General features: G+C 31.6%; 4 protein-coding genes and 1 long non-coding RNA gene across 10 annotated transcripts; 2 read left to right on the top strand and 3 right to left on the bottom strand.

Annotated features, from left to right (window-relative positions):
• The first annotated feature begins 449 nt into the window (after positions 1-449).
• LOC143916092 (putative oxidoreductase YjmC) lies at positions 450-19581 on the top strand. Of its 6 annotated transcripts, XM_077436994.1 has the most exons (11): positions 7746-7847; positions 13659-13751; positions 13911-14258; positions 17201-17353; positions 17521-17709; positions 17789-17904; positions 18337-18435; positions 18514-18564; positions 18637-18781; positions 18860-19020; positions 19101-19581. In XM_077436994.1, the coding sequence occupies exons 3-11, from the start codon at positions 14039-14041 to the stop codon at positions 19263-19265; spliced, it is 1299 nt and encodes a 432-aa protein (XP_077293120.1). In that variant the 5' UTR covers positions 7746-7847; positions 13659-13751; positions 13911-14038; the 3' UTR covers positions 19266-19581. The 6 variants fall into 6 exon arrangements, with proteins under 6 accessions (XP_077293121.1, XP_077293122.1, XP_077293118.1 ...); XM_077436995.1 differs by lacking the exons at positions 7746-7847; positions 13659-13751 and adding an exon at positions 450-974; XM_077436996.1 differs by lacking the exons at positions 7746-7847; positions 13659-13751 and adding an exon at positions 550-945.
• Positions 19582-42153: 22572 nt separating this feature from the next.
• Positions 42154-45207, top strand: LOC143915737 (uncharacterized). Its single transcript, XM_077436500.1, has 3 exons — positions 42154-42265; positions 44667-44863; positions 44945-45207. Exons 2-3 carry the CDS (start codon positions 44667-44669, stop codon positions 45060-45062), a joined length of 315 nt encoding a protein of 104 aa, XP_077292626.1. The 5' UTR covers positions 42154-42265; the 3' UTR covers positions 45063-45207.
• Positions 45208-47513: 2306 nt separating this feature from the next.
• On the bottom strand, positions 47514-49596 carry LOC143916030 (uncharacterized). The gene is made up of 3 exons (XR_013260939.1): positions 49524-49596; positions 47804-48000; positions 47514-47722 (listed from the first exon to the last, which is right to left on the bottom strand). It is a non-coding gene; the product is annotated as an uncharacterized LOC143916030 (long non-coding RNA).
• An 8170-nt stretch (positions 49597-57766) lies between these two features.
• LOC143915753 (uncharacterized) lies at positions 57767-58902 on the bottom strand. The gene is made up of 2 exons (XM_077436551.1): positions 58525-58902; positions 57767-58430 (listed from the first exon to the last, which is right to left on the bottom strand). The coding sequence occupies exon 2, from the start codon at positions 58428-58430 to the stop codon at positions 57993-57995; it is 438 nt and encodes a 145-aa protein (XP_077292677.1). The 5' UTR covers positions 58525-58902; the 3' UTR covers positions 57767-57992.
• A 4773-nt stretch (positions 58903-63675) lies between these two features.
• On the bottom strand, positions 63676-70320 carry LOC143916103 (uncharacterized). Its single transcript, XM_077437016.1, has 2 exons — positions 69646-70320; positions 63676-65221 (listed from the first exon to the last, which is right to left on the bottom strand). The coding sequence occupies exons 1-2, from the start codon at positions 69670-69672 to the stop codon at positions 64661-64663; spliced, it is 588 nt and encodes a 195-aa protein (XP_077293142.1). The 5' UTR covers positions 69673-70320; the 3' UTR covers positions 63676-64660.
• Between the last annotated feature and the right edge of the window lie 1769 nt (positions 70321-72089).

The following is a 72089-nucleotide window of genomic DNA, read 5'->3' as shown; positions in this document are numbered from 1 at the left end:
TTGTGATTTCGTCGAATCATATGAAGTGTATATTGAAACAATATTCTTTTGTTTCTTTTTACATTACAGTTTATATTTGAAAAAAAACTTTTCATTTGTTTTGTTTTTTAGTCTAAACATAATGCATAGATCGAAGCAGGATTATGCTATATACACGTCACATACACATTTGTAACAATATTTTTACGAGATGAAAAGTTTCGAAAACAAACTTTTAACTTCAGACTACTAAAACTATGCTACAAAAACAATACAGTATAAATATTTACCAAAAACAAATAAAAAACAATACAGCACAGCGTCGTCCAAATGTCTCGCCAGGAAGCCAAAAGAAGAACTAGAAGTCTATTTTTAATCCCACAACCACACACCGGTTTGAAAAGCACCGCACAGGTAGAGAATAGAGCAGAATCCACTCACAACAAAGCACACCTCGTCCTTCGACAATTAATACACGACAGGATTTTGACACGAGAAGTGCGTGGGTGGTGCAATGTGTGTCGCGGACAACAATGTACTCTCGCACACCTCGGAAACCAATAAGCAAACGAGTGAGGAGTGAGGAGTGCGGAGAGCGGTCAGTGGTCAGTGGTCAGTGGTCAGCGGTCAGTACGGAGAGGCGCTGCGCCCCACGATCGGCCCCCGAGAGCGCCCCACACCACTCGAACCGACCTCCGTGGAAACCGAGCCCGTTTTTATTGAAGTATCGCGGCGCAAAGGGCGCAAGCGTTTTGAGGTTATGTGCGACGAGATTGCGCACAACCACCACCCGCCGCGGCAAACGTCAAACTGAGGAGGAGCGGCTGATCGCAAGATTGCCGCACTCGTCTCGGCCAGGGGCGCCTAATCGGTGGGGCGAGAGCTGTCGCCTCGTTTTGCGCGGTCGAAACGCATTTTGCACGGTCTTCACATATACATATCATATATTCGCCGGGTGACAGACGGGTGAGTTTGAATGCGACGGGAAACATCTTGTAAGTGTTACCAACATAAACGCTCTCGAACCTAGTCTGGATGCTAAAATAAACAACGCAAAATACAGCCATTTAATCGAATATTTTTTATATCTCTTATTGGATTATTAGTCCCATTGCGATCGCCCAAAATACAATTTTTGCAATGAACATCGCGAATACGGAATACTTGGCACTCGAGTTCTCGTAAGTATGATCGTTGTCGTTAGTATGATGGACTTTTCAGCTGCCAGATGTTCCGTTATATATGTAGGTAGAAATTTTAGTGACTTGGGCAAGCGCTTTGTGACCAATAATCACCGAATCATTGTTTACTACTAGTGTTGTGCCCCATGAAATATCATCGCATGGCTATTCATTAAAAAAACGTAGATAAAGTAAAAATTTAAATAAATGTGTTCCATCCGCACGCGGTCGTATTTTTTTCAAATACCATTTAAATAGCCAGCAGCATGGCTCGGACGTTAAGCTTCTGCTTACCGTCAAGAAGGTGCCGGGTTCAATCCCTGAATGAAAATGAATTTTTCAGAGTATGCTGTTGGTCAGACCTGGATTTGTGACTCCAGGTTGATCGTTTCCTATCAGAGTTTGCCAATTTTCTCTGATTTCATTGTTGAAACGGTTCCCGGAAAAAAAAAATTGGCTAAAAATCCTTCCTACCTACTATGTCACCACTATTTGAAATTTGATTGATGTACAATAAAAATTTATGTACAATTCATAGATGTCTCGTTAATTTGCGAGTTTTTTCAGTGTCTCGCAAGTCAACGACTTATAATAAAAATGCTGCATTTTTATTTGTAATTGGCCAGGAAGGCGCATTGGGATTTACCTGTAAGGCCTTCCTGGTATATACGTAAAATAAAATAAATAATAATAAAAAATAAATAAATTTAATTTAATATTTATATTTAATTGTTTAATACGAAAAAAATGGTAAAAACTACTACATACAAACAGTAAAAAAACACCAATAGAAAAATTAATTAATTAATTAAATGAATTTTCAATAGATGGTGCTAAATACTCAGGGACTTATTTCCCTAGAGGAAACATTGGTAGCAAACAGTATATATCGAAGTTTTTTGTTGATCTGTTATGTTCATATTATATTCGTATGTTTTGTTGGCAGTGTTGTAAACATTTGGACGGTATTATTTTTAAGAAATAAATTCCCAAATTGTGTACTTTAATAATTAATAAACATTTTTTCGATACACGGCTTACTTTTTTTTTAATCGATCCACTAAATATAAATCTACTTCACCCACGTATTTCGTTTCCTGTGTTTTCTCGTTATGCCAAGCATACAACGTTCGATACTTTATTGAGTTTATTAGACTTTGTGTAGTAGCTTGGCGTTCAATGTCCAAGTTTTCCATCCATATGTCATCAGTCATCACTAGAGGTAGGATAGTCACAGTGCTATCCACTGTTCGGCAAACCTTTAACAATGCATTTACAACCTTTGAACAATACACGGCCCCCTCAGGCTCCGGTGACTAGTCATCACTAGTCACCGGAGCCTGAGGGGGTCGTGTATTGTTCAAAGGTTGTAAATGCATTGTTAAAGGTTTGCCGAACAATGGATAGCACTGTGACTATCCTACCTCTAGTCATCACTGATAAAACACATTGATCGAAGACCTTTTTCTTCAGGCAAAGTGACATTTTTAATTTCAAAACCGCAATCAAAATCTAAGATTATCACAATGTTATTTTGGGACCGTAGTCTTTTCAGATTATATACTATTATAATGGGCGTGTTATGAAAGATTCTTAGTGATTTATTTGAGATTATTTGGAGCTTTCGATATTTTCTCAATTATTTTTTTTATAATAGAAATCAATTAGTTTAAAGAAATACTTCCAATACCTGCTACTGCATAACTAATGCGCACTTGGATTTTAGAAGTTAAAAAATAATAATGCTTACTTATAAATAATTCTTACATATTAATACTTAACTAATATAGCATACATACATATAGCTTTCGATCAATGAGCCCTTTAAGTTCATGCGTCATCCATAAATATTATTTTATTCACATGTCGTAAATAATATAAAGAGGAAACGATTAACTGAGCTATCGTTCAATGGTTATATATGTATGTACTTCATTTATATAAGTGAAATACGAACATTTCATCTATATATAAGTATAAAATGGAATGTCTGTTTGTCTATCTGTCTCGTATAAGCTCCTAAGCCACTCAACCGATTACGATGAAACTTTCAGGATTTGTTGTATGCATGTCCGGAAAGTTTACTGTGAAAAAAAAACGGGAAAAAACCTCTTAATAATAATAATATTCGTAATTATTCGTAATTTTATGGACGCGAAAGTTTGAAGCGCCATTGTGTAGTTCAGGAAATGTGTTCGTTGGTAACCACGTTTCCAGTTTGTTTATTGGTGCGTACGCACCAAGCCAACGAACGGCCCACAGGCCAACTTTTAAAACCAGTAGCGTACAAAATATCGAAATAAAAATTAAATTTAAAAATTGAAATTAAAAATCAAAATTAAAACTATTATTATTATATTAAAATTAAATTCAAGTATCAAAATAAAATTAAAATCATTATATTAAAATTAAAATTAAATATTGAAAGTTAAAACAGAACATGCACAATTTAAATAAATTTTCGAGATTGACCTAAAGTTAGATCATCAACAATCACATACAGGTAATCCTCGACTTAAGATGTTTTGACTTACGAAGATACGCACTAAGATCGAAAAAAAATCAAAGAATTATTATTTTTACTTCCCCGTAATGCGCAGTTACTGAGAATATATCATGTATTAGTATGGGTGATCCAACGATTTTTGCTAACCCGGAGTGTTGTCGGTCACATCAAACGGATTTTTTTATTCTTCAATTGTTTCTCTCGTCGAAATAAATCAAGTAATTAAATCATTTCAGAGGTAAAATTTATCGGATAATGTGTGATTATTAATTTTATTTCGACGAAAGAAAAAAAACCCTTTGACAAATCACCGACATCCGACACCGCGTTTTTTATTAATTGTTTTTTTTTTATCGATCATCCACGTGGAAATACAGTAACATCTCGTGACGACTTTAACAATATTTTTTTTAGCTCGTAAGCAGAGAAATTATAATATTTCTCTGGTTTTAAATGCGTATCGTCGTAATTCAAAACATTGTTTTAATTCAAAACATCAACTATGATCTAATTTTAGCTCAATCTCGCTCTTTAGCTTGATTTTGATATTTAATTTCAATTTTAAAATTTAATTTTTATTTCGATATTTTGTACGCTACTGCTCGGCACGGCGTTGAAGAGACGTTATTAGAGCTCCAACCATCACTTAAAACGGGAACGGGAAACGCATGCCTTATTCTGGCATTGCAACGCATGCCGGGTTCAGCTAATACATGTATAATATATGAATACCTGAAAAATAAACGTAGTTTTACTGAATAGACTTAACCCTATTTGTTTTTAAAATTGTTATCTTAAATATTTTTTGCGCATCTTTAAAGTGGTTCGTAAAGGGAACGTCAATAAAATACTCGTGATGTCTAAGTCCATTAGGCATAAATACGTTCACATTTGTTTACTGATAATTACTGATTTTGACACATAAGGATAAGAAATATTATTTACTCGGTAGATTATGAACGATGCTTATCACAATCTATAGAAATAAATCCCGACACAAACATGTAATTGCTAGCATCCGCCCTTTAGCTAATTCAATTGCGAACATTTTAAAGTGTGAATAACATACTCTCCTTTTGATTCGATTCAAATCTGGCTTATCTATCTTTTAGAATATATCTTCTGCGGTATCGTCGACCCCTCTCGTTCGAATCCGACCGTGGATAAAGTGCCTACCCAACACACCCCAAATTTCGATCGGTGCGTTCACCCCAATTCGCACCCCTAAAACGAATTATTCACATGCTCGTAGTTTGGTGCGTTCGCCTTTTTGTTTGCGATTTTGATTATGATTTTAAATTGGGCATACGCTTCTTATGCATATCGAATGAGCTATACATACACATTTATAAGTGTGCGTTTACTTTTGAGATGTAAATTGGGCTTGCCGAGCGCTAAAGGTGTTATAAGACAATTTTCTCGCAGCTAAAACTTAGTGTATCTCTTAAGTAGGGTTCGCTTAGGGGAGTGACAGGTTGCTTCCCGAGATACTCTAAAAGCCTTTAATAATTAATATATTCGCTTATGTCGCCTTGGAATTTATTTTATGAAATGTTTTTTGCTGAAAGTGTATCACATATCTATGTACTTTTTATTTGGATTTCCAAAAACTAAAAAATTCTGAAAAATCATCACCTCCTTTCCATGGCATATTTAACTCGACTACTGGATGTTTTAAAGGGTTAGAATTTTTTTTTTCAAAAAAATTTACAATTATTCATATGTTTCTGTACTTGCATGCGATTTTCCATCAATTTTTCTCTTACGAATACGTCTATCGATGCTGGCAAAACCTGTATGGTTATTAAAACCAAATCGAATCCAGGTATTCTCCTGTTAGAATGTGCCAATTTATGTAACTTAATTATTGTGGTAACTCTAATAAAATTGGCATCCCCTGCCTCATTAACAAATGCGGCTAGTCCGAATTTGATGATTGTTGCAAGCCTACATATGCTTGCGGTTTGTTATATATATATTTTTTAATCGAACATGTACAGTCGCCTTTAAAGACGTACTAATACATATGCAATACAATAAATTCAAGCATTTTTATAAAATTGCGAATTCATACAACAACCATCCACAGTGACATCTATGGAGGAATTTTGCAGCATTTTATTATAGCAATTGATAAACCTCAAGAGGCTGAATAACTTGAGATTTGCGAGAGAGATTGGAAAGGAGATGACAAATTACAGGAACCATTTCAATGAAAATCAGAAAAATTGGCAAACAGCTAGTAGTGGGAGTCGAACCGTGACCACTCTGGTCGAAAGTATAACATGCTAACTACTAGTCTACGCTGCTGGTTATATATTGTTGCGTAGGGGTGGGTGGAGGATCCAAGTAAAAGGCCGAAGTCGTTTCACAGCGTTTATTGATGATTAAGGAGATACACGCACTGGCAGTGCTCAGTCCAGAATGACATGATATCTCCTACGTACCACCTTATAAAGGGTAGATCTCTCAGGATGCCTAATCTGTTTACCTGTTGTATAGTCACGTATTCGGATATGTATTTCCACGACATTGGGTCTCCCCGTACTGATTCTGAGAAAAGCTTAATAACGGTCATTGTTTAGCCTTAATGCACTTAGGGTCCAGATATAATCCTTGGAAGTAAGTGCATGCACTTAGTTAACCCGATAACAGATATCCGTTGGTCTAAGTGCAATTCGCTCAATCCGCGGCGTACGTAACAATATTATATATCTACATTGTATAATGTGTTCAGATATGTACATATATACACAATTAGAAATAATATCGATTTAGAGTACCTGTTATGTCGCTGGCATACATATGTATGTATATGAAAAAAAATATATATTTGTATACACATAAAAAAATGATAATGTAATAAAATATTTTCTCGCATTTCTTTCTGAATTGATCTGTCACGCTATAGGAGGGGAGGGGGGGGGATAACTAACGCTCAATTCGCTCCATGTAATTTATGTAAAAATACTCACATAGGTCTAAAAAAGTACGCATGGACACATTAATATGTACTTGGCGTAGACGTTACAGCAGCAACAGACACTTTCTATTCATATTATACAGCAGTACATGTCACCGTAACGTCTCAAGCAAAACCGGTTTTCTGTGGCATGCGTACTAACGAATATTTTCAGAAACGTCATATTGAGACAATATTGATCGACGCAAGCAATATTGCACCATATCGTCGCGCTATGTAATGTATATGTAAGCCGATTTTGCCTTGAAACAAGTCTGAACGTGCCGAAACGTGCGCTACTATATAGTACGAATATAATTTATATTTTCCGTGCACTGCTGTGCCGGGCTAGAGTGCTAGATAGTATGAATAGACCTTCGTACGTGCAATGTACATACACACGTACACGGTCTCCGTGACGAGCCGGAATGTTAAATTACAGAAAACGCAAATATCGGAAGGCAAAGATCGAAAATCGAAAGTTCTCTAGTCGAAAGATCAAAAGAAAGGGTGCATGGTAAACGATACATACTCACGTACATACTCACTTAATTTGCGCGAGCAGGATACAACAGGAACAAGAGGAACAGGCTTTTCCTCCCGTATTAATGTGCGCGCGCAGAATACGGGAGGAAAAGCCTGTTCCTCTTATTCCTGTTGTACCCTGCTCGCGCAAATTAAGTGAGTATGTACCGTTTATCATGCACCCTTTTTTTTTGATCTTTCGACTTAAGATCTTTCGATTTTCGATCTTTGCCTTGCGATATTTGTGTTTTCTGTAATTTAAAATTCTGGCTCGTCACGTAGACCCACACGTACGATAATATACAGATTTGCATAAGTTAGGATCGTATTAAAAAAATTAAATTTTCATACAGTCAAATCTACACAAAGGATAAAATGTTTGAACATCAACATCGTTGTATTATATGACGGGCTGAGCATTTATGTACATTAATAACGTCTTACTTAGTAAGGTTTTTTGCTTAAACAAATAAAATGAATTTGATGTGTCGTATAAATAATTTTGTTTTTGACAGGTAAATGTTTGTTCTGAAGGAAAAAAATGTTTGCGATGCGTGTTCGCAAGTCTGGCACAGAAACGGCGATCAAGTATGTAGTGTAGATTTGCCGCTCGATGTTTATACAACATAAACGCGTTTCAATGACAAAATCGAACATACATAATATTTGTTTTATCAAATGAAGTGCTCTATTGGTAATTGAAAATATCAGTCTCGCGTTTAACGTACGGTAAAGTCGCGTTGACACCGAACCGTTCTTTTCGTCGATTTGTTTTGGCTACCTATCTGAAGCAAAATAGGACAGCTTGATAAGAAAAATCTAGTCGTGACATCGCGAGTGTCATTGTGACGTAACGGTGCATTCAGACACAGTCTCATGCGGTGAAAATTAAATAAGATAAATAAAACATAATCGTGTTCTGACTATCAACGAGGTGTTTTAACTGTGGTATGGTACATTTTTTTAGTAATATGTAGAGTTGTCAGATTTCATGCAAGTCAAACCGGGACACCCCCCCCCCCTCCCCCCCCCAAAAAAAATCAGATCTTTGACTTTTATATAGATATATTTTCAATCGAATGATAATACAGTACACTCTCGATTATCTGGGCTAATGTTGGGGAGGAAGGGCACGGATAATCCGAATCATCAAATTTTGACTTGGTTTCAAATATAATATCATATTTACAACACAAATTTTTTATTCATAATTTTAATACTCATTATTTATTAAGAAAAACTCATAGTTAAGCAGATAAGTGACCTTTAGTAGTTAGTACTCGTTTTTTATCTGGTATCTTCTTCATTTTTAGTGTCTTTCTCATTTTCTTCCACTTGAGAATCAAAATAAACGAAATCTGCATCATCCATGCATCACTTAAATCATGATTGAGCCACTTCTTGATGTTTTCCTTATCCACGTTTTCAAAACGTTTTAAATTTTTCAATAATCCAAATATTTCAGATATATCATTTGCTTCAATCTCTTCAGAATCCACTAAATCTGTTTCTATGGGAGGAAGAATCTTTCTTCTTGATCGTACAAGTTTTTCTGGCTTTATTTTTGACCAATATTGTGCTATTCCGTGTATAGCATCCAATATCGTCATTTTTAAAATAATTAAACATTCGTATGTTGCGAAAAAATCTGTTCGCAATACATGCACTTGTTACTTCTTCGCTGATCAGAAGCGACTGAAAGAATTAACATAATAGTAAAAGACATTTAAAAAGGGAGCGAAAAACATTTCTGTTTGATATCATTTGTTTCAAATAACACGCCTGTTTACTTTTAAAAAAATTATTATTATTTTTCAAGCACGGATAATCCGCAAACCGGATAATCCAAACCCGGATAATCGAGAGTATACTGTATTTAGAATATCTGTAATAATTTTTTCCCTTCTATTTGTAATATAAGTAAATGAAAAGCTCTACAATTACAATGAAGAAACAAAAGATAGACTTCACTGAGAGGATTGGTGAAAATACCTAATAAGGTTTTTGATACTTTTTCTTCAGCTAAAAAAAGCTTTTAAAGCTTCAAAATGGTGCGTTCTATTGCAGGTAATAGTGATAACTACCTAGATTTTGAATGCGATGTGTCTTTCTGTTCTGACAGTGTCTATTCCGCGTCTGCGTGTGATGAATCATTCTGAGTATGAGAAAATTACCGATTCAAGATATATAAATTGATTGATGCCTGATCCACATTTTTTGAATCCATTCTACACATAGTTCTCCAGAAAGTATAAGGGAGAGACAAATACCTCTCTGTTGAATATTGCTGCAGTGCTTACGAGACTGTCTGGTCCAGACATCGACTTTTTGTTTATAGTTTATGCTAATTCTGAGTTAAAAACATCGGTAGGAATTTAAAAATTAGTAAACCGGAACATTTAAGCGTCCCGAGGGTTTTGTTTGGGATACCGGGACACGAGACTTTAAACTGGTGACAATCCCGATTATTCGGGACGCCTGAAAACCCTAGTAATATGAATGTGTAGTTTCCGAATACGTTTTTTGATCAACTGTATGTAGTACATGTATACTTGTCTGAATAGATCGTGTGGTTTTGAATGGGAACGTAGTCACTGCCAAGTTTTCAGTTGCGATGTGTTGTACATATGTATTTACAAGGCTCTTATTGGTTTGCTTTTTTTATAGGTTATGTTTCATTTTGTCTATAAAATGAGGAATGTACATATGTAGAATCAATTACAATTACTGCAACATGCAATATAACGATGTTAGATATTGCATGTTGCAGTAATAAAAAAACTTGTGAGTTAGATTTCATTCCAATTACACTGTTCAACACGAAAAATGGTTCAGAGACGAGATATGGCTTTTCTTATAGATCTATGCCCAGTGAACACGAATCTGGTAATAAAAAGTGTTGATTGGCTTGAGATTCGGAGATATGTATATGTGTTTTTTAAATCGCGCGATTTTTCTATATCTTGGTGTTGTTCGGTCGATTTCTCAAAATCTGTTAATTTCCTGTTCAAAATGAATATTAGAATCTATAGTCGGGTATTTTATCTTTCATTTGTAGTACTTTTCAGGTTTCAAATATCTCTAGGTAGTCTTCCAGTTCAAATCAAAAGTCAAAAGTACGTAATTTCACTTGGGATTTTTTCCCACCGTTAATACTATATTATATTGAGTATTTTCTATTGAAACATGTTTATTAGGATAGTTTTCTGGCCACATTATTTTTTTTGTTTTCGTTTAAAAGGGTTAATTGGATGTGTGCTGAATTTTAAATATGAAAAATTGCGAGCAAAAAATTCGTATTAGTAGAGCACGGATTTGTGTTTTGTGCGCTGCATTGTACGATGTAGTGTGCGTCATTGTATATGTTACACCGAATCCGTGAAATTGTCTATTACATGCATTCGGCAAGAGAATTGCCGAATGCGTGAAAAATGCAAGCATGTTGCCCAGTTCACGGATTTGGCAATTTTTTTGGCGAATGCGTGTATTCGGCAAGAATTTGTCTGCTCAAAGCATGGAGTCGGCAAACAGACAGCAGCGCTCCGGTGTTGTTTTTTAGAACTGGACAGCGTGGACAAGTGTCAAAGTGACAGCTGAATGAGGATGTTTAATTTAGTTTAATTTACATATTATTATGTATAATATGACTACATACATATGTTTCGACCATCTCATATGACTTATACATAAATTAATGCCATTTTAATACATTTTGATCAATATTTTAACAGTGAATCATATGTATGTAGTCATATTATACATAATAATATGTAAATTAAACTAAATTAAACATCCTTATTCAGCTGTCACTTTGACACTTGGTTATAATATAACACGCTGTCCAGTTCACGCATTCGGCAAAGAATTTACGGAATCCGTGAACTGGGCAACGTGCTTGCATTTTTCACGCATTCGGCAATTCTCTTGCCGAATGCTTGTAATAGACAATTTCATGGATTCGGTGTAACATATACAACGATATAGAGTGTTCACTGGGCATAGATCTATAAGAAAAGTCATATCTCGTCTCTGAACCAAAAAAAAGTCGTAATTTGTCGAACAGTGTTATCTTAGCAATCAGTATTCTGTTTTTTTTTTATTATTGCCTGTAATGTCGCTACGATCCAACATGAAAAATAAAATAAAAATAGGTAAACTTTGAATTTCGATTCTTATTGGTCGAAAAACTTAAACCTCTAGCATACGCGAACTTCAAAATATGTAATGCTATTGGTCTGAGTATTTGGCTGACCAATAGGGATTGTTTATTTTCTATTTTTTGCCTTGAAATGAATATAAGTTTACATATTTCGCATGATATTATCACCGTAATTTCATAATAGCTCAAAATTCTCAGTGCTTACAAAATATCTACGCATACCCTTTGTACTTTTTTGTCATTGCATTTCCTCAAATTCATTCATTTTCTCTAAAAAAAAAAACACTATAATTAACTAAGTACATATATCATCGGTACCTACTACTTTTGCATCAGAAAAAAATCCCAGGTGATTTTCTGATCTATTCATCACAAATGCCTACTATTAAAAAAATATTAGCCTCTCTTTAGTTCAAATAACTTTCGTACATTTACAGAACAAGCGTTATTAAGTAACAGGAAGTCGTTCAATGTACAGTGCATATATGTATGTAGATCCACCATTATATATATGAATGCGTATGTTTGTACATATATCTAAAAAGGCGGTAAACTCTAACTCAATTACATGTTAGAAGATATTATGAAGTTCATTGATGAATTTTTCCCTAACGACCATTCTTTATCTACAAACATATGCATATATGCATATACCTGAAAACATACACAACCCAAAAAACTTCAGGTCATCGTCTCACTTAAAATTAATTTACGGATAAGGAATTCAAAATGCCACACCAACTGTGAAAGCATATATGTATTTATCTCAATAACGTTTTGATAACAAATTATAGAAACGTTTCTCTTTCCCAAACACTTCACAAACCACACTCTAAAAGGCGACAATAGTGTCAGCGATTTTGAATATATGTACATATTATGCTAGATGGTACAATAGAGATTCCCGTAATGCCAAAATGGTCCAAACTGTATCTACTGTACATAATACATGTATCTACTTATATTATATTATATTTAGTATCGAGTATAACAGGTAATAAAAATATAGTCTATATTAATCATCATTATCATCATCATCTACAGCCATTCACTATCCACTGCTGGATGAAGGCCTCTCCAACACGCTTCCACTCGTCCCTGTTTTGCGCCACACTCATCCCCACACATTTTCCTAATTTCGTCTACCCATGTTCTCTGTGGTCTTCCTTTTACTTTTTTGAATTATCTCGGGTACCATTCAAGCACTTATTTTGTGCCACTATTCTAGCCACGTGGCTACTCTATCTACTATGTCCACTACCCTTGTCATACTTCTCACCCACTTGTCCCGCTTCTTGTCTTTCCTCGTTATGCCGAGCATTCATTGCAACGCAATAATTTCAAATGTGTTCGCTTTGCCACCTCCGTTGCTAGGGTTGAATAAACAAACATTTGAATAATTTCAAATCTATTCGCCGCCTGCGTTTTTCCGACAAATGGGAACCTGAACGGGAACGGGAACGGGAATCGCATGCGTCATTGTGGCATTGCAACGCATGCCGGGTTCAGCTAATTAAATATAAATATTAAATTAATTATATTTTAAAGATATTTGAAAAAAATACGACCGCGATGCGGATGGAATACAAGACCGACACATTTCTTTAAATTTTATTTTATTGAATAGCTTAATATGGCATAACCCATGTGATGGTATTTCATCGGGCACAACACTAGTCTTAAATAATCCTAACATAATGGCATTTCACTATCATCCAACTGTCAAAAACTATAATTTCACTAATAGGAGCCAGTGAATCAATGGCGTAGCGTGAATTCCAGCCCCCCCCCCCCCATATATTCATATTATTTCCTTGCAGCAAAATAACTTTCCAAATTAATAATTCATACCTTTTTTATTACGTATATTTACCTATATATCGAAGTGCATTAATAGTCTAATCTGGACGACCAGCAGTGCACAATCTGTTTAAAGTAACTGATGGGGAATTTTCCTTAAAAATTTCCCACCTGTTAGGGCCGGGCCGCACCGTGCAACTATGTCGGCCGACTAGTCGCGCGACACGAAAAGATGTATGGAAATGTGTGCGACAAACAAGTTGACGGTTGTGGCATGTCCCATCTACCTGCATGCATTGGTCTGGTCGCCCTCAACCAAGTTGTTCGCGAGTTGAGCGGTGCGGCCCGGCCCTTAATGTTGACAGCGAAAAATTTCTAAATTGTATTGGTTTTCACGCCTCATATAATTTTGTTTTATTGTTTTAACATATTGAAAAAATATATACAAGAATAAGAGAGAATTCTCAGCCATATGTATATACTATAAAACGAAATGCAAATAGGTTGAAAAATAAGAGAAGTTTTTAAAAAAATTATTACAATTAGAAATTACAGAACAAATTAAAAAATCCGTCAAAAAGGCGCGCCACTTTATGGCGCTCCCCCGCATTTAGGGGTCTGCGCCACTACAGTGAATATGTAAATTCCGTAGTGAAAATATAACTATACCTAGTGAGAATGTAAATAGATATGATTTCACTGAGTGTAATTATATTTTCACTGTGACATATATATACATACATACATATACCTTAAATTTGATAATTCTTCTAATCAAATGTTGTTATTTTTTATCAGATTTTGACCTAAAACACTGATCTGCTTCGGATAAAAAAAAAAGTAATAACAACAGTGAATTTCAATTGCGTGAAGCCAATGAGACTGGGTAAACACAGACTGTTTTTTGTTGTTCATCAAAAGTGAAAATGTTGAGTGTACGTCTGGGTCTACCTCTGTGTTTTGACGGCACGGTTGTTAAATTGTTGGGTGTGGTGGTGGTGAATCCACTATCAACCTTAGGACGATGCTGTTCAACAGTCGTGGAGCGTCAGCCAAGTCGCCACAACCGGTTCCAACACCTCCAACACCTTGAAAACCATAAAAGAAGAGCAAGACTCACCTTTTCCACTGCAACGATGGCCGAAAGTAAGTTGGCACTTGTACTGGTACACTATTGTCATACTAAATAATCGTACAAATTCGCTTACCTTCGTATGATGTCGCACGGAAACAATGGAATTTGCGCAAAAAACCAACTCGTGTACAACTCTTGAGGTTTTTCCACTGTGATATTATTATGTTATCTTAAAATTAGATGTTTGGGTCACTGGAATGGAGATATCTACCGCAAAATAATAAAAAGGGGAATTGAAACTTCTTTTCAAAAGTATTCTTATCGTCTCGAATGCTTTTTGATTGACGTGTAGAGGTCTATTCATATTAGCAGAGCACAGACCGGCAAATTGCACGTAATCGGCAAGTATGGAAAGTATTCTCTGGTACATTCTATATGAACACGTTTATACATATATTCCATTGGCGCATGCGCATTCACGCATTAAGCCTTTGAGTGCTAACGTCTTTTTTGTTGAAAGTCCACCACGCTGACAATTTCGCCAACATTTCCAACTAGAAGTATTTAGAAATCCAATAGAAAGCAGGTATAAAAATTGTACCTAATCCAAACAAACCCTAGATAACTACCGCTGAGGATTTCGAGTTTTGTAAAGGTGTGTTTATGCTCACTAATATATCTTGCAACACTATAAAATAAACAAAAGAAGTCTATTAATGAATGTATTTTCCCGAAACTAGTTCCATCTTCTTCATTGTTGTTAAAATGTAATGCTCACAATCCAGAGAAATGTCATATTGTTGTCAAGTGACGATTGTCCGCAGACATTCCTAAATAATTTTACACACAATAAACAACATGGGATACATTTTTATAAGTAAATTGAACCAATTGTATTCCGTGCGTTGTAGCGTATTTATAGGGACGTACCGCGCAATATTGACAGTAATTATTTATTCGTAAGGACCCTTCTATTATTATAACATTTCTCTGTCACAATCTAAATGCCAAGTCACAATATAAAATTCTGCGATGGTTATAAATTCAGATATTCTGGTGTAAAACAGTCTTTATAAACATTGACACGGACATTATACGACCCATGTTCAGTGTATTTTTTTTTCAATGTTATCTGGGAAAACTTAGCAGGTAGTATTCTTGTTTATTTTTACATACTCAAAACGTAACGCCTATCGGCGTATTTCAGGATCATGGAATTGTTGGCAAAACGCCGATCGACATTGGTCAGCATTCAAATGGTTAATTTGCGTCCATATAAAATATACCGAAGAATACTTTCCGTACTCGCTGGTTACGTGCAGTTACAGGTCTGTGTTGTGCTAATATAAATAGACCTTTAATCACTCAATTAATCCTTAGCAATAAATTAATGGAGTGAGTGATTTGTTCAAAGTTAGCCCAACACTTCAATCCACTGATAATGATAAATACTTAATTTTAAAAAAGCGTTCGTATCTATAACATAAAATCATTACATACATATATATATATATATATATATATATATATATATATATATATATATATATATATATATATATATATATATATATATATATATATTATATTTATACCAACTATAGAAAACTTATTCTGTTGCTCATTGTAGTTATATAATGAATGATCATGATGCTAGTATTAACGGGTTTGGTGCATCCGCTCTAAAATCGCCAGACAAACGAACGACAAATTAACAGAACGGCAGCTTTAAACGTAATTCTCGTTTTCTTGAATGATAGATTGCACATCAGATGACGAGTAACCTTTCGATGTGCACAGATGCAATTGTTAAAATGGTAATTATTAAAATTGAGTTGGATCTTTCTGGCGAGTTTAATAAGGCAAGATTCGGAACTTATCGAATCTTGCCTTATTAAACTCACCTGAAAGATCCAACTCAATTTTAATAATTACCATTTTAATAATTGCATCTGTGCACATCGAAAGGTTACCCGTCATCTGATGTGCAATGTATCATTCGAGAAGACGAGAATTGCATTTAAAGCAGCCGTCCGTTAATCTGTCGTTCAATTCGTCTGACGATTTTAGAGCGGATGCACCACATCCAGTATTTACTTATACGTATCTAAGAAAACATATCAACAATGTTAGCAAAATTAGAAATGATTTTTTTTTTAACATCTTGCTACTTTAATGTAGAATTATTACTCTCAAATAATTTTATTTAAAAAGTATCATAATAAAATAAAATATTTCAATACATACATACTATGCAATTTTATTTTAATTTGTAGTTCGTTCTATTATTTGTTACAAGGTAATACAATTCTAAATTTGAAGTCGCTTATCTTATCTATAAAATCATATTACATTCGTCGTAAAAGTAAAATCACTATATAAAGTGACAGTATTCAAGCATTGCCTTAAAACGTTAACAATATTATTATTATCAATGCATTATTTGATATTGTATATATTTAAAATAAACGTAATTTTTTAATAGATTATTTTGCTTTTTTAGAATTTCGTAGTTGTAATTAAAAACTGTGATATATTTCGAGTAGTAAATTACACGAACAACCAATTATCTCTTGTTCCCTGACATAATTGAAGCCATTTGTTAAGCTAAATTTTATGGTCATACAAGATGATACATAATACAAAAAAAATATACCAAATATTTAGTCATTGGGCTACAATGCTACATGAATGGTTTAAATTCAATGTTTTATTTATAAATTACCTACATAAAACTTTTCAAATGCATATGTACAACCCATATACGTCTACATACGTATGTATGTATATAAAAACTAATGTAGATATGTAATTTCAATGGTTCGTTTAATTAAAATGTATGCAAAATTCTATTTATAAATTTTCTTAAATGTGTTGTGAATTACATATGTTATATCTGAAAGCGATTGAAGGTGTTACTTTGACTCCATTGTAGATTGTTGAAATCATTTATTCTTTCAACAATCTACAGTGAAAATATCATGAGTTTAATTGTACAATCATTTTATTATAGGTTTAGTTGCTGTGAAACAAGAAGAAGCCAAACAATTTATGATAAAATGCCTGCAAGCTGCTGGATCTGAGCCCGGACCGGCAGAAGAGCAGGCTGATGTTATGTTGGAAGCTGATCGTCAAGGTCATTTCAGTCATGGCATGAACAGATTAGGTAAAACATTATAATGTAAATATATAATTTCACTTTTACCTCACTTAGATAAGAGACATCTCTTATCCAATTTTTAAACTACATACTATAATATTTGAAATTAGTAAGCTTCATCACTTTCGCTTTATTTTCTTGTTAATATATTTAAAAAAATATTAATGTTTCAGCTAGTTATTGTAATGACTTACTTTTAAATGCATGTGATTCAAAGGCAAAGCCAACAGTGGTTAAGGAATCAGCTTCAACGGCTTTTGTTGATGGACAAAATACATTCGGCGCTACTGTTGGAAATTTTTGTATGAACTTAGCCATACAAAAGGCCAAGGAAACAGGAGTTGGATGGGTTGTAGCACATCGTAAATTTTTCTTAAATATTACACGAAATATGACATTCATGAATATTATAGTCTCATTTGCCTTTATTTTTATTTTAAGGATCAAATCACTATGGAATTGCAGGTTGGTATTCTATGAAGGCTCTCAAAGAAGGAATGATCGGAATGTCATTTACAAATACATCACCATTGATGGCTCCAACGCGTAGTAAAGAGGTAAATTAATTCATAGAATAATTCCTACTCATCTCATGTATGTTTTATTTATTGATTTATATTAGTGAAGTAATTTAAACTGGTGTAAAAGAGTAAATTGAAATTGGTGGGCCTGGTTTCACCAATTCTCGTCAAATAAACTCTCTGTTTCTATACTTGAATAAAGTTTGCCATCAATTTTAAATAATTTTATGCTTACTGCAGCTACATACATATGTATGTTTGTATTTAATTCATTTCAATTGATTAAAGATTTTTCATATACCTACTCTTAGTACTAAGCCGATGAGAAAAGTATAGAGACGGAGAATCCATTTAACAAGAGTTGATTCACATGGGACCCAATTAAAATACATTATTATTTATTAAATTTCAATCAATTATTCAATATAATACATTGAATCATAGCTTAAATAAATACATACTTTTCAGAGGTGTCTCGGAACAAATCCCATATCATTGGCTGCTCCAGCAGAAAATGGTGATAGATTTGTTTTAGATATGGCAACTACAGCTGTTGCAGTAGGAAAGGTTTGTTTCTAAGATCATTACGTCATATATTTAATATAAAACTAATGTAAATCTATTTTAAATTAAAAATAATTTCAGATAGAAATTCAACGTCAGAAAGGTGAACCGTTGCCCCTTGGTTGGGCGCAAGTAAGTGTGATTAAATATTGTGATATTGTCTTAAAATTTAATATATAAATCTTATAACATTTAATAAATCAGGCCCCTGATGGATTACCAACAACAGATGCCGGCTTAGCATTTGAAGAAGGCTGTTTGATGCCACTTGGTGGTCCAGAGTTGACATCTGGTTATAAAGGCTACGGACTCAGTGCAATGGTAGAGATCCTTTGTGGAATTTCAGCAGGTATATTTTATAAAATATTCATAAATACTACTACACGTACTCTATTGACTGTCTAATAAAACTTCTGCAATTATATAGGTTCATTATACGGACAAAAGGTAAGGCAATGGGCTCATACGGGTCAAGGAGGAGCAGCCAATTTAGGTCAATGTTTCATAGCAATGGATCCTTCAAATTTCGCTCCAGGCTTTGACGCGAGGATGAGTGATTTATTGGGACAATTAAGGGGACTGGAAGCTGTGTGTATACTTTGTTGTTATTTAAAAATTAGTTGCTTATGAGTGTTTGAGACTGATTAAATTTTTTTTTTAAATTTCAGACCGACCCAAATAATAAAGTTTTAGCACCCGGTGATAAAGAAAGGGCTAATGTTGATAAAGCTGACGCGACTGGCGTTATTAACTACCACATGAGCCAAATTAATGCTTGCGAAGCTCTGGCTAATCAGCTCAAAGTCAAAAATATTCTGTATACTAAGATGTAATTTATTACACGGGGGAAAATTTCACAAAGAGTAATTTAGTGCAGCTTTATCCTACAAAAAAATTTATCGTGATTATATATAGTATGCTATTTAGCATACATTATGTGCTTAAGAGTAATCAGTGTTATATTTTAAAATATAAATGTGTGTGAGATGATTTATGAAAGTGATTTTTTCCTATATTGATCAAATATTCATAGTGATAAAAACTGATTTGTATATTTTTTTCAAAACAGTTAATATGAGGTAAAACGAAATATTATTGTTGTAGATGTTCCAATTTCGCTTTAAATAAAATAATATTATTTTCGCATTTCTTATTGTTTACTTTCTTGTATTGCATACCCTTGTATACTTACACCTACATATATATAGAAAATACTTATTATAATTACACAAATTATTATTTTATATTATATTTATTTATACGTATATTTTAGTAATACAATATGGAATTAAATATATAATGGTTTCACGTTTATTGAATTCAAAGCTATGTGGTTCGAGACCTTGCTATAATTTTATGAAAATAAATAAATTTTTTCTATATTTACTCACGATAACAACAAATGCATGGTGAAAATAAAATTAATTTACACATGATTTATTTTATTTATATAAGTTTTTTTTTAAATCTTAAATAGTAGAAAAATATAAGTTAAGTACATACACATAAATTATAGTTACAAATTACAGTTATGATTTTTTTATTTTTACATATACCAGAAAAGCCTAACAGGTAAACCCCAATGTGCTTTCCTAACTAATTACAAACATTGCAGCATTTTTTATTATATAAATCGATGAATTTTGAAATGCTGAAGAACACGAAATTAACAATTAATTAATTAATTAATAAATCCATAGAGACATCTATGTATTTAGACTTGCATATAAATTTTTACATATTGTACATAAATCAAATTCAGATATTTATGACAGTGGGTAGGATGATTTTTATTACCAATTTGATAGAGGAACCGTTTAAAAAATGAAAATCAGATAAATTGGTAAAGTCTGATAAGAAACGATTGACTTGGAGTCACAAATATCCAAGTCTGGCCAGCAGCATAAAATATTAGCATGGAATCGAACCCGGTAACCTCTCGGTGCTTAACATAAACGCAGCCACCGAGCCATACTACTGGCTTATACCCAAATTGTAAGAATTTCTGAGACATTAAGGGCGAAATCACACAGAAAGGAACGCGGCACATGCCTTTTTTTTAAATACCTCTTCTTATTTAGATACTTTTAATATGCGAAAAAAATGTGGCATGCCTTGCACATATTCATATATTGCATAGTTAGCAGTATGACTCGGTGGTTGCGTTTATGCTTAGCACCAAGAGATGACTGGGTTCGATCCCGTGCTAATATTTAATACTGTTGGTTAAACTTGGATATTTGTGACTCCAAGTCGATCGTTTCTTATCAGAGTTTGCCAATTTATCCGATTTTCATTGTTGAAACGGTTCCACAAATTGCCAAAGTCATCCTACCTGCCGTCACAAATATCTGAATTTGATTTATGTACAATATGTAAAAAATATGTACAAGTCTAAATCCATTTATGTCTCAATGGATTAATTAATTAATTAATTATTTGTTAATTTCGTGTTCTATTTCGTGATTTATGTAATAAAAATGCTGCGATGTTTGTAATTAATTATCTAGGAAGGCGCTTTGGGGTCTACCTGTCAGGCCTTCCTGGTATATACATATGTATCTAGTGAAAAACAAATATTCATGCCTCGCCCAGCATACACCGTCCCAAAATCACTCCCTGGAGTGATTTCAGTAAAAATTTTCCATGTATTTATCATTAACAGTGATCGATAACGGTGTATCCCATATTTGAAGAAATGTAGGAGAACCCCACAGCGGGGAGCCAAGCACACGATGTGCCGTTCTTCCCTGTGTGATTTCGCCCTAACTGTACAGACAGATACCTAAGATGATCATTCGAGACAAAAGCCTTTGTATTGTACATTCAGCCGGTTATACGGTAGAAGTGCGAACGAACCAGGATCTGTTTTTGTCCATCACATCGTCCAAACGACGAAATCCAATCAAAATTCCAATTTTCTCGAAGGCGCCTTCGAACAATTGCGTGACGCGTTTTCGGCGTCTTTACCATCTCCCGGTTCTGAACCCAAAGTATGTAGTACCTACTCATGGCCACCAGCAATGGGCATTGTTAAGACGAGACGGTTAGATTGCAGTTTTTCAAGGTTTTTCACTTTTTGGACTCGATCAATCGATTGATTACCCGTCAGGTTTTCGGTTCATTTGTCGTTGTTCGGCTGTGACAAACGAACACCTCTTCTCGGCCATTGAACCGGTACAATTGTGACTTGAGACGACTCTATTTGCTGGGAACAAATATACAAGCTTGTACGAACAAAGTCAGAACAAATTTCAAACACCCCATACAAATCTTTCAAGTTATAATTTTAATTAAAAACTTTACCCCTAACCGTCTAAGTCTGAACCCTACCTCACCGAAGTGGGGTATGCAAGTGCCCCAATTTTTACGTTTTGCATAATAACTATGTGGTATTCAAAGCTATAGACTCTATATTTATTGTATTTCTAGAATGAACTGCAAGAAATTTATTTTAATACATTTTGTATGATTTAGAAAAGGGGTACATCGTAAAAAAATACATTTCTACGTTCCAAAGTATGATTCAAAAGCGGTAGTGATATGTCGTGTTTTTGACTGTTCGCTTGCATATTCTTGTTGATCGATGAATCCATGCGAGAGAAAGAGACAGCTATATTTTCGTAAGCTATTGTTTCAATCATGCAGTCGCCTATGGGCCGGGCCGCACCGCTCAACTCGCGAACAACTTGGTTGAGGGCGACCAGACCAATGCATGTAGGTAGATGGGACATGCCGCACTCGTCAACTTGTTTGTCGCACACATTTCCATACATTTTTTCGTGTCGTGCAACAAGTGGGCCGACAAAGTTGCACGGTGCGGCCCGGCCCTATTTTATTTTATTTTATTTTATTTTATTAATTGAAAAATCAACAGATATGATGTACATAGATATGTATAAAAAAACAAATAGTAAATAAATAATATATGTAACATCCGAGTCCAATAATAGATTTTTACAAAAATGAAAAAGATAAATATAAGGAAAACAAATTAAAAAGTAAATAATAAAGGCATTACAAAATATGTAGAACATTGCATAATTAAACTATAGTATTAAAATATTTGGAAAAGGTTATAAAATAGAATATAAGAAGAAATTGAAATTTACAAATATAAAACAAATGAAAAAGGTAAATACAAAATAAACAAATGAAAAGGAAAAGAATGAAAGCTATAATATGATTAAATAGCACATTACATAACTAAACTAAAGTATAAAAATATTGGAAAAATAGAATAGGAGAAGAAATGAATCAATCGGTCAAGATTCTCTTGAGGCCTTACTTATGTGCGTTTGCGTGTTGATGGTTGCGTGTGACTCATTGCTATTGAGTCATGCAGTCGCCTGTAGGGCTTACCTATGTGCGTTTGAGTGTTGATGCTTGTCGTTATTTTTTAATACAAAAATAGTCAAAAACATGCTATAGGACTAAAACTTTTTTATGTTGATGTATAAAATGATTAATAAGATATATATTTACCCATTTGTATTGAGAAAAGCTGTATTTTGATTGAAACATACTGGGGGTCTTCCTCGACCCCGGTTCGGGACACTCGTTCGATCTCGACGCTCCGTCCTTCAAAGGTTAAGATATTTAAAACTCTTTTCCATCCTTCATTTGTTGCCGAGTCTTTTCCACTTCTCGATCTATGTACCTACCAGTTGAAAACCACCCTTGTCAAACGTTTATCTTCCTTACGCTCTAGATAAAAGCAATTTGCATTGATGGTCCCTATCTTGTCAAACTATCTTATATATGCCCTCTCCCTCTCCTTTGGGGTGCTCGTTGAAGATCGCCTTTATCTTTTGATCATTCTCCCTGAGGACTACGCACATACGTATATTATAGAATATGCTAATTGAACGTTTTTACTTTGCTCTATAAAAATCTACAATTTCATAGTATCGTTCGTACTTAAGTTTCTGCCCAGGGCAATTTTTTTCAATATGCCCACGACTTAAGCCGACCCTGAACCCACGTAACTCGGAAAAAATATTCACAAAACACGTGAAGCGTTTTGCTAAAACCAACATCTATGTATGTATGTATGTATCTGGGTACGATAACACGATGAAAAATTAAGTCTTCGCAAAACTTTATCCACTTCCATTTTAAAATAACAGACTTTTTATCGTGCCTAATTTATACGCGTTTAAAATATTACATCATGAGGTCGGTTTATTTTTTTTATCTCGGAGAATTCTAGAATGCAGTCCAAGTCTATCTGAGAATGAAAAAAATGTGTGAACGATGAATTTCAACCTACTATGTATGTATATAAGGCTGTAGGTACATTTTCTTATTTCTATTTTAATTTTGTTTTTCTTTAATGTGAGTTAGCGTGATTATATATTGATATTTTCATTATATATCTACTTCAATTGTTGAACTTTCATAATTATATCAATCAATTTGTTTTATTATGATACTAGTGCTGTGCCCGATGAAATATCATCGCATGGGTTATGGCATATTAAGTTATTAAATAAAAAAAATTAAAAGAAAGTGTCGGTGCTGTTTTCGTTCCGCACGCAGTCGTATTTTTTTCGAATACCTTTAAATATATTTAATTTAATATTTATATTTAATTGTTTAATATGATAAAAATGGCAAAAACTACATACTTACCTACATATAAACAAAATAAAACACCAATAGAAAAATTAATGAATTAATCAAATAATTTTTCAATATATGGCACTAAATGCTCAGAGATTTGCCTAGCGGAAACATTAGTAGCAAACAGTATATATACATATATAGAGGTTTTTCTTTTGTTATTATAATCGTATATTTTGTTGGCAGTGTTTTGGCTGTATTACGAATCGAAATCACTGTTTTAGTACGGGGAGTGTTATCTTACACAGACACATAGACACAGAATATCGATATTATATATGTATATATGACAAGCGTTATGCCCGTTGATTTCAACTGCTGGTTTCGGAAAGGAATTGATACACGAATTAAAATAAAGTTGTATATTGTATATAAATATAATATAAGATAATTTATAGGCTCGCGCGCACACGTTTTATTGATAGTAAAAAAGTTGAGTGCGTGCATTACACGCTCACCAATCCAACCCATTTGAAATGATGAATGCATGTGTGTGTCTTCGTGGATGTGTGTATATGTCACCCGTCGCTCGGCCTGTCGTCACATATGCCTGTCGTCACTCGGCCTGATGTCACATGACACTGAACACCCCCCCCCCCCACTTCTCTGCAACCACGCTTCCCCGCGTCTCCTCGACCACTCGACTCTGATTGGCTGTGTATCCACGGTCTGGCACATACACACATAACCAAATACCCACATCGCGTCCGCTTTTATATATATGTACATACATATATAATATTGAATTATTTATTTAAAGTTTAGACCATTGTAGCATTACAGGAATTCCTAAGCGCCACAATGGTAACAGGAAAGAAGAGAAACAAAATAATAACTAATGAAATTAGACATGACAAAAATAAAACATATATGTATATGTATATACACAAACAACACAATAATAATAATGATTAAACTATACTTCAGCACATGAACGACATTACATGGCCATCACAAAAATGCACACATATACGACTCCTAACACTCATTTAAATTATGTATTTTATTTCAAGGGTTCACTTATTATTGCTTCGAATCAAACTGTCATTGAAAACTATATTCATATGAGTTGTAAAAAAAAATTAATACAATGAATGGTATTCATTTTTTTTTGCAATTTGGAATTATCACCAATTGCTAGTGATATTTTGCATACAAGCAATATTTTGCATACATTACGGATCTAAACAATAGATGAATATAGGATATTTTGTATTTAGATTCATTTGTTATGCTTCCTTGTAGCATTTATTTTCATTCCAATTCTCACACAACTCTTTCAGGTCATTTTCATGGCTATTATGACCATTTGTCTAGAATCAACACTCGCCATTCGTATTTACATACAATGTTTACCAAAAAGCACAATTGCCAAATATGAAATTTGTGAAAAGGCACTCCCTTCCCATGATATATGATTGGATTACCCCACTGTGCTGACTATTGTGAAATAATACCAAATTTTCAGAATGGACCAAATATAATAGATACAATTATTCACATGTATGACGATGGTGCCTATTGTTCGTTTCTTTTCAATTTTAAATTCATTGGCAATTGTTTTTTTTTCCTTTTCCGCTGATGAATCGAATTTTTATTATTTCGACTGCCATACTTAATGCGTAATGTGTAAACATCAGAATTTTCGCACGCGACCAAATACATAATTGGTAAACCTTTGTAATTAGCCGCTGCGTAATGTATCATTGTTGTCGTTATTACGTAAAATTAAATATTAAAAATTACGAGTCGGAAAATGTTTTTAATTTGTCAGATGTCTTATGAGATGACAAGTGTGTGATAATAAATGAGTAACAACGAGTTTCTCAAACCAGTGATTCTGCTGATTGCTAACTAGACAAATTGTGCAAAAATAGATAGGTATTCGCACAAAAAACCACAGACACACCTCAAACGATTTTTTATTAGTATAAAGTACAAGTAGGACAGCCTCATATGTTATATCAAATCTTCCTTGTAATTTTGCAAATTTATCAATTGCAAATTTGATACAAACAAAGGCAGATTCGCAGACCTTACTACTAAAGTGATTTATGTATGTGTACTCTTACAAGTTTTGAAGCAACATATGTAGACCTATATTTATAGACAACTATAAACATTACTTTATCGTACTTGCATTCTTACCTGACATGTACCTTTTGATCAAGTAATCGGATATACTGCAATTAAGACTTATGTATGCACTATCCAGGCCCGGCCCGAGGATACATACAAATATGGCGCCCCTAGGCAGATTGGTTTTCAGCACCCCCCCCCCCTTTCCTGCCTCCATATTTTTTAAACAATAAATTTTATAAAATGTACAAATGATTGATTTAAAATATTAAATTTGCAAATTTTTATTCAATATACAATATTATATTTATAAAAATTAATAAAATAAAATTTGCAAAAGGAACATGTCATTGTGGAAAATATTGTAAAACATATCTACATAAAATTAAATTTAGAAATTATCTTTCATTCCATTTTATTTAAAATTTTCATAATATAATATAATAGTTGCGTACTAACATATAACAATAAAATATTTAAAAACTATCAAAAAAGATTTCAAATAAAAGTTTTTTGACTTTTCCTAATGCAAAATTTGCATTCAATCGATATGGATGAATTGATTACAGATTTTCAATATTGAATACCAATATTTCTAAGAACGTCACATTTCAGCAATATTTTATAGGTATAAAAATACAATTCCAAGCAACGATTTGTACCGACAACAGTTTATTAGTCGTCGATATTTAACAGTCGACTTCCTGCGTTCTTCGTAAATTATATTTTATAGTTAGTAGAAAAATTTACTCAGAGTAGAAAAATTAAGTTGAATATAAAATGTTTTATAAGTTCAAAGAAAGACATTTTTTTTTTCAATTTTATAATCAACTTGTGGTGTTACCTGGCTTCGCTCGGTAAATGGAAATACAGTCTAGTAGTGAGAGTGCTGTCGAACTATAAAAAAAATCTTCATTCTTTATATTTAACTCGTTGTTTTACCCGGCTTCGCTCAGTATTTGTAATATAAACAACTTAAACATGGCGAATATAATAGTAAATATTAATTTGTTTTTTTATTAAATTTATTTGAATCGAAAAAAGAATATATCGAATCGTCATAGAAACTGTTTTGTTTACGAAGTTCCCCTCCGGTGAATGCCCCCGAGGGCCTTCGCCTTCGGGCCCCCCGGGCCTTCACCCCCAGCGCCTCCCGAGCCTTCGCCTCCGGCGCCCCCCGTCCCCATGTCGTCATGGAAATTTTGACTTTTTTTTGAATTTTCCAACCAACAATATTTACATATAAAGTCTCTTTCAAAATTTTATATTAGAAGATTTATTTGAATCGAAAAAAAATAATACTATTGTTGCGTAGGGGTGGGTGGAGGATCCAAGTAAAAGGCCAACAGTCGTTTCACAGCGTTAATTGATGATTAAGTAGATACACGCACTGGCAGTGCTCAGTCCAGAATGACATGATATCGCCTACGTACCGCCTTATAAAGGGTCGATCTCTCAGGACGTCTAATCTGTTTACCTGTTGTATAGTCACGTATTCGGATATGTATTTCCACGACATTGGGTCTCCCCGTACCGATTCTGTGAAAAGCCTAATAACGGTCATTGTTTAGTCTAAATGCACTTAGAGTCCAGATATAATCCTGGAAGTAAGTGCAAGCACTTAGTTAATCCGATAACAGATAACCCTTGAACGGTCACATAGTCTCTGGGATTCTATTCGCTTAATCCGCGGCGTACGTAACACTATTTAACAACCGACCAATCACAAACGTCTTTGACTAATCCAGCCAATCAGAAGCAACTTTGATGACAGCTAATTAGAAACCAATTACAGACGCCGTTTTGATTTTATATCAATCAATAAAATATTAAAAGAATAAATAATGGTGCCTCTTAGTGCCCTTTGGCTATGGCGCCCCTACACATGTATGTACTTAGTCTGCTGCAGCTGTGAGCCGGCCCTGTTACTATTAATTATTAAACATATGTAGGCAATTGTAAGCTCTCCAAATCTACATATAAAGATTGGTTGATTGCGTATCATAATAATAAATAATAAAAACCATATGGAGTCCTAATGATATGCAGTCGTCAATTGCTTAAAAAATTGGTTAATGCTAAACGTATGTAAATAAATAAATATGGCAGGTAAGTACACCTCGACACTGGACAGGTTGCTGTTGATGAAGTGCGTGATAAAAGCTGTTGGCCAAATGGAGTCGTTTACGATAAAAATGCAGTTCAATGAGAGAGTAAACTCGGAATGTTACACACTGACCTGGTTGGCTAGTGGACACTATTTATGCAGTTGCGCAACTAAATGATCACCTAGAAGTGTACCTCTTCCACACACCTCTTAGATGCAATATGGAGGTGCACTTGCGAAAAAGAAATCATGTCCAAAATCGACACGGTCACTCGCACCGGCAAAGGTATTTCTATTCATGATGATTATGCGATAAATAGCCGGTAACATTGAATTGAATTGTCACCATTCCGGTGATGCAATGCACACTTCTAGAAATTATCTGTCGTAGTAAAATATCAAGAGCTTGGAAAAGGTTAACATTTTTCGAGAATTAAGACAGTTTAAAAATGACCTAATGGCATTCATACGTATGTATATTATGCCCATGCTGTAAGTATAGCACTTATATAGTTCACTGAAGGTTCATAGTTCGAATTCCATAAATTACCAGTTGAGAATCAACCTTCAGATAGTTGCCAAGTTTGGACTGATCCCACTTACTTGTTTCTTGCTAAAGTTTGCGACTATCCTTCTTTATTCTTAGCCCAACCTAATCCAATTACAACATAGGGTGTAGTGCTAAATTTTGAGGTGCCGGTAAGCTCTATTTTCCACTTTTTTTGCATTATGCAAGAAATGCATCGAGTGTATCTTCAAAGCAATCTTCGAGCGATGAATGTATCCTTCAGTTCATGGCACAAAGCCGTTTGTTTGTTCGTCACAGCCCCCAAGATCGCTACCTACCCTCATGTATCGATAGCACAATTAAACATTCACCCTAGACAATGGTTTGAGCCGTCATAAGCGAAAGATATTTCCAGGGCCCATTTATTTCGTTAATGGGTCCATGAATGGGGACCAATATTTAAATGTGCTAAAGACACAGCTGGTGCCTCACTTAAAGCCTGGTGGTATCCTTGATCTTGACAGCATTTTTATGCATGACAGCGCTCCTTGTCATCGAGCTTGGGTGAAAAATATTGCAAAAGTGGTAAAACTTTTCGAAAAAATTTAAGTTTTTAACATTTTGATTTTTGAAATTTTTATGCCGGGTCGCGTGCCGGTGCCGATAAAAGCCGTACTGGTTTTCTACAACCCTGAACATAACTGAAGCTAGAAAGCATTACAATTTTACAAGTGATTTATTAAAAGTTTTGACCATTGTAGCATTACTGAAATTCCTAATGCGCCAAAATGGTTCAAAATATAACAGAAAATAAAAGAAACAAAATAATAACTATAGAAATTAGACATGACCAAAACAATACACATACATATATACACGAACAACACATTTAACATAATCATAAAAAATAAGCTACAAAACAGCGGATAATAATAATTACAAATTATAAAAAACAATGAAGGGAATGTCTTATAAAAAGGAAAAATAGAGAAAGAAAAATAAGTTATGAGAGGCTAAGTGTATGTATGCTTTGGATTGTCGGGTATGGATTAGAAGACTGTGGTAAATAAGGAAACATAAAGGACAAAGTGCACAAAATGGTAGGCAAATTTGAAAAAATGCCTTTTCCATCCCCTAACAAAGCGATTCCTAACCGGGAGACGTCGTTCGGGGGTAAATTAGCCCTAAATTATCATCAATTACCCTTTATTAAAGATAAAGATCTTAAGATTTATGCGCAGAAATGTCAGGGATGATCTCAATGTTGCGATCAATTACGATATGAGAGGCATAATTGATGTAAATTCGCTACCAAAGATAGGCAAGTCAAAAATGGTTGGGTTAAGTCAATTACTTTCTATATTTATTACAATTGTAGAGCATAGTTTTGTATAATTATATGTATGTAAAGTCTGATACATATGTTGCAATTTAGTAAGGACTTGTGTAAATTTACATATGTATAATATATGGCTATTTTCATATAAGTTGTTGTTGTTGTAGTTTAGAGCTTTATTATAAAATTTATATTTAAAACTAGTTCTAAAGCGTGAGATATTCATTATAATACATTACACTTTGATATTATATAATATTATACAATGTTGAGTCAACTAATAAAATTCAAATCGACTTTGAATTGACGAAAGCGCTTTTTGCGATTTGTTTACAAAAAAAGCCATTTAGAAAATAATTAATATTTATAAAAATATATTTACCGCTTATGTATTGCCGATGTTGTATTGACGAGACGTTTATCTATGATTTTATTTAAATATATCACGTTGAGTTGCATAAATTGCAATCAAGATTAAGTTTTAAAGATATTCACCTATCAATTATCATCAGTAATAAATAAAAAATGCAGGTGACCTCAAATGAAATGAAATTAAAAAAAAACGAAATCAACAGTCACTCACACATTCCCGGAAATATTCAAAAACCAATTATTACATAATAGTATGTATTTTGTATAATAATTCCTTAATATTATTCTAAACTATTAAAATAAACTTATAAATGAAGTATGTATTAACATACAAATACACAACACTTAAATGCGGAAGTTTTTCAAATTTCATCTTGTCATCAATGATTCATAAGTATACATACATATGTATGTACTAGAGCTTGCAATTTACTGTCAAATTGCAATAACCGGTAAACGGTAAATAATTTGTCCCATTACCGGGTTACCGGTTATTTACCGGTAAATGAAAAACAAATTAATAAAAAAATATTATATCAATTTATTGGTTTTGTTGAGTTTATTAAAAAAATTCCATTTTATTTAGTACAATGAATTTTCAGAATTAAAAAATGCTCTCAGGAAACAAATCATATCAATAAATTCGTCTTTTAGACTTGACCCGAATTTTGTGCAATTTGTCCCGCAGATGAAAATGCTCGTTCTGATTCAACACTTTGGTTGGCAAGTCATAAGATGTTGAAATGCAATGTTTAAATATTTGAATTAAAAAAATTATAAATGTTGAAGAACATATTAAAAAAACAACTTTAAATTATTATTTTTTTATTTAAAATTTAAACTACATATATAAATTTAAAATATCTTTATAAATCTAATATATAATTTCGAAAAAGACTTTGTATGTATTTAAGTTTTGAATCGTAGAATCCGTGACCTTAAATTTAATAAAAAAACAAATGAATATTCAAATAAATTTAAATAAAATAAAAGTATTCAAATAAATTTAATAAAATGTATACTATTATATTAGATTAGCCATATTTATATTACAAATACCGAGCGAATCCGGGTAAAACCACTATCTATATATATAAAAATCAATGTTTGTCTGCCTGTCTGTCTCGAATAGGCTCCTAAACCACTGAAACGATTACAATGGAGCTTTCAGGATTTGTTTTATGCATGTCCGGGAATATTACTGTGGAAAAAAACGGGAAAAACCTCTTAATAATAATATTCGTAATTACGATTTTATCGACGCGAAAGTATGAAGCGCCAGTGTGCTAAGGAAATGTGTACGTTGGTAACAAACTTGCGCGCACGCATGCCAACCCTTACATTACGTACCACTCATAACAACGTCACATTACGTACCACTCATAACAATCCTACATATATATAAAAATCAATGTTTGTCTGTCTCTCACGTATGCGTTCCTATACTTAACTATAATTTAATTTGATTATGAAGTATTAATTTGAAACTGAAACATTCACTTATCGAAACCCATCGAGAAACGGGAACAGGAACGGGAATTGCATGTGTTATTATACGATGGAACTTTCAGGATTTATTATAGGCAAAACAGAAAGGAGTGGAAACATGTTGGGGAAGTCTTCATCCAGCAGTGGATGGTGAGCGGCTGTAAATGATGATGATGAATTAAAAAAAGAGGGTGCCTCATGGCAAGGGTTGCCAAAATGTCTCTTTTTAAGAGAACGTGTCTTTTTTAACACAATTATTTTGTTCTCTCTCTTTTTTTTATGATGTATACTATATTTTCTCTCACAAGATATGACGTGACTGGAGAGGCGAGGCAACTTAGCAATACTCGTGGCAATAGAGTGTATACTCGTATAATATTTACATTAATTAGAATATTAGTAGTTTTACCCGGCTTCGCTCGGTGTTTGTAATATAAACCGCTTAAACATGACTAATCTAATAGTAAACATTTAATTAAATTTATTTGAATAGTTTTATTTTATATAAATTTATTTGAATACTCATTTGTTTTTTTTTTATTAAACGTCAACGTTTTTTAATGTCACGAACAAACAAACATATATACTGTCTCTTTCGAAATTATATGTATACCAGAATCTGGGGCCTGCGTCCCCGGAGCCTGCGCCCCCAGCGGCTGCTACACTGGCGCCTTCGCCCCAGGCGCCCCCGGGGACTTCGAATCCTTTGAATCGAAAAAAATCGAATCGGTGCCTATAAATCGAAAATAAAACAATGAACCAACGAACGAAGGTTACATACATAGATACATATGTATATGCAAAGTCTCTTTCCAAATTATATATTAGATTTCCATGATCAGCGAACAATGGACTAAAGAAGGAAAAATTTCCTCTGTCCGGGGTATTTTAAGAGTAGTATATAATTACAAAAATATTTCACGTTTAGCATTTTATAAATAAATAAAAGAAAATCAGAAAATTTTGCACCAAATTAGTAGTTTAGATAAATATAGCATCTACAGAGATGATGAAAATGATTAAATTCAACAATTAATTTTTAAGCCCATTTTTCATGTTCCTAACTACATATTTATGTTCCGGTTATTATGAAAGTGGAATAAGGCATGTAATATTTCGTTTGAGATAGTTGGACTTTTACGTAAATTTGTTTTAAAAATTATTTTGATACTACAGAAAAATATGATTCTTAGCCTTTTAGATAAAATCTTTCTTATACTGGTGGAATTGTACGATTATTTCACTTTAATAATAACCTTAGATGACTTATTTCACTTTAATAATAACCGGCACAATAAAAAAGAAAAAAATCTGTATGTATTGTTCATTCCTTATAAATAACTGTTTCTAAACTGCTCTGGAGACATTATTATGTATTTTTTTTAATAACGTTTTGTTTTCTCAATGAATAAAATTCATACAGGTAAAATTCTTATTGCACCATCACAGCCTTTGATTGCCTTTACTTCTGAATCATTCAATTGTGTACTTATCATCTTAGCACAACTTGCACAAATCTCAAGGAAAAACGTTTTTCTTTGTGACTGTATTCACTGGAAATATTATAGATACCTACTCAAATTTTTAACTTACTGTTTTCCCGCGCAAACAATTTTAAAAATGAAAAACGGCATTGTAAAAAAAACTAGAACTAGATTTTTCTTAATTTTGGTACGACCTTTTGCGCAATACTGTTTAACACCTAAACGGTGTCATCCAAAGACGTTGTTGTGAACAATTCAAATGGAATTCAGTGCGTAGTTTTTAAATATGATAATAATAATGTTTTCCTCTGCAGCTTTATTTGAGTGACTAATAAATTTTTGGAACACTTGATTAAAATTTTTATGCCTGTTCATGATAAGGTAAAGTGACATACATATTCATTGCAATTTTCATGAATATTTAGTATCTAATGATAAATGTAGCTTGGAAAATGTATGAATTTGACAAATTGATCTCTTGAGATATTCATTCGCAACGGAGATAATTTATGTATATTAAATATATTGTATCCGCAATATCATTTTTAAGACACATTACATATATTTATTTTATAAAGCGCCTACATGGTCAAATCAAAAGGTCAGATCTGCATATGAAATACATAGATATATGTCTTTTATTAGTAATGACAATGTCGTTATACCTTTAAATAAATTTATCATTACAGGCATTGAAGATATTAAATTACATATTAATTGATTGTAATTAAATGTAATATTTATAATCGATATTATGATAGGCTTGACCTAAAAGTCAAATCTTTCAATTATAAACTAAAAATATTAAGCACTTCATTATATATAATGTATGCACATGAAATATACATACAGTAATATGTATAATTCGTTATGTATTTGTATTACTTTACTAGTGCATAGTTATATCATTTTTAAATTTAAATTGTTGATAAAAATTTATGGTTATTCTTAATAAATGGTAAATAGCCTGCAAATGTATGAATAAAAAACTCAAAGAAGATACAAATATAACGGAAAATGTATACTAGTTCAACTGGTTTTTAAAAATATCATCTGCATTCAAAGCGTAAAAAAAATTGAGGAAAAACTTTGCAGAAATGTTTGACTGTTATAATTTATGACTATGACTATTATTACTACTTTAGGCACTTTACCGAAAAACCTACTGAATCGATTCTGAATGATTTTAGTCTGGAATTTCTCGCTTGAACGGTCACTTTAAAACTAAAGTTGATCAAAGCCAAAAAAAAACATCACTTCCGTGTCCGTGACATTGTAACACTTGCTTCAGTCCCGAAATAAATTCAAATTAATGTTAGTACTTCAATTCAATTAAGGCGTACGTAATGTATTGTTTATAACACTTTCACACGCATTAAAGTTTTTTTTATTGAACAATTACATATATGATTAAAAAAATCATAAACCCATACGTACCAAAATATATATTAAGATTTTCCTCTTACGTTCATTGGTCCTAATTTTGAACTTGACTCTACTTCGATGTCAGTTTTTTAGCAACTACATATGTATTTATATACATATTTACATTCGACTCGTATGAACTTGAAATATTAAACTTTTTTTTGTGATACCAGCTTGCAATTAAAAATCAAAAATAAAGTCGAAATTCCATTTAAAATTCTATTGTGAAGACGCACTTTTTTATACAACAAATGTCAACTAGAAAATTAATACAAAACGATTATATTTAATGGAAAATATGAATTTATTGTTCATTTCAAATTCCGTTTTCAAAATATCAAGGCTATGGAGATTTGGCAGCCTACTCATTGAATTGTAAATATGCGGTAATGTTTTTAAATTTATTATATTCGTGGCATATGTATTATAAAATTCATAATATATAGTTACATTATAGGGAATAGTCCTTGACTTTATTCAAAATCGAGCGTAATCCGAAATCAAAACATACCTGTATCTCAAAACGATGATCTATAACTGTATCACCTTTAAGCTGCCATTAAATGTATGTATTAAAGGAATATAAAATATATCAATAAATAAAAAAAAGGATATTTCACACACATTAACCTTTGCAGGACGGAGCGTTGAGATCGAACGAGTATCCTTAACCGGGGTCGAGTAAGACCCCAGTATTTTTTAATCGAAATACAGCTTTTCTCAATACAAATGAGTTCAATATATATTTTATTAATCATTTTATACATCAACATAAAAAAGTTTTAGTTATGTAGCATGTTTTTGACTATTTTTGTATTAAAAAATAACGACAAGCATCAACACGCAAACGCACATATGTAAGGCCAACAGGCGACTGCATGACTCAATAGCCATGCATCAACACGCAAACGCACACGCAACCATCAACACGCAAACGCACATAAGTAAGGCCTATGGGGCCGGGCCGCACCGTGCAACTTTGTCGGCCCACTTGTTGCGCGACACGAAAAAATGTATGGAAATGTGTGCGACAAACAAGTTGACGAGTGCGGCATGTCCCATCTACCTACATGCATTGGTCTGGTCGCCCTCAACCAAGTTGTTCGCGAGTTGAGCGGTGCGGCCCGGCCCATAGGCGACTGCATGATTGAAACAATAGCTTACGAAAATATAGCTGTCTCTTTCTCTCGCATTGATTCATCGATCAACATGAATATGCAAGCGAACAGACAAAAACATGACTTATCGCTACCGCCTTTAAATCATACTTTGGAACGTAGAAATGTATAAATGTATTTTTTTACGATGTACCCCTTTTCTAAATCATACAAAATCTATTAAAATATATTTCTTGTAGTTCATTCTACGAATACAAGAAATATAGGGTGTATAGCTTTGAAAACCACACGGTTATTACGAAAAACGTAAAAATTGGGGCACTTGCATACCCCACTTCGGTGAGGGAGGGTTAATCAACCATTATAATATTCTTGTACGATTGATTGATTTTTTACATTCCTTTGGCTACGTTTTAAATTTTTTTACACTTAATTTGAGTATTAATCAGAATTTTCCTTATAGAAATTTGAATTATGATAAAAGCTTTCCAACAGGAAAAAAATAATATAGCATTAATTTGATGTTAATATTATATTATTGGTTGATTCAATCCCTTAATATTTTGAGTCATAATAGAAAATCACGATATCCTAACGAGGAAATTCGTTCGGTTTTCCGTATGGATTTTTACTGTAGTTTAATTGCTACATATTATATATTTGTATTGGAATATTACGTGTTAAAATATGGTTCAATTGGTTTGCAAGATCGTTTTCTCCTTGCTTGGTTAACTAAGACAAGTACATACAGAGTTCAATGATATTTATCGTCTTGTAAGTGCGTCATCCTTGAACTCGAACAGAAGGCTGAGGACTCACTAACGCATCCTTCAGACGACATTGAACGATATTTGTTAAAAACTTCAAATTTCACATTGATGCATTATTCATGATCGCCGATTTATCAGATCGAACCGAATGATGCCGGAAAACGTGCTACATAGATATCTCGCATAATAGTCGTAACTTTTTTTTCGATCCGAATAAAAAATCATATTAGCCTCCCAACTCAGTTTAGTTAATTAAGTAATAAAACGAGACCACTTCTAATTAAAGCAAGTACATTTTTAAATATTTTTTTCGAGAATGTACGTATCTAGTAATTTATTTAAAAGGAAGCGCGTTTCGATTGTTCCGCAACGAATGGTCTTCTCATATTAACTTGATATTGCTTATTGTTTCGTGGTAATTATTTTTTAATGCGCATTATAAGTTCTGATTTTACCTTTGGGTGTGGTTAGTTACTACTATAGTCTATCCTATCTTAGGAATATATTGAACAAATAATTACACTGTTCGACAAATGACGACTTTTTCTTTGGTTCAGAGACGATATATGACTTTTCTTATAGATCTATGCCCAGTGAACACGAATCTGGTAATAAAAAATGGTGATTGGCTCGAGATTCAGAGATATTGTGTGTGTTTTTTAGATCCCCCGATTTTTCTATATCTTGGTGTTGTTCGGTCGATGTCTCAAAATCTGTTCAAACTGAATTTTCTGTTCAAACTGAATATTGGAATCTATAGTCGGGTATTTTATCTTTCATTTGTATTACTTTTCAGCTTTCAAATCTCTCTAAGTAGTCGTACAGTTCAAATCAAAAGTCAAAAGTACGTATTTTCACTTGAGATTTTTTCCCACTATTAATACTATTTTATATCGAGTATTTTCAATTGAAACATGTTTATTGGAATAATGTTCTGGTTATACTATTTTTTGTTTTCGTTTAAAAGGGTTAATTGGAAGTGTGCTAATTTTTAAATCGGTAAAATTGCGAGCTAAAATCTCGTACTAGTATTTACTCGTATTTACACGAATCCGAATTAAATTAATAGTGATAATATATTATTAATTATATATGATAATTATCTTTATGTGAGAATTAAATAAAATTCCACTTGTGGATTAATAACAAAAATTTTTGATTATTTTATCGAGGTAAGCCAGTTATCAATAGAATCGATTCTACATATGTATATTGAAAATTGACCCAAAGATTATAATGATATTGCCCTTATTAATTATTTCTGCACTAAATAAAAATAAAGATTAATACGTATGTACATACATACTAAATTAAAAATATTGACTTTCGGAAAAACCATTTAGGTGTTAATTTACCAAATTCAAACCTAAATGAACCTTCTTTAACAAGGCGATCAAATAAAAATATAAGCCTGTACTTTTATTTTTTAATATGAATAGTAGATTGACGATTCATGATTATGTGTTAAATTATTAGCATGCTCATATATATAATATACAATATGTACATATGTTTCAGTGAAAGCATATTTCAAGTGAAAATATATTTTCACCAATTCAAGCAGTGAAAATATGTATCTATAAATTCAACCCTAACAACCCAATCTTAAATGAATAGTGCCAACCCTTACTTTACCTAACCTATCCTAACCCTTAAATAATACCAACCCTTACAAATCTAATCTTAAATGAATAAAAACAACCGTGAAAATTTAACTGGTTATGATTTCACTTAAAAGTCAGTGAAAATATATTTTCACTTGAAATATAATTTCACTGTGACATATATAATATCGCTATTCTGTGTGTCTGTGCATCTGCGATAACGCTCGCCTTATTATAATAGTCGTTTCAATTCGACATAGTACATATGTATGAACAAAATGTACAAATATAAGACCGAAAGAAAAAAACTATATATTTTTTTACGTTTAATTTATACCAGGAAGGCCTAACAGGTAACCCCAATGCGCCTTCCTAGCCAGAAACATTGTACATTTGATACAAATATTATTAGTAATATACAAAGTACATAAATACATCTTGATTAATATCCACAGAGACATTTATGATCAAATTTGTAAATTTGCAGCATTTTGAACAATTCAGCAAAATTTCAGATAGCTGAAAACTCGAGATTTTGCGAGAAAATGGATAAGGTTGCCAAATTTTTGGAACCGTTTCAATAAAAATCAGATAAATTGGCAAACTCTGATAGGAAACGATCAACCTGGAGTCACAAATCCAAGGTCTGGCCAGCAGAAACCAGTAGGATATGAACCCGTTACCACTCTGTTTAAAGCATAATACGTTAACAACTAGTTAATATATGTATGTATACTGTTTAGGCAAGTCTCTAAGCATTTAGCGCCATGTATTGAAAATTTATTTAATTAAATAATTAATTAACCTTTCTAATGGTGTTTTATATTTTTATATGTATGTAGGAAGGTAGTTTTTACAATTTAAATATAAATATTAAATTAATTATATTTAAAAGGTATTTGAAAAAAATTCGTCCACGTGCGAATCGAACAAAGGACAGACACATATCTTTTATTTATTTTTTATTTAATAACTTAATATGCCAACACCTATGAGATGATATTTCATCGGGTACGGCACTAGTTTATGAATAAGCTTTAATCCAAATACATATATACATGCTTCTGTTAGCTGCAATTATTGTATGCACATACATACATACAAAGCAATTGTTTTTCATCAAAGACAGCAAATATTTATACATATATACATTTTTATAAATATTGAAGGAAAACACCAATTGGAAGCGTATAAAAAGAATAAAGGATGGAAGGAGGATAGGGTTATAACCAAGACATTTGGGAGGGCTTATCGGATTTCCCTCGTCGTTCAAGCGATAACTTGTCTTATCATGACGCTGCAGATCGATCAGAATAAATATTTTCTTAGTTATTTCCTCGAGTAAAGGTCACAGAGAGATGGTCATTGTACATTGACTGTACAATGATGACACACGCACACAGGATCTCAAAAAATTTTGTTGTCACCTTAGCTAATACCATTAAATAAATAAAGAATTGAACTGAATAACTTCAATTATTATTATTTATATGTACATAAATTACGTATCTGAAGAAATTCTGCAAAAAATAAAAGTTAACACGTGTCATTGTAGATCAAATTCAGTTGAATATCAAATTCGATTAATTTAAAAAAATCTGCGAAAATTTCAAATGAAACTCTCATGTCCAAAACCGAACTCATAAGTATGTATGTATGTAGATTAGTATTCTGATTTATATATATGATCGAAAGGTGTTTGATTTGTGGCAAATCATACACACAAATAGGGATTGCTAAAATACCGGTATTATCGTTATAAAAAAGAACGATACCGTTAATTTTTAAAAACATTCGCTATTTTTTTTAAAAAACATTGCTTCAGATATGCCGAGCACTGCTTGCATGTTTGTTGAAATATACGCCAAAACCCAAAAATTCAAATATTATAGGATATTCGGGTACAAAACTGTCAAGTAGGTACGTCCCAGTTATAAAAGATTATAATGTTTTGTAGAAACTAGTGTTATTTTTAGTGGTTTTAGTTTTTTTTGCAATTCCGACATAAGCTCAGATACCCAATAATCTCTCACTGGAGATGCAATGAGTTGTTGTTGAAAGACAAATTATATATTTTTTCCAAACATTAATTAAAAAAATAGTCCCTGTCGTGTATCATTGTATGTATATGTATATATCGTACTGAAAATATACCAAATAATATATATTATTACATTTTCAATGTATAATATGACGGGCTGAAAACCAGACTGGTACAAGTGACATTTTAAAAAAAATCTGGTTTAAGTGCTAAAACATAGCATATATGAAATGCTATTATTTTAGCACTTCAACCAGCTTTTTTTAAAAATGTCACTTGTACCAGTCTGGTTTTCAGCCCGTCATATATAACTATTTAAAAAAATTAGCACTTTTTGGTAAATATTTTCTTATTTAAATTAAAATTGAAAAGGCTTGCGAACTTGCGACACACTGTGAGGAGGCCGCGATACCGAAAATGTTGCCGAACATTGTATTTAACGATATGTATCTGAAAACAGCAAGAATTAAAACAATTTTGCAAATGTATGGCGTTATAAAATATAGAGAGATCGAAAGCAATTTATAAAATAACAACTCACTCAATATTGCGTAAGAAAAATCCATATATACGCATCGGTCGTTTTCGACAAATAAATATATCGTTTTCGGCAAATAAAATGTACGAATTTGAAAAAAATCGATACTATCGGTATTTATTTTTTAATACCACTATTACCAAAGGATTATTTTCGGTCAAATACCGATACCACCGGTTTCGGTACTTTCGGTATTGCAATCCCTACACACAAACATATATTGAAAACTATAAATCATGCTCATTATAAGGCGGTATATGATTCCATATCAAGATCGATCTTTTTCATAAAAATAATTCTGTATCTGTAAATGACCTATGTATGTAAAAAAATAGTCCTTTACTAATTTAAGAATTGAAAAAAATATTCAGATTTCATGAAAAAATAATTCGTATACGTGTTTTAATTGAACGTATTTTCAATTGTTTATTTAAAAAAAAAACACAATTGTGAACTAATATTAGACTTATTTTAGCTTTTTATATCAATTCAGAAATTGTAAATAGGTTTTTGAGCTCTTTTTCCTATTATACTGTACATTAAAATTAGAATAATATAATACTATGATTACTAACACAATTAAATTAAAATTGTAAAATAGAAAATGATCAGTAGATCAGTAGCTATTAAAATATATATCAGATGTATTGTGAACATAATTTCGTAATAATAAAAAGCATTTAAAAATCAAAAATCAATTCAGACTGTCAAACTCGCGGCCATTCAATTTGATAACATTATAAACGTATTTTTTTATATCAATTCAGAAATTGTAAATAGGTTTTTGAGCTCTTTTTCCTATTATGCTGTACATTAACATTAAATTAATATAATACTATGATTTATAATACTACAATTAAATTAAAATTGTAAAATAGAAAATGATCAGTAGATCAGTAGCTATTTAAATAGATATATTAGATGTATTGTGAACATAATTTAGAAATAATAAAAATCAAAATATCAATTCAGACTATCAATTCGATAAAATTATTAACGTATTGATTGGTTCGATTTCCCACTGTTTTTGTAATCAGTACTCTATTAATAAATTGATTTAAATTTAATATATTTTATTTACGCATCTTTATGTTACGGTAGGTGTAGTGCGTAGCTTGTACCACTCGCTAAATTTAAATCAAGGTAAAAATTGAATAAAGGAGCAGGAAAAATGTGTAAAAAGAAACGAGTTAACCGATGCTAGAAGAACACCCCCCCACCCTGACGCGACGCTCAGGTGTATATAAGACCAGAGATGGACTTGAATCCAAACAAAGATCTGGAGGCTGCTAACCAGTGCACTCACAACAGACACACCTCTAACTCACCAAAGCAAAGGTATTTATTTCAACTTTTTCAGTGTCTCATAGTGATTAGAATCTCTTTCGAATTTACATACATATTAGATTGGTAATTGGATTATTAGTCACATTGCGATCATCCAAAATCCAATTTTTGTCATGAAAATCGCGAATACAGAATATTTGGCACTCGATTTCTCGTTAGTATGATGGACTTTTCGGCTGCCAGATGTTCCGTTATAGAGATTTTAGTGACTTTTGGGCGAGCGCTTTGTGACCAATAATCACCGAACCATTAGATTATCACTATAATTAATATTATATTCGAGTCTTTCAACAATCTGTAAAAATAATATACATATAATAGAATACAATTTACAGTCAATTGAAAGTTAAATTGTGATTTTTTTGGACACTTATCAATAATATTAAAATCGTCACACAAACTACATATATTAAAAGATATGTTTTTATATTTCACTCAGTACTTGCAACAGTTCTATTATTTATTTTTCCAACAAGTATTAAATTGGAATTTAATTAATATATAATACTTGTGGTTTTATCCGGCTTCGCTCGGTATTTGTAATATAAACCGCTTAAACATGGCTAATCTTATAGTAAACGATTGTTTTTTTATTAAATGTATAATATTTGAATCTGGAACTGAAACATGAATCCTAAACCGGAACTGAAACAGGAATCTTGAATCGGAACTGAAAAAGGAATCTGGATCCGGAACTGAAATCTAAAACGGAATCGATATCATATCATGCATAGAAAATATTTTTTTTCGATAACGTCACGGATTCTACGAACCAAAACTTACATTACAGTCTCTTTCGAAATTATAATGAGAGTCAGAATTAGATAAATATTTAGTACACACATATATGTACATATGTATGTGTATTTGTTGACATTCATTGTTTATATTTTGTTAACTTATGATTGAAGATTAATAAAAAAAAATAGTACGTTTTCAAAACTGTGCAAAATTTATAAAAAAAAATTGATACAGATTTTCTTATTTACTTCTACATATATGTGTATATATGTATGTATACATACATCATACGTATATGAACATTTAGCACTGTTAGCTAAAGTAAACAAACGATTAGTATAGCTGTGATGATTATATTATAGTCAAGTTCAATTCGTCACTACTCACCCAACGTCATTGTCGTTATTAAATTGTGACTGCGTTTTCAGAAAAACGTATTTATTTCAAAATTTACTATAAAATTTATATGTTCATTTTTGGTCACTCACTTATATGTATGTACAGTGGCGGACTGGGACTGAAATTAGTGCATGCCAGGAGTCAAAGGGGGCCCCACCCAGGGTTAAAAAAATTGTCCTCCCCCCCCCCCTTTCTAACGATTCACTCCATAGGATGAACAATTTCTAAGAGTTTTACCAGAGGCATACCACTTAAAAACCAAAAAATACTTGTTTCGAAATAATAAAATCTTTTTTTTTCAAAGCACATAGCAGCAATTATTTTATTAGTTTACCCAAAAGCAACATACATAAGAAATAAACGTAGCATTCATAGATTCGTAGTATATCATTAATCATTAAATTCATAATATTTTCTAAAATCACACTATTCCTTAATTTAGGGGGGCGCGTGCCCCCCTATGCCCCCCCCCCCCAAATTACGTCCCTGAAAACAATGCATAATATTTTCAATTAATGTTAATCGAAAATCTGGATTTTGGGAAGGGGGCCCCTATCGTATATTTTTTTATACATGGATGTGTCTACATAGATTAGGAATAGATTTTATATTCGGAAACTGTTTAAAATTGTGTATTTAAATCTTACTATATCGTCGAAGTATAATCAAATGTTACTTTTAAAGTATGAAGTAAATTTAAATCGAAGGTTGATGATGAATCGTTCTATCAAAATTGTTTCAAGCAATTCAGTTTATATTATTCGCGGAAATTTGTTTATTCCCATTTTTATTTCAGTACGTAGTTGTTACATAAGTATTGGTATATACATTCTTACATTTCGAGCCTAATAAAAAAAGTTAGCCGATCCTTGGTCTGTTAAAGCATGTATTAGTTGTTTGTGTATATCGTAAGAAATTTGTTTTGTTGAAATACCCAAACTTTAGGTCCCAAAGTGCAATATCCTATAAATTTTTACATACGTGAAATAGTTAAAAAGTTATTTAATTTTACTGAGGGCCCATATTTTCCAACAGATAGTGGGGCCCACATGCCATTGGGCATGTTCGCTTATATGGCCAGTCCGCCACTGTGTATGTACATATGTATATGCAGTTGAAAAATTCCAAATATCTACAAATTTAGCACCGTTAACTATCGTCAACAAATGATTAGTATTACTGCGAAAATTGTGGTCAAGTTCAATCCATCACTAATTACATACTTAACATTGAAATTTTGACATTGAATCAGATGAAGCTGGCTATCTTCGCAGTATTGATGATGGTGGCAATGGCATGGGCCATCCCCGTAGCTGACCCTGGGGCCAAAGGACCTGAAGAACCCCAGGATCTGGAACCTTCTCAGCCCGAAGAAGACCTGAAAACAGATTCTACGTTTGGATTCGGATACTACCGTCCTTATTCATACGGGGGCTGGGGTTATAGACCGTGAGTGCTCTATTGAATGTATTTGTTTGAATTTATTAATAGCAGTGAGGTATATTATGAATGATATATTTTTATTTTCAGAGTTTACAGAAGCTGGGGTGGATATGGAGGGGGTTATGGTGGCTATGGCGGATATGGCGGATATGGTGGATATGGCTATGGAGGATGGGGTGGCCATGGTCGTCACTACTATTGGTGATTACGAAAAGAAAAATAAAACAAACATGACAATTTAATATGCATAATATTGAAAAAAAATGTGTTCTGATGTATTATATGTAATTTTTTTATAACAAGACAAAAAGTCTTAAACCAAATATAAAATATATGTATTTTTTATAAGTTTCTTTGTATTATTATTACATATCCTCCTTATTATGTATATATATAAAGACGATATTCTGTGTGTGTGTCCTAACGCTAGCCGAATATAATGAATGAACTCGCTTTTAACACCATGCTCCGTCTCTCTTTCTCCCTTTGGAATCTTATATCGTGGAAAGAGACGCGGCATACCACTTCGTTCATATGATTGGCCGACAAAAACAAAAGATTTTTTTTCAAAATAATGAATTAAATTTTAAATTATTAATTCCGTTGATCTGAATTGAAATATTTTACCGAGTGCACAATTATGTGCACACAGGCTACTAGTATACATATAAAACAAGTTTATTATCTTCTAGTTGATTTTATTTCGAATTACAATAGTTGCTCATAATCTAAAGAAAAGCGCCAAAATCCAAAATAAAAACATAGTTTTCAATGCACTGTAGTCTGTAGAATACTTTCAATTGCATCTATAGAAAATCTATTTCTCTCATTTGTCCATTGAATCTCCATTAACGAGAATATTCTCTCCACGATACCATTATGCCCTACTATGGAAAAAATATACTCGCACATGCGATATAAATCTTTATTTTTTCGGTAAATTCCATTTTTATTTCCGAAAATTTATTAATGTATTTTTCCACTCTTATTTGGAGATAATGTAATTCTCTTTTTGATATACTTTTTAATTGAACAAATATGTGTCATTTGTTATATTTTTCGTATTTCAATATTCAACTGTTTTTTTCAATATCTAGCCATTCTGGTATTTTTTCAAAGCTGATCCAGGAAAAAACACATAATATTTTTACTTTATATATGTACGTAGTAACAATAGATGAAGATTTGTGATTATGCGAAAATTCAAACTCGAGATTTTGAGTGATTCGAAATCAGAATCGATCACTGATCACGTTTTCATGATCTAGAAAAAATGTGTGTGTGTCCGTGTGTCTGTGTGTCAGTGGATTTTTTGGGTTTTCTTGAACATCGCTCGTCCTAACGAACTGAAACTTAGTATCGGTCACTAAAATTCTTATCGATATGACATTTTTTCTTTCAAATTTTTAAGTTGACCGAAAATGGTACCTCCCCTTATAGGTGTCTTCTTTTTTTAAACTTTTGAATTCAATAATCTCCCAAACCGTTAATCAAATCAAATTGAAATTATTTTATATGTAATATTAATTATAAATAATATACCCCAATATTTTTTAAATATTTTTTCCTAAACCGGAAGTACTTTTACTCTAGAGAATCGAGGTTTTTTTTATGTTTTTCTCAAAAACCTTTTGATTTATTGAACTTGAATTTCATATCTAGAAGTATAAGCGTAATACCAAGTTATGTATAAAATTTGGTAAGCATCCATCAACAGGAAGTGGCGTTTATTCTTGTTCGATTTTTCTTCCACTATTTTTTTCGACCTTAAGAGGTCGAAAAAATGTGGAAGTGTGGAACATGTGAATGAACGAAGTAAAAATTAATTAATTAATAAAATTAATTCCAGATCGCAGGGTCAAACCCGGGCCGTCCGGTTGCTTGACTGGGCTTTAAACCAGTATAACACGACGGCCGACAAAGGAAGCGTTCTAAATTTAATATATATGTCATTTATAATATTCAAGGGGTTTGTTTTGTAAATTAAACATACATTTTTGCTTACGTCACGCGATGTTAAAGTACGTACTTTTCATATTATCTAATTCCGATTCCGATTTCGATTTTGATGTTGACTTCGAGTTTTATAATAGTATTATTATTTTTTATTGCATAATTTAATCGGCATTACCGATTCCCGATTTCTGTTTCAGTTCTGATTCCGATTAATTATTACTATTCATATTGTCACTTTATTTTAAATCATGTATCAATCCGAAAGCACCCGTTGAAATTTCAACGGGCATAAAACTAGTTATATTATGATGACGATATTTGAAGCGAACAGGAATTGTACGGGTAAGTTCTTCGTTGTAAGGTTTGTTTACATAAAATTTCTTAGAATTTTCTCTGAAATAATACAGTAATATTTCCGAGAACCTATAGAAACACGTACATATGTATGTACATATAAAAACTAAATCACGTAATATTTTCAAGATCGGAGTCGAAGTTTGAGTTCAAGTTAGAGTGAGAGTTGGAGTCAGAGTCGGAGTTAAAATGAATACTATTAAAAAATTAAATGCAGAATACATATTACAAAATTTGTGATGCGTAAAAGTGATCAATAATACTTATATATTAGTTACTAATGGAACGAGGAATGTGTATCGGACATTTGCGTGATAGGAACACATAAAAATATAAAGCAATTTTAAAAATATATATACTAATATTTTATTTTGGATTCGAAACTTTTGTCTGTTATAAAAAATTACATTGAAACATTTTTCCTAAAAATAAATATTCTTGTATATTAAATTTTCATATCATCACCAATAGTAGTACCGATTGCCCCAATCATCATAATCACCCCATCCTCCATAGCCATATCCACCTCCGTATCCACCCCAGCTTCGGTAAACTCTGGAAGTAAAAATGTATCATTCATAATAGACCTCACTGCTATTAATAAATTCAAAAAAATATATTCAAAAGAACACTCACGGTCTATAACCCCATCCGCCGTATGAATAAGGACGGTAGTATCCGAATCCAAATGTAGAATCTGTTTTCAGGTCTTCTCCGGGCTGAGAAGGTTCCAGATCCTTGGGTTTTTCAGGTCCTTTGGCCTCAGGGTCAGCTAAAGGGATGGTCCATGCCACTGCCACCATCATCAATACTGCGAAGATAGCCAGCTTCATCTGATTCAATGTCAAAATCTCAATGTTAAGTAAGTATGTAGTGATATGTAGATTGAACTTGATCACAATTTTCACAGTAATACTAATCATTTGTTGACGATAGTTAGTGGTGCTAAATTTGTAGATATCTGGGATTTTTCAACTGCATATACATATATATGTACATATGTACATACATGTAATTGAGTGACCAAAAATAAATATTATATATAATAAATTTTTAAACAAACGTAGTCACAATTTAGTAACAACAAATAAGTAATAGCACATAAATGCCAACAGAATATTAGAAATGGCTTTTAATTATTCAATTTTATTCATTATTACTTTTTATTACCATTATTTTTATATTGACGATTGGGATTACATATTTCTCAAAGCTATACACCCTATCTTGTATTCCTACAATAAATTTATTTTAATAGATTTTGTATGATTTGGAAAAGGGGTACATCGTAAAAAAATACATTTATACATTTCTATGTTCCAAAGTATGATTTAAAGGCGGTAGCGATAAGTCATGTTTTTGACTGTTCGCTTGCATATTCTTGTTGATCGATGAATCAATGCGAGAGAAAGAGACAGCTGTATTTTTGTAAGCTTATTGTTTTCGTCGCTTTTGGCGCGTGGCTATTGAGTCATGCATTCGCCTGTTGGCCTTACCTATGCGCGTTTGCATGTCGATACTTGTCGTTATTTTTTAATACAAAAATAGTCAAAAACATGCTATAGGACTAAAACTTTTTTATGTTGATGTATAAAATGATTAATAAGATATATATATTGAACCCATTTGTATTGAGAAAAGCTGTATTTTGATTAAAAAATACTGGGGTCTTACTCGACCCCGGTTAGGGACACTAGTTTGATCTCGACTCTCCGTCCTTCATAGGTTAATTATTTAAATATATTCAAAGGAAATCAGAAGTAGTATTTAAAATAAATAGAATAAATGCATATACAATTGTAAAAATATACAAAAAATTTTAGTTCATTAAAATTGGATTAAATAAAATTTTATATTTCAATTTCAAATAAATACCAATTCAAGAAATGGATATCAGTATTGTTGCCATATTACTTCCATGAAATAAATATCAGAAGATAAATTTTAACTTTTTTTGTTTTATTTTGATTTAATAGTATAAAATTTTAATAATAATCATTTGTATTTATTTACATGAAAGTGAAATATTATTTAACTTTTATTTTGCCTTCTAACTGGCAACAAATTATATTTAATTTTAAAGCTACTGGATGATTTTCATTTTTTTTTTTGGTTTTTATAAAATTTTTATGTACTGAAGAAAGATGTGTATTATTGACTATTATAATAGACTATTTTTTTAATACACATAAAATAAAAACAAAATATACCCACTAATTTTTTATTCGACTATTTTGTATATTTTATTTAATTTTATATTTTATGGCTCTTTTTTCTATGAAGTTAAAGAATAATAAAAAAATTGAAGATAAAACAATCCTAATCATTATTTAAGGAAGTTGAGGTGAATGAATACCTTAGCTTTGGTGAATTTTAGACGTGGCTGTTACCAATATGTACACTAGTTAGCAGCTTTCAGACTTTTGTTTAGAATCAAGCACATCTCTGGTCTTATATAGGTATACTGAGCAACGCTTCGTGGTGAGGGGATGTTCTGTTAGCATCGATAAAACTCGTTTTTTATTATTTTTTGTATATTTTTCCTCTTCTTTGACTTTATTCAGCTTAATTTCGATATAGCTCGTTGTCACAGTGTCGCATAGCACCTACGCATTTCACATACATATACATAAATGTATCCAAAATTTTTAAAATTGTTTTCCGCCAAGAAACAAATAAATAAATCACATGGCAATAAATTTAATAAACACATTTAACCCTCCCTCACCGAAGTGGGGTATGCAAGTGCCCCAATTTTTACGTTTGTCGTAATAACTATGTGGTTTTCAAAGCTATACACCCTATATTTCTCGTATTCCTAGAATGAACTACAAGAAATTGATTTTCATAGATTTTGTATGCTTTAGAAAAGGGGTACATCGTAAAAAAATACATTTATACATTTCTACGTTCCAAAGTATGATTTAAAGGCGGTAGCCATAAGTCATGTTTTTAACTGCTCGCTTGCATATTCTTGTTGATCGATGAATCAATGCGAGAGAAAGAGACAGCTGTATTTTTGTAAGCTTATTGTTTTCGTCGCTTTTGGCGCGTGGCTGTTGAGTCATGCAGTTGCCTGTTGGCCTTACCTATGTGCGTTTGCATGTTGATGATTGTCGTTATTTTTTAATACAAAAATAGTCAAAAACATGCTAAACTTTTAAAACTTTTTTATGTAGATGTATAAAATGATTAATAATATATATGTATATTGAACCCATTTGTATTGAGAAAAGCTGTATTTTGATTAAAGAATACTGGGGTTTTACTCGACCCCGGTTAGGGACACTCGTTCGATCTCGACACTCCGTCCTTCAAAGGTTAAAGAAAGTTTTGAAAATTTTAATTGTGGGAATATTGAAGAGTTATTTGTTGATCATTAAATAGACAAAGATGAATTCATTAGTGCAGTGATCGACACCTATGAATGAAATATTGAAATTAATTCATTATTCAGTGATGTTAATAAACCAAATTTGTTAAATGCTAAATTTCCTATTGAATGTATAACTTTAATTTTGGATTTGATAGAGTCATCTAGCGATAAATTATTTTAGCTCGACTGAGAAACTTACTAATTAAATAAAAATCTTTAAAAACTGCTATATCCATTTCTTAACTATTTACTAAAAATATTTTACAATATTTCAATAGATGTCTCATATTTTATAAAAAAATTTTACTTAAGAATATTTGTTATGAGAACGGCGCTTTTCATTGCGGGAAAACCATTGTTTTTATAGTATTTGAAGGTTACTATCTGTCAATTGAATTTGCACCTGCTAGTTTGCGTATATCACTCCAATGACGATAATTTCATCTACGATCCTTTTTGGCTAAATTGTATTACTGATGTATGAATGATTCAAATCAAAGTCGTATTTGAACATCTTCGAGACAATTCGTGAACGCAAATTAACATAATTTGTAAATACGGACAATGCAATACAAATTCGATAACCATTTCCAGCTGGAACCAGTTTCAATTTATATTTCATTTACATGTTTCATCTAGTTTCTTCCGAAATATGATTTGTTTCTCATATACGAATATTTTTACATGCATTTTTTTGAGTAAAAGAGGTTGCATTCAAATAAAAAATTAAATGAAATCAACTTTAATTTATTTCAACTATAATTTCATTATAACAATGCATTCTTTGTTAATTTTCATACACAATGAACGAAGGATCGTACTACGCAGTCAGTTCCGACAATTTTCACCTGGTTAAAGGTGTGAAATGATATCTCACTTCTTATCGCTGCAACTTCTATGGATTCTATTTATTTAATCAGCGTTTATAATGAAATCAAAACACATACATGTATAATCAAAGTAGATTTTACTTCAGTTTTTTTTATTTCAAAATCTCATATAAATGTATAAAAACAATATTTAAACAAACATTACATTTTAAATAGCCGATAAACTTTCAACCTTTTTGATAAGGATGTTTTTTCATTGTCATTCTTCAATTTGGAAATTACATCATTTGTCATTCTTATGCTATAATATTACACAATACATTTATAAATAAAAAAATATACATTGTAATCTATTGAGACCATTACGTATACGATAAAATTATGGCAAAAGTAGTCAAATTATAGCTTGAAATTGATGTCACCTCAATGAGATTACATATCGTGGAGGAAAATATATTTCATATATGGGAACTTGTGTTGTTTGATAATTATGTTTGTTCTTATATCTATTCCTCCTTTCGTTAATGATTCTCCGTCTCTTTTTTAATAACTGCCTGTATGCGAACAATGGTCTGAAGACTATATTATCTTCGGCAGTTTCTAAATCTTCAACATCGTCCAATTTTCTTTTAGTGCGAGGGTCTTCAGAGCTTTGTATTGAAGTTACATTTTGAAGGAATTCATTTTTGATTTCAATATTTGTTTGAATATTTAAATCATTTATGGGAAGGGCCACACATGAATAGATACCAACAAATATCACTAATGTTATAATCTAAAAATTAAAATATACGTTTTTATTAACACTTCAAGTCACAATGCAATATTTTTATAGATTCTAATTAAAGTAATTAATCAACACTCACATTTCTATAGGCCATCTTAAACATATTCTCGCACAACACAGCTTGTTGATATCAAATTTGGGCGATCTCCAACGATCTTTCACAACAATTGATACCAAATTCATCACGGCCCAGTACTTATAGTATGAAAATATAATTGTGATAATCATACGAAGGATTTTTTGAAGATCAACAATCAGTAGTGCAAAGATCGTAATGTCCAAATATTATTCTCCGTCAATGTGCATGTTATAAATATTACAAACATTATATGTACATACAATTAACAGCGGAACACTTTTGGATATATCCTATTTGATATTTTATTTTTATCCTACATAGATATATAACAAGAAGGCCTGACAGGTAGACCCCAAAGCGTCTTCCTAGACAGTTAATTACAAACATTGCAGTATTTTTATTACATAAATCGTTGTATTTCGAGAGGCTGGAGATAGGGTTTCTAAAACCCGGACCTGGACCCGGCTTTCAAAACCCGCCGGATCCGGGTATTTAAAATTCAAAAATTCAAAATGATTTTCAGTTGATACATTGAAAATATCCAAATATGAATGTGTTATTTATAGATTCTGCGTGTACATGTTTCATATCTATGCACGGGAAGACAAAAAGGATTAGTAAAAACCTTTTTAGTAATAGTGGACTTTTACACTACCTTTTCGAAATAAGGGAAAAACCACAAGTTCCTTTTTTACGGGATATGATAGGTAAAGTACATTCAGTCTTAGTTCAACTTTCGTTTAAAACATTCATCCGTTATTTGGATCATTTCATTTCACATTTATCCGGCCTGTTTTTTTATTGATTCGCGACTCCCAACTATTGAACTTATCTACTTGACTTCCCGCTACACATCTACAACCTGGACCACCCTTGGATTCATTTTAGAGAGTGAAGTTATTAAATAAATGTATGTACATATATAATTTATCTTTTAATTAATCATTTTGAGATTTTTTTTAATGTAAATGTGGTGAAATCTTAAAATTATATGTTTTTATCGCCTTTTACATAATAAATAATTTAAAATCTGGGAGTTTTTGATTTTGATTTTGGACCCGGACCTGGCAGGTTTTCAAAATATTGGACCCGGATCCGTCAGGTTTTGAAAACCCGGGTTTTTAGAAACCCTAGCTGGAGAGTACGAAATTAACAATTAATTAATTAATTAATCCATTGAGATATCTATGGATTTTGACTTGTACATAATTTTTTACATATTTTACATAAATCAAATTCAGATATTTGTGAAAGCGAGTAGGATGATTTTTGCCAATTTGAGGAACCATTTCAACATTGAAAATCAGATAAATTAGCAAACTCTGATAAGAAACGATCGCCATGGAGTCACAAATAACCAAGTCTAACCAGCATTAATATAATAATGTACCAAATATTTCAATTGTTATGCGCTTATGAATCAGTTGGGTTTCCCATCTGAATATTTCGATAATTTTAATAATCAACATGACCTTGACTTTACGTGTCCCTTAAGTCTGCGGTAGTTGTAGAAATGTGCTAATTCTACGATGCTTATGTAAATTATGTTGACTAGCGTGACTGACTCATCATCGTATTTGAACTCAATATACATACATAAATAAAACACGTTGCTAAATTTAATTAGTAAAAATAGTATACAAGTACGTTTGAATTAACATAATATATACCATTGACGATTGAAAATGTATGCACATCATACATACATATGTGTACGTACATTTTTAATAGAGTATATGTAACATTATATGCATTTTTAGGATTGTAAATAGGTTTTTGAGCTCTTTTTCCTATTATGCTGTAGATTAACATTAGAATAATATAATACTATGATTACTAACCAAATTAAATTAAATTGTTAAATAGAAAATGATCAGTAGATCAGTAGCTATTAAAATAGATATAAGATGTATTGTGAACATAATTTCGTAATAATAAAAAGCATTCAAAAATCAAATCAAAATCTGATTTTTAGGTTATTTTTACATTGAACTGAATTTTAGGTTATGTTGAATAAAACAATTATTTATTATTAATTATCATTTATTTAAAATTATATAAAACACAAATCAATGAAGGTGTATTAAATTGAAATAAAATTCATGAAAATTTTTAAATACTTTTATTAAATCGCTTATTCGGATATAAAAATACAAAAATAGTTTTAAAATTTTTAAATTCCTTGCATTTGAAACGATCGTGAGTCTCGCATTACAATTTCTCTTAGGTTATTAGACTATATTGGTTTATTTAATTTAATAAATTATTTATTTATTTATATAATTTTATTAATATTAGTGTGCAATATACGGATGTTTGTTGGCAGTCTGTTTAATTTTCTTCTTCTGTTTTTGGGCAGTGACTTTCTGCCTTTCAACGGTAGTTTTCTTCTTTATCAATAGTCTGTATGCAAACAGAGGTCTAAACACAACTCCATTTTCAGCAGCTTCTAATAGTTCTTCAGCATGTTTTTCAACAAAATTTGCATTTGTATAAATAGATCCTTCTAAATTATTTATTGTTTTTTGCACTGGTCGATCCTCGGTGTATAAAGTTATGAATTCTTCAGAAAGAGGCAAACTATTCACCAATATCAACGATGCAACTATCAAAATGACTATTTTCATTGTGAACTCTGAAAAAACAAAAATCAATATTGAATTAACAATGCAATATTACATCACAAATTTCTAATGATGCTTTTGGGTTTTTACATTATTTTTGAAATTAAAATTGAGGGAAAAAATATGGATTGACAAGACGTCTTCTATGTTCATTTCTATTCCTGAGAGTCAATCTATGGAGAAATAAAGGTCTAAGGATGACATCTTCCTGTGCTTCTAAAATTTCAACTTCTTCCTCTCCAGCCTGCTGTTCAAAACTTTTTAAACCTTCACTTTGACTACCCTTTATATTAATTTTGATACGTTCATTTGACAAGTCGACATTAAGATCACGATCATTTACAATTGCTGAATCCACATTGATAAGTATTGAACACATTAAAAACAACACAATGATCGACATGATGATAATACCGGTGAAAATTTTATCGAGGTATGAGGACTCTATTCACTATATATGGGTTTGTTCAAATTACATATACAATTTTCACCTCTTTAACGAGTTTATTGTGGGTAATACTGTATTTTCGTTCCACACAAATCGACAATGAAAATATTTACCTATACTTTGTGAATATTTTGATTTTCAATGTGTATAGTGTGCAGTGAGAATGTCAATGATTGTGTACGAAGAATGCTGCTTTTCAATGTTTATAAAGCCTTTAAATTTGCTGTCGAAAAAAAGCGATAATTGGGCAAAGGATTTTGGAGTTGCGCGAAACGATTTCGTTTTGACTACGCTAATATGTTGTTTTGTGTATGATATTTATGTCTTCCGCTAGTGTAATATATTGTGAAATTTCATTTCGTTGCTAATTTTCATAAGAAAATTTGTTTTGTTTTAGAAAAGTTACTCAGTGTATCTTAAAATAGAGCTTCTAGAAAAATCTTTCAATTAGATTAGTGACTCACTTTACATATTGCACAAATTCAATTAAAAGTTTTTTCCTGTGTTGTTTCCTCGTATGATTATGATTCATGTTTTCACAGAATATTGATACGCATTATTATCAGTACCATACAATTATAATAAAAACAAGGGACATGAATATTTTGATTTTGATTTGAAATTATGTTCACAATACATCTTATATCTATTTTAATAGCTACTGATCTACTGATCATTTTCTATTTTACAATTTAATTTAATTTGGTTAGTAATCATAGTATTATATTATTCTAATGTTAATGTACAGCATAATAGGAAAAATAACTCAAAAACCTATTTACAATCCTTATAAATGCTCATAATACATCTAATACATAATATTAATTAAAGACTCTCTAAAGTACATGAATATTTTAAAATTTAAATAAAGTAAGAAATGTCAAATTGAATCGTTTCATTTGAACGGAGGTCAAAATCATATTAAAAAGCCAAACAATTTTTTAAAATCATATTGTCCCTTAAGGGTCATTCGTAAGTGTGTGATAATTATTAAACAAACCTATGGATATAGTATGTCAGTATATTTCTGGATAAATATGTCAATGTCAAATATTTTAATGTATGTATGTACTTCGAACTCCTGATTTAAGTTCATTTTTAAATTACACTAACCAATAGTTATGACGCATATAAATTTATATTAAACATACATACATACATAGTTGAGTGCGGTGAGTCTTTTAGGTGAATATTAAATGATAATGATAGTAAAATTATTATTTAAAAACATTATGAAGAGAACTGAGGTCAATTTTTATTGTATCAAATAATAAAATAGATATAACGAGATGATATAATTCATTGCATAATAAATATAATATAATATTATTCATAGTACCAATAATTGAAAACTAAATTTAATTTTAGAAGAAAAATGGCTTTAGTTTGCAAAACGTTTTTTACCCTTTTAATTTTTTTAATTTGTCAATTCGTTGAAACACAATTGTCCAAACTGGACTGCTGTGCTAAGGTTGAGTTTTTGACTATTTTACATTTGTATTATAGGTTTTTCATTCCAAATTGACCTTTTTTCAATTCAAATGGACCTTTTTTCATTTCAAATGGACCCTTTTTCATTTCAAATGGACCCCTTTTCATTTCAAATTGACATTGAAATGGGGTCAATTTTTATATTATTATTAAATATACATATATAGACCTACATATATATGTATATTTAAGAGGGTCTCTTTATTTTTATAAGGTCTCTTTCATTGGTTATTTCAGCTTAATATATTATACTTACATACCCCCAATAAATCTTTCTACTTTTCTGATACAGCGGTTTTTAGGGAGTACACCAGAGAAATGTTGTAATAACATTTCTCTGGAGTAGACACAAGTTTCAGGAAAACACAAATAACTCCTCTTCCCCCCCCTCAAATACTATATCTGAAACTTTGATTTTTCTTAAATGATTTATCTTCTATCATAAATAATGATAAATTAACAAAAAATAATAAACTAAGTTGACATATTGAACTAAGCATATGATTGAAGACATCATTTATTATCTTATTTGATGTTTGTATTTTTGTATTACTGTATGATTATCAAACCCTTTGTGTCTATCAGCTTTGCCGCTTCTCCCGAGTATTCTTAAATAAATAAATTATCTGTATATCTACTTTATATTTATATAGATTTAAATGGAATCCTCAATACACAGTGTAATATGTAATATTTGCAAAATTATATATTACTATTTTATTATCGGTGTTTAAAAATAGGGGTGCATTTTAAAATTGATGTAATACAGTAGCTTTCTTGTACATATATTAAACTAAAATATTTTAGTTTCAATTCCATAATATCTTTAAATATTTATTTATTATGTGTACGAATAGAAAGTCATTTTATATTCATCTTCATTCAAAATTTTACATTTTCTAAGGAAAAAAAATATTCTTTTTTTTTTGGAAATGTTATATTAAAACAATTGAATGTTTCTTTTGACTTTTTATTGAATAATATTCAAAATTATTATACGAATACTCATAATCAACATATAAAAAAATATTTCATAGAAATAATAAATAATTATAGAAATAATACAACACACATTTAAAGCATTGACGACCAACTGTTTAACATAAACAATAATCGCAACGTTTTAAATTCTTAAGCAATAACATATCACACAATATATGGTTATATAACTAGAATACTAAAATAAAGATTCATCCATGAAATGGTGGAGCGAAGCGGATCTTCTTTCTGCCGAGGGCACTGCTGATGTACTGCTGCTTTTCAATGTTTTCAGCATTTGCAATCAAATCGCCACCTATTTCATCGGCATATTCAACACCGATTTCTCTCTTTTGTCTCCCTTCTGGTACATCATCATCATAATCAGCATTGGCGATATTTTGAGTCAAGCTGTTGGAATCAGCCGTCAAATCTGTCGGGTAGAATGCGATAACTCTCACTAGACTCTTGCCATAACTATCGGATGTTTCAGGGAAATGATTGTACAAAGATTCAGGTCCGATGTCTCCAATAAGGTATAGCTTGACATTTTCAGCATCATGTGTGCTCCGAAGATCTGCCGAATTTGTTGGCATCTGGTAAGATATCCTCACCAAACTGATGATACTCAAATATGCAATTGAACGCATCTATCAAAATAAAAACAAACATTTAATATTCATCCACAATATTTTGTAATACATATGTAGAAGTATATTGTTATTATCGTGAAGCGGATAATACCTTGTTTTTGTTTTGGAGTGGGTTTCAGTTCTGTTCCGTAGATTTAGCTCAATGGTTTGCAGAATGATACCAAAACTTAAATTGCGGACATATTTATACTAGACGGGCTTTGTTTAGTGTTCGTTTACTTGTGTTTGGGACATATTGGAGCAAATTGCTTCTACACACCCAGGTGCTAGAAGCTTTTTCACCGCCTGGTTTGCCGAATAAATTAGACGTCTATAGGTTTGCCTCAAAAATTATCGTCTTTCGGCATTTTTCGATGGATAATTTTGTCGTCCGGGTCGATCATCTGCCAATTCACGAACTGCACTCTCATAATAACATCGATTTGGCTCCCTGCTTTGAGATAAGTTGAATTTTATAAGTACAATCCTCTCAATTGATATTTCGAGACTTAATTTTAATTTATTCATTACATATGTACCTTTATATAGTATTATATGCGTGTTTCATAAACCAAATGACTATCATATGTATCTAGTAAATTTTATTAATTTATCTATAGTATCAATTTATTTTATTACCCAATAACCTTAATTTGAACAGCAAACCATTGATTTTCCTCATATATTTTTTTCATTTTGGTTTCTGAAAAGCACAAACTTACATATACATAGATATTATTGACATAAAACGTTATGTTTATAAAAGAATATATTTTTTTGTCACTTTTTCCTAGGAATGCGACATTCAATTATTAAATTATTATTGATTTAACAATGAACGATAACATTATGAAATTTAGTCATGGTATTTTTACTCCCTTTCGACTAAACTTAGCATTTAACAGTTATTTATGTATGTTTATGGTACCAGTGATTATTTATTTATTTATTTAAAACTTGGACCATTGTGGCAAAACAGGAAATCCTAATGCGCCACAATAGTCAAAAATATAACAGAAAAGAAACAAAATAAATTAACTATACAAAAACCAATACATATTGATACATGAAATTCATAGTAACTATCAGATATTACTATCGGAAACAGTTATATACATCGGAGAGTCGTTTCGTATATTAAGATAATTAAACTGCTGAATTTTTATCATAATATTCAAAGATTGGTTTTGATCATTTTAAAAACAGTTTTTTTATCAATAAAAAGTATCGTATAAAGTAAACATGGATTTACCTTACTTGCAAGATAATAAAAATATATATTCTATTTCATAATACAGTGAAATAATGATAAGTGGTCTCTCGAAATTATTTTTATAAATATTAATTACTAGTGTTTTTACCCAGCTTCGCTCAGTATTTGTAATATTAGTTATGTATGTATGTGTTTAACAATTTTGTTAATGTATATATGTATTTGTTTATTTAAAATATTTTAATTTATATTTAATTTTAATTTTTTTAAACTAAATACTATGAAGAGGCAGCAGAATTTATACGTGGTGGTTTTTTATTTACATTCTGATTGAATTATTTGCAATTGTTGAATTTATGAAAATAGCTTATATAATAATCTGCATAATTCCAATACATATTGTGAATCAGCACTACATATATAATATAAAATACGTAAACAGTTTGAATTTAATAATATTAGAGATGCAATGTATGATATTTACTGTGAAATTATTATGACTTAAAGTAGTTATATTTTTTCAGTTAAATTTAACATTTACAAAGATTTACATTTAATTAAACATAAAATAAAAATAATGAGATTCGTATAGATATAATATAGGTATCTTGAATAAATAAATTATAGTACATGTAGAAATTACGGAGCGTCAAATTAAACACCACTGAGCAAAAATCGATAAGGAAATTAGCAATAAATATATGCTATCGTCCTTTATATTCTTCCCCTTCTTTATCTCCGATATTTTTGTGATAATTATATTAATTTGCAAAATTTTTTGCAATAAATTCTGAGAAAATATCGACACGGCCCGCTTTCTATTAGAAAATCATACATTGTCCATCAAATGTTGTAAGCAGCGTTTCTTTTTAAAAATATGCGATTAAATCGTTTAATGTGTCTATTTTCTAGACTTCTTTGAATTTCGCACATAACTATTTTTATGGCATACTAAAAATATTTTATTGTTATTTAAAAATTTTAGTGAAAAACACGCTTTATCTGGTTTGGTGTCAGTTTGATTATCTCATAGAAAATGTACCAATTAGCATAGTTAAAATTTGATTTTGGATAGTGTGCATCAAAAGGATCAAAACAATGCAAAAAATCTATTGAAATATCAAACATGAACTATGTTTATGTGCATTACAATCAAATAGCTAAATGTGTTCAAAATATTTTACAGCAAAAATTAAAATTAAACAATTATTATTTTGATGTATATGTACATATAATAAACCAAACAATTTTACTGAAATAATTTAATTAGATAAGAATGATCACAATGTGTTTATCTATCGCATTCTAAGACGATTAATTTGTTATTCTTTGAATATAGTACACTTCATAATAACCATTATTAATTATGTGTAATGTTAGCATGCAGAAATTGTATTTTAACAAATTTTACATATCTATTATATTAACACACAATAGAATTGATTAACTACACGTATTTAACTTAATGTTTATTCTTTTTATAAGTATATATGAATGCTTACATATGTACACACAATCTCATGCCGTTTGACGTATGAGAACTAAATATTGTAAACTACTTCAATTACTAATCACGAAGTACTCGGATCCTTCTCAATTACTCATATTTCTTAAGCATTCAATACATATTATAAGACATAAGTGCATTCATTATTTTGGCTTCAATAACTTAGTAGGTAGAGATCTGGATTTAATTGTCTACTAACAATCTAACATGCTAATCTCGATGAAGATATACCGATTAAGATCTAAGAAAATTTGTATGTGACCAACCCACGACTTTATCTATGTATTTGAGGAATATAAGAAGGATAAAAAACAAAATTTGATACTGAAACACGTTCACACATAGAGGCTATGAGAATATTTTCGATACAAATTGAGCGTAAATGTACGGAAACTTTCACAAGACAAAAGTTCTACTTGCGATTGTCGTATTTTGTACTAAATTTTTATTTTACTTAAAATCACTATAAATATTATACAAATTAAATATCAAGGAGATAAAAATAATTTAAAACGTCGAAATAAAATAAAGAAATATTGTTTTAAAAAAAATTACTACTTACTTACCTTATCAACTATAAGTTAGTACATAAATAATACACATATAAATTTTCAGCTTGATACGTTCAGGGGTGTGGAACGAATCGTGTTCACAACATTTTCGACTATTCTAAGACGTAAAAATCCCACTTCCGGTTTATTTAATTAAGTGATTTTTTTTGATACAAGATCTTATTGATACAAGAATTATACTTGAATTTTTTTGTGAAGAGCACACATGTTTAAGGGTTCGAAAAAAAATAGTGGAAGAAAAATCGAACAAGAGTAAACTGCCACTTTCGGTTGACGGATGTTTACCAAATTTTATACATAACTTGGTATTAAGCTTAAACTTCTAGATATGAAATTTTAGTTTAATAAATTAAAAGGTTTCTGAGAAAAATATACAAAACCCTTGATTCTGTACAGTAAATGTACTACTTCCGGTTCAGATACAAATATTAAAAAAATACAAGGTTATAAAGATTATAATTTCTATTACATGTAAATCAATTTCAGTCTGATTCAGTTAACGGTTTGGGAGATAATTGAATTCAAAAACTTATAAAAAGAGGACATCTATGTATAAGGGGAGGTACCATTTCCGGTTATTTTAAAAATTTGAAAAAAATGTACGTCGTATCGATAAGAATTTCAGTAACCGATACTTAGTATCAGTTCGATAGGACGAACGGTGTTTAAAAAATCCCCAAAATACACACACACACACACACACACACATTGCTTTCTAGATCATGAAAACGTGATCAGTGATCGATTCTGAGTTCGAATCATTCAAAATTCGAGATCCAATTTTCACATGATCACAAAACTTCATCTATTGTTACTACGAACATACATACATAGATAAAGTAAAAAGATGAACATATTTCAGCCGGCCTTGCAATTTTTTTCAAAACACAACTGACAACGAAGTTGTACAATTTAAAGTTGACTCACAAATAAAAATCTACAATTTATCCAAAATTTTGAGAATGCTTCATAGTGAGTCCACTACGCGTTCAATAGTATACAAAGTGGGTGTTAATTCAATTTGTTTCTGCAAACTTACGATCACGAGATGTTTTGGCATAGCCACATCCACCACTTAAAAGATGGATAATTTCTTTTGCAATCACATTTTCCATATAAATATAAAAGGACTTCGAAAACCATCATTTTTAGTGAGATATCATCAGTGTAACCATATTGTGTCTCAGTGAAAAATAAAAATGTTCTCCTACACGACCTTCTTGCTGGTTGCCACGTGCTTCGTGCTGAGTCACCAACTACCAACATCTCTAACGCCAACAACCGAAAAACAAGCTCTGCCAAATCCTTCATCAGACCGCAAACCCAGTGAACAACGCCCATTTTCCTCATCTTTCTTGAAAGACGACAAAGCATCAGCTGATACCGCTTTCAAAGGACCATCTGACCGTCACCCAGTACTGAGTGTTTCATCCAACAACAACCGCAACCAGCAAGCATCCACACCATCTTCCTCAAGAGTGACACCCGTTGAACCCTCAAAGACCCCTCTAACCTACAACAACCCATCACTAAAGGTAGTCAGGGAGACTGAGGCTTTCAAAGCCCACGAGACCAGCTCAAACTCTGGATCATCAACCCGTTCGCCAGCACCATCGGCACCGAAGAAGACTGACGAGAATCATTCAACTGTCACTGTCAACAAAGATGCCAAAAACCAAGAACAGAATAATCGCACTCCCATTCTTCGTCCAGCAACCGTTGAACACCACGCAGTGAGGAGGGAAATCCTTCGTTCTCCGATTGATGAGCCTGAAAATTCCCTCGTTGGAAAGAGAATCAAGGCTCTTCCAGCTTTCATGGGCTAAACACCCCATATAAATCATGAAATACGCCACTCGTCAATATTGAAATTATTCCCCCATATACATATGTATGAACTTATATCATATTTAGATGCAGTTTCTTTGTTTTATATCAAAAATATAGTATTATACAAAAATTAAATAAAATTAAGCAGTTAGAATATCGTTTTACTTATAATAATATTCCTTACATGGTGACTTACTCAATTTTTCAATTTAAATCACACAAAATGTACATCTAACATCTAATATATAATTATGAAAGAGACTTTGTATGTAAGTATCTTTGGTTGGGAACTTTAGATTCGCCATGTTAAAGCTGTTTATATTACAAATACTGAGCGAAGCCGGGTTAAACAACTAGTAATATATAATTTCGAAACAGAATTTGTAAGTATTGTTGGTTCGTAAATCTGTGACGTCATCAAAAAAAATGAATATTCGAATAAATTAAAATAAAAACTATTCAAATAAATTTAATAAAATGTTTACTATTAGATTGGCCACGTTTAAACTGTTTATATTACAAATACTGAGCGAAGCCGGGTAAAACGACTAGTATATGATAAAAAAATTAACCAAAATGAATGATAAGATTACACACTTACCACGAAAACGTCATGATTAATTAATATATTATAAGGATGTGGTCAATTTATGTACATACGTAATGAAATTACTTTCGAAAGTACATAATTTTTAAATAAAACAAATATTCTTATATGATATTTTAAGGTCAATTTATTTAAATCAAATTTATTTATAGGTTTCTTATTTGTGTCAAATATAAAAGTAAAAAAACTTAATATTTACAAAAACTACATACATGCAATATAAATTCTTAGAAAGTTATCACCCACAAGTAAATATTTTTCATTGATTATATTTAAAACAATTTTTTATCACAAACTTGAAATGTAAACATTGAGAGTGATTCGTCACGATTTGCAAAATAAAAAGAAATTATTCAATACAAAAATTTCACCATACATAGATTTGGACGTAAAATTTTGGGCTCGCAAATTTCAGTACTCTTAAGATAAAGTTAAGCGTAATAATGTCTTCTACATACTATTTGCGTGTATAAAAAGTATAAGTTAAAATAAATAATAATTAATTAGCATTTTTAAGTTTCACCGTCTTTGGGAAGCACCTCTGAAATAAGCAGGATAGGCTCCAGGATAGTAAGAACTGTACTGTGAGGATGCTGGATAGTAAGAACCCGTCACTTTATCGAAAACTAAAACAGGTGGTGGATTTTTTGGTGGTTTTTGGGTCGCTGATTGCGGCTTGGGATTTTGTGGCTGATTTGAAATGTTGCCGTTTCTGTCGCGATATACAGTTCGTCTTTCGACGTTCTGTTTCTTATAACGGAACAAGGGTCTGAAGACTATATTTTCAGCTGTTTCCATATCCTCATCTGGGTTGTCTCTTGGAAATGCCACTCCTGAAGCTGAAGGCTCTAAAGCTTCTTCAGCTAGATCTTCTAAATCTTGGTCGTTAGGACGAGAAGTTTCCATTGGTCGGGGCTGGTTCTTCGATGTTAGTTCTTGATTTTTGTTTGCCGATTGTAAATAACGAGCTTGGTGGGGTGACTTTTTTAGATCATTTGCATTTAGGGATACCGAATCTTGTGGTGGTGGTTTGTATATTGGTGAAGTGGCAATGCATATTGAAACACAGGCAGCGATAATCTAAAAACAAAAATTGAGTTTATGAACAATGAGAGATGAATATCATACAAAACACTTATTGATTTACATATATGATTGTAAATGTTTAATGTTTAATCATATACTGTAATATACATACATATGTAAGTCAGAGAAATGTTATAATAATAGAATCGCCCTTTCGAACACATTTTTTGTTTCAATAACAAGCGTCCGTTTCCGTAATTACAAAATATAGAATAAGGGTCATCACATATTACTACAGAATTAAAGTCATTTTTGATAATTAAATATACGTGTTTTATTTTGATTAAGATTTATTTACAATTTATTTCTTTATTTATTAAGAGGGCTGGACACCAGCGCCTTGTCCATACACACGTATTACACTTCTCCCTTCCTCAATTATGGCACTAGAGAAATTATTTTTTAATATGATATGGATATCCACCATTGGCATGCATTTGTGCTTTTATTTTTTTTGATAAGTTATTATTTATAGGAGCTAGAAGCCGCCAAACATCTATAAAATCACCTCTTTTTTACGCCCACGAAAAGAGTCCAGCGTGATTATTTAACGGTCGATTTAAAAAAAAATACGCACACAGGTGCATAGAAAATATCGTTCTCATACCGATGATGGAATTTTTTTAAAAATTGGTCCAGTTTCGGAGGAGAAAATTGGAGAATACGAAACCTCGATTTTGTCGATTTAAAATACGTATTATCTGGTCGAAGCGCAACTGTCGCATTCACTCAATATATACATGCACTCAATATATATGTATATCAAAGAAAGGAACGGCAACAAAATTAAGGTTTCGGGTGTACAGCCCTTTTAAGGGATATGTATTTGTCTGTCTTTGGGAACTCTTAAATTAACGTGTAATGTATATGTAGTTTCAACGAAAATATGTTTAATATAAAATTAACGATGTTTATAGTAATTAAACTTAGATAATTGGTTATTAATATAATTGATTATTCGGTTTCACCAAGAAAAATGTTTTTACATTCATTTAAAAATAATTTTTACATTTCTCTGGTGCTACCCCTGAAAAAAAAGTCGAAGGCGGGCGACTGCCATGACACTTTTAAGAACTGTCAAACTACGATGTTAATTGAATAATATGTTACTTAAATGATCAATTTACTCATAAAAACCATGTGAAGTGTATAAGAGGTATGTAAAAATTATTATTTTGAATAAAAACACCAATAATGTTTTTTTACTATCGCCATCTATGTTTAAAACTAACAAGCAAACGTCAACCGTAAACGACAAATAGAATGTCGGCGGGAAAATTACAAACGCGTCTTACACGATATATTTGCACCATCGTAATGGAGGAGGCTCCATTTACTTATATTGATGACCAAAATGAGCAATATGGCAGCCAATACCCATTTATTTAAGGGCAGGTTAGGTTAGGTTAAATTAGGGTTGGACCTATTCATTTAAGATTAGGTTGTTAGGGTCGGTATTATTCAGTCAAACGCGAGAACTGAGACAGTGAGACCGCATATTAAACTAAACACGTGAAGGTAGATCGCATACTAAAGTAGATGTGTAAAGGTAGACCGCATACTTAAGTGGCACCGTAAATAGATACCAAGCCATTTGTCCAACATAACTTCTATTAGCTTTAGCTTATGATTCATACAAAAATTTGTGATTAAGTTTTATGATGCTGAAGGGAGGAGAGGGCTTAAATTTCTATATAATACATTAAATCGTTGGTATACATAGAAAGCATTGAGTCAAAAATTCTTGTTATGTTAAAAATCAACTTTTAGGCATATCAAGAAGTTTGAAGCGCTCTATTTTGTGACCTAAATCACTATTCATGAAACTAACCACTATATGAAATTTATGTATTAGATTAAAGTATCAACCAGTTGTTTTCCAGTAACAAGCGAGGATATGACTTAATTCGTATTGAAATCTTTAAATTACGTCAAAAATGAATCGAATATGAATCGGCTTGTTTAATTAATTAACGACAGATCGTGTTTAAATCTATCGAGTTTTTTACTAAGCCGATGATATTTGCAAAATCGAAAGGAAATTGATTGCAAAAATCCTCCTGTACACTTCATTATCATGAAGTTAAATATATGCAGGTGATCAGTATTTTACATATGATCAGCATATTACCAAAAAAATATAAAACATGATGAATTTATATAATTATAATAATACGAGGTGCAATAAAATAATCCAATAAAAAATAATTTTAAAATAGTACCATTGATTTGAAGTCATTTATTAATGTTATAAAATAATGTGTAGGTATTTTAATTATATTATTTTAACACAAACAAAGGTTTTAGTTACTGAACACGTACAAACATATGTATGTACATAAACACGTATTATAATATTACCTAAATAATTACTAGATGTAATGTGAAAAATATTATTCAAAAGTAAATATTATTGAAATATGTATATGAAAAAAAGTTGTTATTTAATATTTACTGTTCAAAACTAAATATGTAACTACATATGTATGTATATATGCATAGCCAAATCTGCTTAAGGTCATCGACATTAGATAGTCTTCAATTAATATTATGTATTAAATGTATTATGAGCATTTATAAGAATTGTAAATAGGTTTTTGAGCTCTTTTTCCTATTATGCTTAATTAGAATAATATAATACTATGATTACTAACCAAATTAAATTAAAATTGTAAAATAGAAAATTATCAGTAGATCAATAGCTATTAAAATAGATATAAGATGTATTGTGAACATAATTTAGTAATAATAAAAATCATTTAAAAATCAAATGTACATATAGCCAAATGCTGCTGAAACGAATATTCGAATAACGAAATTTCCAGAATACGCTATTTTTATAAAACCAATTATTTTCGAAGTCACGAAATATGTAACATACCAGTGTTAAAAGAATCGTATTTTAAGGACATATATATTTTAGTAGTGTTTTTTTAAAGCAGTTTATTAAATTTGCGTCCAACTTCAAATAATTTCAATTTTTTAGAGGTTAGCATCCTACGTTATATTTATAGTAATCAAACTTCGGATATGGTTATGTAATTTGTTGTTATGGTCACCAGAGCGATTTTTGATCGGAGAAAATTGTTGAAAAGTTTTGATTTCCTGATTTTATATACATATACATTCAAATTTCTTCAAACTTAAAATAATATGATTTATGTACATATGTATACAGTTGTATACATATGTACGTAAGTATATGATATACGAATGTATGTAAACGTACTTTAAATTTATTATATGAGTACAGTTTTCTAGGGAAAGATTTTTCTTCAGTGGAAATCAAAATTGAAAAAATACTGACTAATGGATTTTAATATGTTAGAACCATCTCTAAATCTGTCATATAAAATCTAAAATATCTGATATGTTACAACTGCATATGAGTTCTCATATTTTAAAATATCACCTACATAAGTTTTCGGGTTAACTATTTAAATGCAAACATTTTCGACAAATTTTCGATACAAATTGACCGCAAATGTATGGAAACTTGCACAAGACAAAAGTTCTACTTTCTATTATTGGATCTTGTTAAAATTTTTTTGATTACTTAAAATTCTTATCAAAATTATACACAATAAATATCAATAAGATTAAAATAATTTAAAAGGTCAAAATAAAATAATGAAATTTTGTTTAAAAAAAAAATACTACTTCGGGTTTACGAATTCTGACCAAAACCCTATCAAATTTAAGTTAGTACATAAAGAATACAAAAATAAATTGTCAGCTTGATACATTCAGGGGTTTGGACAGAATAGTGGGCACAGCATTTTTGACCTTTCTATGAGGAAAAAATACCACTTGCGGTTTATTAAATTTAGTGATTTTATTTATTTTCATCACATTGATACGAGAATTACACTTGAATATTTTCGTGAAGAACACACATGTTTAAGGGGTCGAAAAAAATGTGTATGCATCAAACACAAAATTCAAAATTACATATAATATAAACGGCCAATCTCAACATTTACGACTTTTATAATATAATATGTACATTATATATGAATAATATACCTATAGAATATATTGTATAATCCCACATGAATGATTGAACATAATTATATATAAATCTTTTATATTTTTATACTAAAAATTTAAATAAGTTTTTATTATAATACTTGGTACATTATATTGTATATTGCAGAATTATTCACGCTATTTTTGAATAGATTTTTTAACTTCATATACCGATAGCTAAAATCACCATATCCTATTTGAATTTTAAAATCAATTTGTTTGCAAATTATCAAATCATATTTATAAAAATACAATTGCGTGCCAAAACGCTGTACAAACATAGCGGCCTGTCAAAAGAATTTAGCACAGGAGAAAAAAGGTCAAACGTTAAAAGTCCACAAATCAAAACATCAACGTATGTAAATACGTAAAGTAAAGTGAAAACTCACCAAAAATATTCCGCAAAATGTATTCATGTTTATTTTGTATGATCACGTAAACAAAGACTTCAAGGAGTCACCCTCCTGTTTTCAAACTTAATTTTTTTAAATTTAAAATCACACTTGGTTCGGGTTCAGATGACCGACTGAACTTCCTCATCAGTTGCAACGATATTTATATTCTAAAAAAAATGAGTAGAGTGTTTGTGGAGCGCATCCGGCGTATCGGTGTTAAAACCGCATACACAAAAGCTTCGTTCGTCAGGTAAGTGCGAAGTAAAAAATGGATTCTAGACGCGTCTCTAGCCACTAGTTTACTGCGTTTGTTTGACAAAGAAAAACATTTCATCTGAGTGGAATTTTATACCCTGCAGATGCAATTCCCGAGACAAAGACACGATGACGAGCCATTACTCGGAAAAGCGAGAAAATCCTCCGCAAGGAACAATGAGTGGACTCGGTTTGTCATCGTGCTAATTTTCACTAACGCGAGGAAGTGTTAAAATAAATGCCAATTATCTCCAATCTTTAATCATTGTTCTATTTATATGTATAATTGCAAGGGTATGTGTGAATGCATTCGTCACGATACATAATGTTTCTAAACTAAAATTTGTTTCTAAAATTTGTTTTTAAAAAAATTACGCTCTGTAAAGGTCTGACCGCACTGTACGGCCGTCGACTGCTGCAACACGACACAACACGGCAAAGTTGATACAAAGGCAAATCTGTCGCGTAGCGCGTAGTGCGGTCAGACCTTAAGAGGGCTGTACACCCGAAACCTTAATTTTGTTACCGTTCCTTTCTTCGATATAAATATTTAGTGTATGTATATATTGAGAGAATGCGACAATATATATCAATATATATATATATATTGAGTGAATGCGACAGTTGCGCTTCGACCAGATAAAACGTATTTTAAATTGACAAAATCGAGGTTTCGTATTCTCCTATTTTCTCCTCCAAAACTGGACCAATTTTTAAAAAAATTTCATCATCGGTATGAGAAAGATACTTTCTGTGCATCTATTGGCGTATTTAAATCGACCGTTTAATAAGCACGCTGGATTCGTTTCGTGGGTGTAAAAAAGAGGCGATTTTATAGATGTTTGGCGGCTCGTAGCTCCTATAAAAAATAATTAATCAAAAAAATAAAACGATAGATGCACCCCAATGGTTGATATCCATAGCATATTAAAAAATAATTTCTCTAGTGCCATAATTTAGGAAGGGAGAAGTATAGTACGTTTGTATGGACAAGGCGCTGCTGTCCAGCCCTCTTATTGTAGAAAATAGCTAATCTTAAAAAATATGTCCGTAGTACGTACTACGTACTAGTGTTGTGCCCACAGAAATATCATCGCATGTGTGTTGGCATATTAAGCTATTAAATAAATAAAAAATAAAAGAAATGTGCCGGTTCTGTGTTCGATCCGGTAATTGGATTATTAGTCACATTGCGATCGCCCAAAAGACAATTTTAAAATGTCTATACCCTTTAGGTATAAACACCGATTACCTAAACACAATCTGCTTTAGGTCATCGACTTTAGAGAGTCTTTAATTAATATTATGTATTAGATGTATATATTATGAGCATTTATAAGAATTGTAAATAGGTTTTTGAGCTCTTTTTCCTATTACGCTGTACATATTAACATTATAATAATATAAGTCGCAGCGCTATCTTCTTCTTCTTCACATCTGCCATCTTCAGCTTCAGCTACACTTACATCAGCTTCTGCTCCAGCATCTGCTTGTGTTCCTGTTTATTGTGCTCCTGCTTCTGCTTCTACACCTGATAATATTCTACAGAACACCGCACTATCTTCGTCTCCAGGAACATCATCTCTTCCTTTTCGACAATTCTTTACTGGTACCGGTTCTACTAGCAACCTATTATTGCCAGCACAACATAGGAAGTTTGTTCATGTTCTTTATCTTCACAAGGACACCACCATTGACTCATTAACTAATTATGTTAAGATGAAATTGCCATCCAGTGATGCTATAGCTGTAAAATTAAACTCGAAGGGTCCTAAAGCTTACTCTTCTTTCAAATTATCTGTCATCGAAGCTGTCTATACTAGTGTTTTGAATCCGGACTTTTGGCCCGCTGGTATAGCTTTCAACCCATGGAAATTTCGTCGGAGCCCGGCACCCTATAACAAATAGGGTGCGCAAGATTCGCAAGATGACGATGCTGTACCAGAATGTTAGGGGTCTTAACTCCAAAACTGTTGATTGCCTTTCTTCTGTTCTGGTACAGCATCATGACTTCATTGCACTTACGGAGACTTGGCTAAATGAATCTGTTTGCGACTTCGAGATATTCGATGATAGATACTTAGTTTTCAGAAGAGATAGGGCCAGCAGAGGAGGTGGTGTTTTACTGGCTGTTCGTGCCGATCGTGTGCGGTCTGCTCAACAAATTCACCGTCTTCAATCAG

The sequence above is a fragment of the Arctopsyche grandis genome, chromosome 8, assembly GCF_051622035.1.
Source record: "Arctopsyche grandis isolate Sample6627 chromosome 8, ASM5162203v2, whole genome shotgun sequence".
Taxonomy (NCBI): Eukaryota; Metazoa; Arthropoda; class Insecta; order Trichoptera; family Hydropsychidae; genus Arctopsyche; species Arctopsyche grandis.
Note: the sequence above shows the minus strand (reverse complement) of the source record. Positions and strands in the feature narration are given on the sequence as shown.

Bases quoted from the DNA above. Each gene is read 5' to 3' on its own strand.
- LOC143916092 (XM_077436995.1), top strand. From the start codon at position 14,039: ATGTTGAGTGTACGTCTGGGTCTACCTCTGTGTTTTGACGGCACGGTT. The intron at 18,436-18,513 runs GTTTGTTTCTAA...AAATAATTTCAG, and splicing joins CAGCTGTTGCAGTAGGAAAG to ATAGAAATTCAACGTCAGAA. The intron at 18,782-18,859 runs GTATATTTTATA...GCAATTATATAG, and splicing joins CCTTTGTGGAATTTCAGCAG to GTTCATTATACGGACAAAAG.
- LOC143915737 (XM_077436500.1), top strand. From the start codon at position 44,667: ATGAAGCTGGCTATCTTCGCAGTATTGATGATGGTGGCAATGGCATGG. The intron at 44,864-44,944 runs GTGAGTGCTCTA...TTTTATTTTCAG, and splicing joins GGGGGCTGGGGTTATAGACC to AGTTTACAGAAGCTGGGGTG.
- LOC143915753 (XM_077436551.1), bottom strand. From the start codon at position 58,430: ATGCGTTCAATTGCATATTTGAGTATCATCAGTTTGGTGAGGATATCT.
- LOC143916103 (XM_077437016.1), bottom strand. From the start codon at position 69,672: ATGAATACATTTTGCGGAATATTTTTG. The intron at 65,222-69,645 runs GTGAGTTTTCAC...TTTTGTTTTTAG, and splicing joins CATTTTGCGGAATATTTTTG to ATTATCGCTGCCTGTGTTTC.